At 44.4% G+C, this 72,089-nt stretch overlaps 1 long non-coding RNA gene across 2 annotated transcripts; it reads right to left on the reverse strand.

Moving 5' to 3' along the window:
• Positions 1 to 9,795: 9,795 nt before the first annotated feature.
• Positions 9,796 to 43,808, reverse strand: LOC136153948 (uncharacterized). 2 transcript variants are annotated; one of them, XR_010660461.1, is made up of 4 exons: positions 43,548 to 43,808; positions 19,220 to 19,375; positions 15,297 to 16,399; positions 9,796 to 11,036 (listed from the first exon to the last, which is right to left on the reverse strand). It is a non-coding gene; the product is annotated as an uncharacterized lncRNA (long non-coding RNA). The 2 variants fall into 2 exon arrangements; XR_010660460.1 differs by lacking the exon at positions 9,796 to 11,036 and having other exon boundaries at positions 12,649 to 16,399.
• Between the last annotated feature and the right edge of the window lie 28,281 nt (positions 43,809 to 72,089).

The raw sequence follows: 72,089 nt of genomic DNA on the forward strand, positions 1-72,089 counted from the left end.
ATTTAAACATTCATCTAGGAATAAGAAGGTCAAGGAATGCTGAAGATAGTATTTAGTACAGTTTTAGTATACATTTATATATTCATTTAATTAATTATTAAATTCTATTATTTAATTATTAAATTAATCATTATAAATTAATTATTTGAATTATAATGGTTAATTATTGCAATTAACAATTAATTAATATTAACTTTAAAATAATGTGACTATAATTAAAATAATTATACACTATAATATATAATATACTTAATTATAAGTATACCTAATTAATATTAATTAATAATTAATACAATCAATTATTATAATTAATAACCACTAATTATTAAATTATATTGTTAATTACATTTATTAATACATAATATATGTTTATATTTTATTATATATTTATATTTAGTATATATTCAAATATAGAGGCAGTAGAGGGGATTTATTGATGGGAAGGACGTAGGCTCAAATTCATACTGTATTAAATAGCTCACACAACGATTTGTTGAATGTTATTACATTTCATGTTCACTATAACATTAAGAATTAAAATATATACCTATTTATGGATCAGAAAACTGAGGAGAACCAACTAGTCGTAAAGCCTTGTTCAAGCAGATTTGATGAGGCCAGCTACTTTAATTCCGAACATTGTCTCTAAGAGGACATGGCAACCTGCAACTTTCAGCTCATTTTCTTTACTGTCTAAATGAGTGTCTGCCGATTGTCTTTTCTCTTCTCAATCTCACTGCTTTGTCACCTTATTTTCCAGATGTGTTTTGTCCCCTCTGTAATTATCCATAGTTCCTGTTCCATCAAAGCTCCAATAATTAATAGAAAATCCACCAGATTTCTCTATAAACCCTTACCTCCAGCTATTCTCCCTGCCTTGCTCTCACTTTTATGCAGAAAGTTGAAGGGAAAGAACCTTAAGATATGAATTCTAGTTTTGATTCACTACCCACTTAGGTCCCTGTTTTACACTCCAGTGTTCAGACCACACCCTCCACCAGCTATTTCCAAGAATTTTCAAAGTATTAACTAAAGTCATGCATGTGAAAACACTTCATACAGTCCTAAAGAACTAAAGAAATGCATGTTGTCTTTTACTCACACAGAAGCAATGTCCAGAGGACCATTAGGTAAGGTTTCTAGTTTGAAAGAGTTGCCGGGAGCAGCAAAATTGCTGAAGACAAGTGGCTCCAAGCAGGCTCAGAAACCAGTACCCCCTCCCAGAGAAGCAAGGACCTCTGGACAGCACCCCAGACAAAAAGTCGGTAAGAGAAAATTTGGGGAGTTCCTCTAATTACTTCCTCTAATCCCTGTAAAAAAGCTAAGTATGGCCTAGGTGTGTGGCATGGACTTTGGGTAGGCATGGCTTTAAGCTGGACTGATCTGAGACATGAAGTTAGCACTGGGGCCTTGGGAAAATCTTATACATTTTCTGTGGTCCTGACTGCTTATCTGTAAAATGAAGATAATGATATATAACTCGTACAGTGTTTGAAAGCATTATATTAAATGCAAAAGTGCTGACACCTACAAGTAGTTCAATAAATCCAGTTGTGATAATAGGGACCACACTGTGTTAGTGTTTATGCCCAGACCTCTGCTTAATCCCTCACGTGTCATGTGCCCTAAACGTTTACTTTCTGAGTAGATGTTTCAGTGAACTATTTTCTAAGTAAGAAGGTAGGGGAATTAAACCTACTAACAGGAAGTGCAGGAAGCTAACACTGAACTGGGCAGCTGTGGTCAGTGTGGAGCGTCAGTCTCCTGAACCAGTAGTTAAAGACAGAACAAACAAAGTATAAAGAAGGGACTTCCTAGTGGTTAAGTGGTTAAGACTCCATGCTTCCACTGCAGGAGGTGTGGGTTCCATCCCTGGTCAGGAAACTAAGATCCCACAAGCCATGCAGTGTGGCCAATAGATAAATAATGTAAAACTAAAACATAGAAATACAAAAGTAAAAGTTTGAAAAATAAATGTGAAAAAAGTTTTAACAAAGTGTATAGATGGACAAGTACATGATCTCACACTTTCTGATAAAACAAGTACTAACTCTCCAGACCCCACCAGCCTTGCTTTGTTTCTGTTCTCCATTGTAGAACTCAGAAGAAAGGAGACTGGAGTAGAGAGGTACAGTCTACAAAAAACGGCCATGTGTACCAAGAGGTCAGTGAGCCCCAGGATGACAACTACCTCTGTGAGTGACCCCGGTGGCCCACTCACAGAGAAGGGGTTATAAGGGCTTGGTATAATAACCTCACCTCACCAATCATCCCCTTCCTCTATGATTTCAGGTAAAAGAACGAGGCCAAATGCTGTGAGTACCCCAGGTCGTTCAGAAGGTCTTTACAACCAGCAACATCTCATACATATACTGGGTGTAATGTCATACATACAGTCATTGTGATATCATCAATACAGTGAGTGTGATGACAAAGATACACTGGATGCGATGTTATACAGAGTGAGTATAATGTCATGAATAGAGTGGATGCCATGTCATAATTATTGTGGTTTGATGCCATAAAAACTGGATGTGATGCTTGTAAAGTTCATATACTTTAATATATATGCAGAGTGTGATGTCGCATATACAGAGGGTGTGATATTATTAATAGAGTGGGTGTGATGACACAGATACAGTGGATATGATGTCATATACAGTGGGTGTGATGTCATAAATACTGAGGAATGATGCCATAAAGTGTGGATGTGATGTATTTTATAGTGCATATGATGTCATACATACACAGTTGATGTCTTACACACTTGGCGTGATGTCATCAATACAGCGGGTGTGATGAGACAGATACAGTGGAGGCAATGTCAGATATAGTGGGTAAGATGTGAGATATAGTGGTTTTGATATCACAGACTGGTGTGATATCATAAATAGAGGATGTGATGTCATATGTAGTGTATATGATGTCATACATATAGTGGCTGTGATGTCATACATACACTGGGTTTGATAAAATTGATACATTGGGTGTGATGACACAGATACAGTGGGTATGATGTCAGACATAGTGGCTGTGATGTTACACAATGGTTGTGTTGTCGTAACACTGTGTGTGATACCATATAAAGTGGATATGTCATAAACATAGTGTGTGTGATGTCATAGATACAGACATTGTGCGATGTCACACATATAGTGAATGTGATATACACAGTAGATGATATGTCATATATAGTGCGTGTGATGTCATGAATACAGTGCATGTGATGTCATAAATACTAAGGATTGTGGTCATAAAGTGTGGATATGATGTCATGTATAGTGCATATGATGGCATACATATGCCAACTGTGATGTCTTACATAGTTGCTGTGATGTCTTCGACACAGTGGGTGTGATGACATATACAGTGGATGTGATGGCAGATACAATGGGTTTCAAGTCAGATATAGAGCTTGTGTTGTCATACACACAGTGTGTGTGACATCATAAATAGTGGATATGATGTCGTCTTCCCACAATGTGGGACACCCAGGTTCGATCCCTGAGTCGGAAAGATCCCCTGGAGAAGGAAATGGCAACCCTCTCCAGTACTCTTGCCTTGAAAATTCCATGGACGGAAGAGCCTTGGGCTCCGCTTGAGCTACAGTCCATGGGGTCGCAAAGAGATGGACACAACTGAGCGACTTCACTTCAGAGGCAGGCTGCCCGGCCGGGGGGGGTGTACCGCGAGTGCCTGCCCAGTGAGGGGTGCCCCTTCTCATGGGCCCACTTCACCGGGCTGGTGGGCTACTTCTCCGCTGGCTGCGAGGAGGGCTGTCACTGCCCCGAGGGCAACTTCCTGCATCGCTTGGCCTGTGTCCCGGTTAGGACTCCCCCTGCCAGGAGCCCAGGGCCCTCCCCTCATCCATCAGCTATCACCTCTACAGACCCTGTGGCCTCTGGATGGCCTCTAAGTGTCCTGACTTAGAGCTGGTGGCCCGATCCCGGGCAGGGGAAAGGAGTCAAGGGACACTTCCCAGCAGAGCTAAACTCAAAATCGTGTGTTCCCGTTCCTGGCTCAGACCGTTTTTGCCTCCCTCGTTCCCCTCTCGTGGGTCCCATCCTCTAATGGCCTATGTTGACCCTGCCTTGTCCTGGCTCAACGCTCTGATGAGGAAAGAGCCTGGCCAGCCCCGGTCAAGCCATAGCCTTACACTGCTCATGGTCTGCCCCCTGATGCAGGTACACAGTCCAACTTGCTACTGGAAGTGCAGTCTCAGGGCCCAGAGCTGTATGGAGTCTCCTTCCCACTCATCTCCGTCTCCCCACCCCGCTTTCAAGGATGTCCACAGGGGGCGGCAGGCAGAGGACTGGCCCCCAGCAGGTGGCTCCAGTCCGTGTCTCTGCACTTTCACCCCCACCCCAGGAATGCCCCTGTGTGCTCACTGCCTCATGCTGCAGGAGCTGGAAGCTGCAGGTGCTGAGCCAGGGGCTCACCTGTCTGTCCTGGGAGAGAATGGTCAGCCTCTTGGGCCTGGCAATGAGTTGGGCTCAGGTCAGAGCCTCAGTACAGACTTCCACAACTGGTGATGGGGTGGGAGGTTTGGGGTGGGGGAATTTGATAGATTATGAGAGTGTAGGAGATTTGGGGTGGGGGTAATTTGAGGGGGATGATGAGAGTGTGGGAGATTTGGGATGGGGAATTTGAGGGACCCCTGAGCACTCCTATATATATCCCTCCCCAGGGGGCAACACCCTTATACATTATGAGGTCAGCAAGTCACTTCCCCAACCAATGGTGACCCTGGGTGAGCCTTGACATCACAAAGGCCCATCCTGACACCTCTAGGGGAGGATGGGGAGAAATTAAGATGGTTTGGTGAGATAAAAGAGGCATTTTAAATGCCCTTTATGAGCCCATGAAACTCACCTGCCATCTTCATCTCTCTGACTCTACACTGATGTGTCACATGCAGGGGTAGTGTGTCTCCTCCAAACCTTGGTTCACAGCCACAATATTCAGGCTTCCCTTTCTCTTCTTTCTCACCTTTCACCATTATCTAGTGTTTAATATCTTGCCTTAAATCACTCCTTGATAATTAGGCTGTGTTTGAGGTCTTAAACCACCTTGAAGACCATTTAATTCTGGGCCACCTACCAGAAAACTTCCATCCTACCTTCTCTTCTCAGTGTTCAGGTAGCTCTCCTGAGTTTTATAGTTTCCAGTCAGAAACCCCTGTCTTCAGGCTGGGAGAATGCACTGAATACACCTGCCCTTGCTCCACTTGGAGCTGTCGTTTGCCATTTTGAAGACTCGCAGTTGTCTCCTCCAGAGCCCCTGAGCACCCCTATATACATGCCTCCCTAGGGGGCCACACCCTTATGCTTTACGAGGTCAGCAAGTCACTTCCCTTCCTTTTCAACATGTAAAGAATCAATTTTAAGTTTATAAATGACACTCAAAAGCACTCTTCCTTTTGTCCAAGATTGGGCAGCATAAGCACAGTAAATATATATGCCTAACCATATATACATATGATAGAATACACCTGGATTTTATAAATTCCATCCTTTTTTTTTTTTTTAAAGATTCCATTCTTAAGCATTCTTATATTTCTCCACATGAGGGGAGCATAAGCACAATAAATTTTTATTCATACCCACATAAACTGTTGAGAGTGCTTGGATTGAAAGGAGATCAAACCAGTCAATCCTAAAGGTAATCAGCCTGAATATTCCTAAGGAATGATGTTGAAGCTGAAACTCCAATACTTTCGCCACCTGATGTGAAGAACTGACTCATTGGAAAGTTCCTAATGCTGGAAAAGCTTGAAGGTGGGAGAAGGGGACGACAGAGGATGAAATGGTTGGATGGCATCTCCCACTCGATGAACCTGAGTTTGAATAGACTCGGGGAGTTGGTGATGGACAGGGAGGCCTGGCGTGTTACAGTCCATGGGGCCGCAAAGAGTCAGACATGACTGAAGGACTGAACTGAACTGACTGACATATACATTCATATAAAACCCTAATACAGCCTCAAAATGGACATATTATCCCAAGAGTGGTGTACTAAACACGTTTTCATAATATATTCATCAAAATAACCACAGATGAATACTTCTATGTATGCTTAAAAAGGATGCAAGAAACTGTACAGCTACAACAGTAAGGCCATTTGAGGCAACATGGATGGACTGATGGATGATCATACTAAGTGAAGTGAGTCAGACAAAGACAAACACAAAATATCACTTAAAGTGGAATTGAAGATATGACACAAATGATCATATGTATGAAACAGAAACACATTCATGGACATAGACAACAGACTTGTGGCTTCTAAGGCAGAAAGAATTGGGGGTGGGATGGAGTAAGAGACTGGCGCTAAGAGCTATACACTGGAGTACATGGAAAGGATGGACAAGTTCCTACTGTAGAGCAAAGAGAACTATATTCAGTATCCTATGATAAATCATAATGGAAAAGAATATACATGGGACTTTCCTGGCAGTCCAGTGGTTAAGACTCCATATTTCCATCTGAGGGGATGCAGGTTCAATCTCTGGTCAGTGAACTAAACCCACACGCGGCACAGTGTAAGGATTAAATAAATGAATCTGTATATATATACACACACACACAGAATGCATATTGCACATATATGTGCATAACTGAATCACTTGGCTGTAAAGCAGAAAGTAACACAACATTGTAAATCAACTAATCTTCAACTAAAATAGAACATGACTGGGGAAAAAAAGATTGGTATATTTCACTGTATGTAAAGCTTACATTTCAAAGAAAACTGCTGTAAACAAATACAGCTCACTACTTGATGGTAGACTTGCTGAAATACAGAGACACATACTGATGTCTGCAGTCTCCCACAAAATGCACCAAGGAGTGAGATCGATTAATGGATGGATATAGGGATGGAAAAATGGATAGATGCGTGACAAAGAAGTACGGAAAATGGTTACAGTAGAATCAAGGTGGGATGTCTTTGTGTATTAGCTAGAAAAAATTTTCCACTTTGTTGAATGTTTGGAAATTTTTATAATAAAATCTTTGGGAATGTACAGAGCAAACCAAAATGCACATGATGTCTAATCCAAGCTTTAAAAATATGAGCTGAAACATGATGGGGAGAAATGGGCTAGAATATGCACTGTGGTGAAAGTAGTCATGGTTTTTCCTTACTTTTTCACACTCTGTGCACTGACCAAGTTCTTTTCCCAATATCCACAGACTACATTTTCCATAGTAAAAGTAGCATCACCCTTCCTGTGGCCCAGGGGAGACAGGCCTACTGTGTAGCATCATTGTCCTGCTTGTGCTCCCCTCCTGGTGATCTTGGCTTTGGGTACTGCTGGGGCGCCCTGAGTCCTCCAGTCACAGCTCTAGAGACGTGTCCCTGCTGGCTTCACAGGGCTGACCAAACTATGACTGACTCCTTTGTTTGGAGTCCCAGGTGCAGCTCCACCCGTCCTGGCTTCATCTTGGCCCATCATGGAGCTACCCGCCTCCACTTCATTTTTTTCTCTTTATACATATATATCTATATCTATATATATAGATATATAGATATATTTTAGGGTAGTTTATTGAAAAGTACATGTGGAAAGGCACACAGGTGAACTCAAAGAGAGTTGCTACCCCTCCCCACAAACTTTCAACCTACACTCTCTAGGTCCTTAGAATTTTTCTCAGTTATTTAAATTGTTTAATTTAAGTGATCTTTGTCTAGTAGCTAAAAAGGGAAATTTTGCACTTTGTAGAAAAGTTTCTGCATGGGTAAATGAATAATAAACAAGGAATTATAAAATGACAACTGAGAAATATTTGGTAGATAGCTGACAAAGTGTGCATTTAGCTAATTTATGCAGAGTTCAAAAATTAAAATAAGAAAAGATGATGAAAAACCCAATAGAAGACAAACATGAAGTAAACAAAGAAATACAAATTACTTAGAAGGAAAATAAGAAAAATTACCAAAAAGCACGAGGAAATCTTTAACCCAATTGGTAATCAAAGAAGTGAAGTCACTCAGTCGTGTCCGACTCTTTGCAACCCCATGGACTGTAGTCTACCAGGTTCCTCCGTCCATGGGATTTTCCAGGCAAGAATACTGGAGTGGGTTGCCATTTCCTTCTCCAGGGGATCTTCCCAACCCAGGGATCGAACCTGAGTCTCCTGCACTGTAGGCAGATGCTTTCACCATCTCAGCCAACAGGGAAGTTCCAATGCAAACCAAAACAATAATGAAATACAATTTCTCACAATGCAAATTGCCAAAAGTTCAATGAAAGCTTTGAGTGATACCAAATATTTCCTCCAAACTGAGGATCAGAGGTTGGAAAATGAATGCTCATGCATCGCTGTGAAAGCATAAAGTGATGCAGCTTTCTGAAGGACAATTTGACAGTATCTAGTAGATTTATAAATGCATGGAGCTACTTAAGAAGAACTTGTTTGGCATTTATATTGCAGAAGTATTTATGCAATTTCACCAAGATTTGGTATATATATCATATAAATATGGTCTCATATGGTATATATCTCATATGGTATATATATCATATATCGATCTTCCCTGCAATATATTTTCCCATCATCCTTGAAAATCTCTTGGGCCCCATCCCCACACTGCCCTTACCCCATGCAACCCCTGTTCTCAGTTCTTTCAGAAGAGGTTAGTTTTGCCTGATCTAGACTAGAACTTTCTACAAGTGGAGCCTACAGTATGTAAGTTGCTTTACTATTTTGTGTTACTTCCTGCTTTACAGCAACGTAAGTCATCTGTGTGTAAGTGGTTTTTTATTTCTCCTAATTTCCTTCCGATTTAGGTCATCACAGAGTACTGAAGACAGTTACCTGTGTGAAGATAGTTCTCATTAGTTATCAAGGCATTATTCTCCAAAATATGCAAACAGCACATGTAGCCCAGTATGACAAAAAGAAAAACAACTCAGTCAATAAATGGGCAGATCTAAATAGGCATTCTTGTAAAAACACACAGATGGCCAACAAACACTTGAAAATATGCTCAACATCACTAGTTACCAGAGAAATGCAAATCAAAACTACAATGAGGTACTACTTCACACCAGCCCAAATAGCCCTCATCAAAAATTCTACAAGCAATAATTTGGAGAGGGTGTGGAGAAAAGGGAACCCTCTTGCACTGTCAGTGGTCATGTAAATTGGTACCAACACTATGATGAACACTATAGCAGCTCCTTAAAAAACTAAAAATATAATCACCGTATGACCTACTCCCGGGCATTTTCCAGGAGAAAACCTTAATTCAAAAAGATTCATGCACCCCAATGTTCACTGCAGCACTATTTACTGTAGCCACATCATGCAATATTTTTTAATCATAGCAAAAATGGCAAAAACAACAACAACATAAAACTTGAAGCAAACAGTCTCTAAACAGGGGGTCAAATTACTAGGTATTTATAAAATTAGAGGCTGAAAAATAAGTAAAGAAAGCAAGAATCACTTATCAGAATCAAGTTCTATGTTGGCATTCAAATAGCAGAAAAGATAATTTTATACTAAAAGAACTAGCACACCCTCATCTTTTTATCTCCCTGTCCCAGGAACTCAGAATTCTGAGTTAATGGTAAATTATATCACCGGTGATTTTTTTCTTTCCTTGTATTTTTCTAGCAACTTTAGGTTTTCTGTTAGGAGTATGTATTAATTTTTAATAAAGTTATACAGTATCTTTTTCAACATGTAAAGAATACATTTGAATTTTATAAATTACATCCATAAGCATTCTTCTATTTCTCCACGAGAGGGCAGATTACCAGACTAGACCAACTGCAGTACAGCGATTGGCTGGTACTTGCCAGACAGTTGTCACTGGCCATCCTTTCCTCACTTCTGTCCTGAAAATGGGCAATGCAGAGATACTTCGACCAGTCTCCCCAAGTCTGTGGATGCCTCGTGCCTCCTCTTCTGGTTGCTCCACGTCTCACGTTCTGTCGCCTTCACCTCTGTGTCTGCAGCGGGCCAGACACATGCACAAACACAGGCGACACAAGCACGCCTGTGTACACACACTTGTGCAAGATACAGGGACATAAACACAAAACAGGGAACACAGGTGTTTCAGTAGCTGAAGACGCCCTCTCCAGCAATATGGAAGATGATGTTAGTAGGCTCCATGTCCTGCCCTTTTGGAGTCCCTGTCCATTGCCTCCCCCAGCCCTTCAGTATTATCAGCCAGTCTTAAGCCATTTCCAGCTTTGACTGTGTGTTGGTGGTGCCAAGCGGCAGATGTGGAAATTCAGAGAAGACTCCAAAGTCAGCACAGAAGTACAATGTAACACCAGAGAGAAGCCCATTGCAATTGGTGGGGCTTCCCAGGAGAGGGGGTGGGGGTGAAGGACCCAGGGAACCTCAAACTCAATGAGCAGCAGGAGGCCTGTGGATGGCAGGACCCAGGGAAGGAAGATTCTGACGAAGGAGCTTGATTAACCCTGCCTCTATCAGAATCACATAGGACTCTCATGCTGTAAGCACAGCTGCTTCGTGTGTGACTTGGACACGAAGTGACTTGAGGATGAGGTCCTCAATCATCCAGTCTATGTGCATGACACGAACCAAGGCTCCACATCCAGCCTGCATGAGCCTGAGATTCCCCATGTGGGAAAGGAGTGTCCTGGCCTCTACACGGCTGTGCCTTCAGGGCCCAGCTTCTGATCCCCTCACAACCCATGTTTCTCTCAGTTACCTCTTGTTTCAGAAACTTCTACCTGGGTAGTGCTGCAGGGGACTGATCAACAAGTCTTTGTCGATGATCTGCTGGCAACATGAACAAGGCCAGCACTGGGCTGATCATGCTCCGGACCCTCCCATGAGCAGCCAAGAACTCTAATACCAATCACCAATTCTGCAGAGGCCCAGAGAGACTCCACCTCAGCAATCCTGTTTGACCCTGGGCAGTTGTGGTCTGACAATCAGTTGAGGAAGTGAAGGCTGCTGCTGTGCAGCCCATGGCTGGGAGCTCCCCTTTCGTAATCCCAGAGTTAGTGGACTAGAGGCGAATGACGCACCCTGGAGGAATCCTGTATCCTGGAAGAATACAGGAGTAGGATCATGTAGGAGGAGCATGCACTCCCTCCCCCACCCACTCACAATGCACTGGGAGCTAAGTTGTGCAACGATGTCAAGGTAGTATTCCTTAATGATCACTGTCTTGCACAAGTAGGGGTTGTTCCAAAAGGAAAATATCAGCTTGCAGCGAGACCAGGGACGGCTCAGCTCCTGCACATTTCAGGACCAGGAAGAGGGAAAAGGTGCAAGCTTCTAGGGTCCTCAGCTTGCCTGCCAGGCAGGCATCAACAGCTTCTGCTACCCCTCTCTGAATGCTCACACCACATGCACAGGGATAACATGATTCCCCCTCATCCTTCCCCATGTAGCTCCCCTACCCACCAGTCCTCTGAGTCTCCCTCTGCTGCTGCTGCTGCTACGTCGCTTTAGTCATGCCCGACTCTGTGTGACCCAATAGACGGCAGACCACCAGGCTCCACCATCCCTGGGATTCTCCAGGGAAGAACACTGGACTGGGTTGCCATTTCCTTTTCCAATGCGTGAAAGTGAAAAGTGAAAGTGAAGTCGCTCACTCATGTCCGACTCTTCCCGACCCCATGGACTGCAGCCTACCAGACTCCACCATCCATGGGATTTTCCAGGCAAGAGTGCTGGAATGGGAATCTCCCTCACTGAGCTTCCAATCCATCATGTCATTAACCAAGTCTTTGTCTTGGTTACTGATAATGATGGACACCTGGGGGTGGTTCATAATCTGCTTTACGTCAAGGAGCCAGTCATGTCACATGCCGGGCAAGGGAGTGCCATGAGCAACAGGGCTTGTCTGGGGCAGAACAAGGACGCTGAAACAGGCATCTGCAAGGGCTCTGGGCACTCCTTCGTGCTCAGCCACCCCACCGATGTCTCCAGCCCCTGCCATACCATCAGACATGCTCATGAGTCTCGGTCCCCCATGGTGTTCTGCATATGAGGCTGTCTGCATCCGCCTAGGGAGAGTGTTTCTGACTGCTCCTGATTTCTGCCTGGCCTGTGTTTGTTGGGTAGCGCCATGTCACCGTTTAGAATGTCAGAATGGCAGTCTCTGTGGCACATCGTGTCTGCGGGCAAGTGTGTAACTTGTGTGTGGGTATATTTCTGTGTCTGTGTGTGTGTTTAGCAAGAAAACCCTGGGTCTCTTATCTGCTACCTGTCTTCAAAAGGGGTGGCAAGGATGTGTCTGCAGTCATCTTTCACTCGTAGCATACAAGGACAGCAGTCCCTTCCAGCTCCACAAGGGTGGACACCCTCGTGCTTCTGCACTGCACTCGTGGGGAAACCTTCAGGGGCTCTGACGGACCAGGACAGGTTGTGAGACTTCTGCTGTCTCTACTACTTTCCAGGATTATCCACAATTGCGATGAAAGTTCTCTGGGAATGTTCCCCTGGCCTACTGTCACTGATAACTCCTGACATAGTGTCCCCGTCAGGAGATTCCTGTGCACCTGCTCTTCAGATGCAGGAGTACAAGAGGCACCAAGAGTCATGCCTCTGACACCTACAGCTGTGATGGCCCTGCCCAGGCTCTCCTCTCAAGGTGCTTTGGAGACTGCCACTCCACCAGCCCCTCTTCCCTCAGCCCCCTCACCTTGCCTGTGCCCTCTTCCCCAACCTTCCTCCTGCTCCTCCTCCATGTCTTCCTCCTGAGAAGCTGAACCCATGGAGTGGAGGTCAGGATACAGCTTTGGCCCAGAAGCCAGGGATGCCCTGGATGATGGCACTTCTTCCAGCCTTCTTCCTCTGTTGGTTCTTCCTCCTGATAGGAGCGCAGGTCCTATGGTCTTTCTCATTCCCAGAGCTCATCTCCACCTGCAGGGCTGCCAGCACCTCTAGTCCCTCCAGCACAGGCCATTCACTCGGGGCTCCTGTCCTTGAATGTTCCTGGGTCTACTCCTTTGGCTTCTCCTCACACACCTACGAGGACATCTGATCCTTCTCCTTGTCAGTCACCACCTCCATCTCCTACATAATGTCTACCACCAGCAGCTGGAACCAGCAGCAGCACGATCCCCACCAATTCTGCCCCCTCCAGGTCCGCGACTTCCACACCGCCTCCACCCTGAAGAGAGCAACCTCCTTGCCTGGAACATCCCCTGGTGCCTGCAACATCCCTGTGACCCCACGGTGCTGGCAGGTCGCAGGGGTCCTGCCCCCTGAACCTGGGATCACAACTACAAAGTTCCACAGTCCTCCACAGCTCCGGCCTTCTTCTGGCTGTGTCTCACTCTCCATGTGGCCTTGGCCTTGACCCCGAGCTGGGGCAGCAGTTAAGGGGCTGGACATGACAACACGGCAGGTGGCATGCCCAGCCTGTCCACAGGCTGCAGTCACCTTTCTGGGGGTGTTCTGAGACTGAAGAAAATGGCGGGGAATGGCCTGGGGCATGGTGCGCATTCCAGCCCCAATCACCCAGGCATTTTGGCCCCCTAGGCTGCTGGAGCTGTGAGTCACGCCCAGGTTGCTGGGCCAAAATCTCGACCAATCACAGAGAAGGCATCTTCCAGGGACATGCCCCTAGTCCAGAGGGAATTGCTCCAGGGGGTCCTGGGCTCCAGCGCCCACACGTGGCTGCTTTTGCTCCAGTGAACGTGCCTGTCCACATACTTCCCCTGCCTTGTATCTGGCACCTCCCGGGTGCCAACGGCCATTGACTTTGCCTCCGGAAATCCGAACCACGAGTTCCCTGTTCCCATATCCAAAAAGCACATTCCCGTGTCCCACAGGACCTTTAACCACTGAGAGCTCTCCCAATGTGTCCAATAAAAGGCAGGGGATCAATGTGGCTGGATAGTTGCTCTCCATTGGACAGAGAGTCAGATGCTGTCTGGATGATAGTGGATCGGGTACAAACCCACCTGTTTGCTACATTTGAGCTCCACTGCTCAGGGCACCAGAGCCATAGGTCACAGAGCTCTCTATGTGTCTGTCTCTGCTTCTGTTTTCCTGCCCATCTTTCCGTGTGTGTAGTAGGGGCTTTTGTCTGTTTGACTCTGTCTCTCTAACTAATGTTGTTGCCCTCTGTCAATCTCTGGACAACAGAGCATGGAAAAGACACTTAACCTTGGCATGAAGCCAAAGCCCTCTCCTGTGTGAGTTACATCCAGGGAGAGGCGACTTTGTCAGTCCACACAGTTGAAGAATGCTTTTTCAAACTTGAGAGGCGAACACAGGCAATGTCTGCTGAACCACAGCAGGGTTCAGGTGTCCTTCCCTCCCTTGCATGATAGACATGAACACTGCACAGGACTAAGGTGACTTGGCCAAACTTTGGAGAGAGGGAGAAACAGAGCATGCTCTTGCTGGCATGAAGGAAGTCCCAGAACCCTGTTGCAATGCCAGTCAGTGAGATATTAAGGACATCACTGCATTACGGGCCATGATTCTTTGGTATTAGACGAACTGAAGTCTGCCCATTTACCATATAGAGGCCCTTTCCAAGTTGTTCTGTTCTCATCTAGCCTCCAGATGAGAACACTTCGCAGCCTATCCTGTCTCCCCAGCCCCGTGGGGCTGGGAGCAGTGAGAGAATCAACCTAATCCATCCTTTGCATAGTCCTGATACCCAAGGGTTCTGCGAAGAATACAAAGAATGACGTTTCAAATTGGCAAACTCTGCAGGTAGCAGCTGCTTATGCCGCAGTGCCTGTCTGTCTCCCAAAGCTTACAAAAAAGTCAAGGTGTGCTCATGTGCCTGGTCATGCTGGGGAATGTTCCTGCACTTGAGAAGGACAGAAAGGTCTTTGTAGCTGGGCATCCAAGGGCTGTAGGCCCCGCCTCGTCTGTGCCTGGGAATCCACCCCGTTCTGTTTTTCATACTCTGTGCATCCTCACTGACCACCCCCAGTTGCTTTCTTCCAGCCTTTCCTTTCTGGCAGGGATCCAGGGTGCAGCAGCTTGATTCCACTTACAGCTTGCTTGCTCGGTGAGAACCTTGGGCTCATTTCTCTGGCTTCCATGCTTCTGCTGCCCCACGGTCTAAGAACTTTACACAAGTTCTTTCACGTTTTTGGTGTCCATTCTTCCGTCTCCCAGCCCAGCCAGTTCTGATATCTCACACACACACACACACACACACACACACACACACACACAAGCTTAAAGGAGACTTGCACAAATACAGAGCTATAGGTCTACTTATCCAGAATAATGGAATTTGCAACCACCCCTCTTTTTGTGTCCTGGTCACTTTCTTTCATTTGCTCTTCAATCAAGTCAATGTCCTCTTCGACCTCTATGACTTACCCTGGAAGGTTATACAGTCCTTGGATTTGCTCGTGAGGGGAACCGACCTGTAAAGAGGTGGGCGGGTTTGGAGGTTCTCCCCATGGAGAGCTGAGTGATGTGCCCCTGTGTTCTGTGTTCTCCCATCATGTTGGACAGGTTCACAGTGCCCATCACTTTGGCATGCTTCCTTTCCCTGGGCTTTCCTTCCAGGAACCACACAGAGATGGCCAGGGATTTCGCACTTGACTGACTTCAGTTCAGTTCAGTTCAGTCGCTCAGTCATGTCCCACTCCTTGCGACCCCAAGGACTTGTCGCACTCCAGGCTTCCCTGAATATCACCATGTCCTGGAGCTTACTGAAATTCATGTCCAATGAGTCAGTGATGCCATCTAACCATCTCATCCTCTGTCGCCTATCCCCTTGTACCTTTGATCTTTCCCAGCATCAGGGTCTTTTCCAATGAGTCAGTTCTTCGCATCACGTGGTCAGATACTGGAGTTTCAGCTTCAGCTTCAGCTTCAGTCCTTCCATTGAATAGTCAGGACTGATATCCTTTAGGTTTGACTGATTTGATCTCCTTATATTCCGAGGGACTCTCAAGGGTCTTCTGCAAAAACACAGTTGAAAAGCATCAACTCTTCAGCACTCACCTTTCTTTATAGTCCAACTCTCACGTCTATACATGACTAATGGAAAAATCATAGCTTTGACTAGATGGAACTTTGTCAGCAAAGTAATATTTCTGCTTTTAAATATGCTGTCAAGGTTGGTCATAGCTTTTCTTCGAAGGAGCAAGAGTCTTTTGATTTCATGGCTGCAGTCACCATCTGTAGTGATTTTGGAGCCCCCCAAAATAAAGTCTGTCATTGTTTCCATCGTTTTCCCATCTATTTGCCATGAAGTGATGGGACCGGATGCAGTGATCTTAGTTTTTGGAATGCTGATTTTTAAGCCAACTTTTACACTTGCCTCTTTCACTTTTATCAAGAGGCATTTCAGTTCTTCTTCACTTTCTGCCATAAGGGTGTGTCATCTGCATATCTGAGGTTGTTGATATTTCTACTGACTATCTTGATTGTAGCTTGTGCTTCATCCAGTCTGGAATTTCACATGATGTACCCTGCACATAATTTAAATAAGCAGGATGACAATATACAGCGTTGATACCCTCCGTTCCCAATTCAGAACCAAACAGTATGAAAAGGCAAAAAAGATATGACACTGCACAATGAACTCCCCGGGTCAGTAGATGCCCAATATGCTACTGGAGAAGAGTGGAGAAATAGCTCCAGAAAGAATAAAGAGACAGAGCCAAAGCAAAATGTAACTGATGATGGAAGGAAAATCTGATGCTTTGAAGAACAATACTGCATAGGAACTTGGAATCTTAGGTCCTTGAATCAAGGTAATTTGGAAGTGGTCAAACAGGTGATGGCAAGAGTGATCATTAACATTATAGGAATCAGTGAACTAAAATGGACTTGATTTGGTGGATTTAATTCAGATGACCACTATATCTACTACTATGGGCAAGAATCCCTTAGGAGAAATGGCGCTGCCCTCATAATCAACAAAAGAGTCTGAAATGCAGTACTTGGGTGCAATCTCAAAAATGACAGAAAGAGCTCTGCACGTTTCCAGGGAAAACCATTCAATATCACAGTAATCCAAGTCTATGCCCCAACCAGTAATGCTGAAGAAGCTGAAGTTAAACAGTTCTATGAAGACCTACAAGACCTTTTAGAACTAACACCAAAAAAAAGATGTCTTTTACATCATAGGGGCTAGAATGCTAAAGTAGGAAATCAAGAGATACCTGGAGTAAAAGGCAAAATTTGGTCTGGGAGTACAAAATGAAGCAGGGCAAAGCCTAACAGAGTATTGCCAAGAGAACGCACTGGTCATAGCATACACCCTCTTCCAACAACACAAGAGAAGACTCTACACATGGACATCACCAGTTGGTCAACACCGAAATCAGATTGATTATATTGTTTGCAGCCAAAGATGGAAAAGCTCTATAGACACAGCAAAAAAAAAAAAAAATAAAAATAAAAGACCAAGAGCTGACTGTGGCTCAGATCATGAACTCCTTACTGCAAAATTCAGATTTAAATTGAAGAAAGTAGGGAAAACCACCAGGCCATTCAGGTCTGACCTAAATGAAATCCCTTACGATTATACAGTGGAAGTGACAAATAGATTCAAGGGATTAGATCTGATAGACAAAGTGCCTGAAGAACTATGGAAGGAGGTTCATGACATTGTTCAGGAGGCAGTGATCAAGATCATCCCCAAGAAAAAGAAATGCAAAAAGGTAAAATGGTTGTCTGAGGAGGCCTTTCAAAGAGCTGAGAATCTAAGAAAAGCTAAAGGCAAAGGAGAAAAGAAAAGCTATACCCATTTGAATACAGAGTTCCAAAGAATTAGCACAGAGATATAAGAAATCCTTCCTCAGTGATCAATGCAAAGAAATAGAGGAAAGCAATAGAATGGAAAAGACTAGAGACATCTTTGAGAAAATTAGAGATATGAAGGGAATATTTCATGCAAAGATGGGCACAATAAAGGGCAGAAATGGTATGGATCTAACAGAAGCAGAAGATATTAAGAAGAAGTGGCAAGAATACAGAGAAGGACTATAAAAAAAAGATCATCATGACCCAGATAACCACAATAGTGTGATCACTCTCCTAGAGCCAGACATTCTGGAATGCGAAGTCAAGTGGGCCTTGGGAAGCATCACTACCAACAAAGCTAGTGGAGCTGATGGAATTCCAACTGAGCTATTTCAAATCCTTAAAGATGATGTCGTGAAAGTGCTGCACTCAATATGCCAGCAAATTTGGAAAACTCAGCAGTGGCCACAGGACTGGAAAAAGTCAGTTTTCATTCCAATCCCAAAGAAAGGCCATGCCAAAGAACGTTCAAACGACCACACAGTTACACTCATCTCACACACTAGGAAAGTAACGCTCAAAATTCTCCAAATCAGGCTTCAACAGTTTGTGAACCATGAAGTTCCAGATGTTCAGGCTAGATTAAGAAAATGCGGAGGAACCAGAGAAATAAAACTGCCAACATCGGTTGGATCATCAGAAAAGCAAGAGAGTTCCCAGAAAACATCTAGTTCTGCTTTATTGACTACTCCAAAGCCTTTGACTCTGAGGATCACAGCAAAATGTGGAAACTTCTTAAAGAGGTGGGAATAGCAGACCACCTTACCTGTCTCCTGAGAAATCTGTGTGCAGGTGAAGAAGCACCAGTTAGAACCGGACATGGAACAGACATGGAGCTGACTTAGAACAACCTTTTCTCAGCATGCACGTCCTAAGAATATTCCTTACCAATGCCGCGCTCGTCGCAGGGCCAGCACCTTCTGACCGAGGTTCCCCTGCTCTTCCCTACTCTGTACTTTTCCATTTGCAACTGTTTTCCTTTACACTCAGTTGCCATCTTCCTGTAGCAGGAAAACGCCAAATAGATGCCCGGTCCCTCAAAAGGCCAAAGAGAATGTGACAAGCCTCTGACTCTGATACAGTGCCATGAAGAAGGTGCACATGGATCCAAAGGGTCTCTGCCAAAACGAAGCACTGAACACACAGCTGAAATGGTAAGCTAGCCTCCCTTCTTGTCGGCTCTACAGTTTACTACTACCAACAAAGAGCCCCACACGAAAGGCACCCTGGGATGTCTGCCCACCCTACGCCCACAGCTCTCCTCTCCCTTGTGTAGAAAGCAGCATTCCTCTCCTAAATGCACCAAGAGGGGTTGATTCCACCAGGCCTCACTGACTTGCTGAATGGCAAGGATCACTTTCTGCTGTCCTTGCTAGGCTGTGGTAGGTCTGCCTACAGCTCAGCTGTCCCTAACTCTTTTACACAGTGTGGGCCACCAAACTCGGCCAATGTTTGGGCTGGGGGACATCCAAGACACTCACTTAGAATCCAGGGTCCCTGTGAGGGTCACGTGGTGCAGGTCCCCTTCAGGAACTCCATGATGAAAGTGAGGTAGTGCTCCAGTGAGGCTTTCAGGACTCTCCTTCAGGTGCAGACTGACACCTTTAACCCTTTGCCTTCCATGGCCAAGGAGGAAACTGCCAAGAAAGGAGGAAATTAACGTCAAAACCTCTGGAGCTTTAGGTAGATATACTTCTAAGTGTTTTATTCTTCTTGTTGCAATGGTGAATGGTATTGTTTCCTTAATTTCTCTTTCTGTTTTCTCATTGTTAGTGTATAGGAATGAAAGGGATTTCTGGGTGTTAATTTTATATCCTGCAACTTTACTATACTCATTGATTAGCCTTAGTAATTTTCTGGTAGAGTCTTTAGGGTTTTCTATGTAGAGGATCATGTCATCTGCAAACAGTGAGAGTTTTACTTCTTTTCCTATCTGGATTTCTTTTCTTTCTTTTTCTGCTCTGATTGCTGTGGCCAACACTTCCAAAACTACATTGAATAGTAGTGGTGAGAGTGGGCACCCTTGTCTTGTTCCTGACTTTAACAGAAATGCATTCACTTTTTCACCACTGAGGATAATGTTTGCTGTGGGTTTGTCATATATAGCTTTTATTATGTTGAGGTATGTTCCTTCTATTCCTACAGCACTTTTATAATAGCCAGGACATGGAAGCAACCTAGATGCCCATCAGCAGACGAATGGATAAGAAAGCTCTGGCACATATACACAATGGAATATTACTCAGCCATTAAAAAGAATACATTTGAATCAGTTCTAATGAGATGGATGAAACTTGAGCCCATTATACAGAGTGAAGTAAGCCAGAACGATAAACACCAATACAGTATACTAACACATATATTTAAAAAGATGGTAACGATAACCCTACATGCAGGACAGAAAAAGAGACACAGATGTATAGAACTGAATTTTGGACTCTGTAGGAGAGGGCGAGGTTGGGGTGATCTGAGAGAATAGCATTGAAACATGTATATTATCAAGTGTGAAACAAAGTGCCAGCCCAGGTTGGATGCATGAGACAAGTGCTCAGGGCTGGTGCACTGGGAAGATCCAGAGGGATGGGATGGGGAGGGAGGTGGAGGGGGGATCACGATGGGGAACACATGTAAATCCATGGCTGATTCATATCAATGTATGGAAAAAACCACTACAATATTGTAAAGTAATTAGCCTCCAACTAATAAAACTAAATGAAAAAAAAAAAAAAAAAAACAACTTCTGGAGCAAGCAATGGGGCCTCTTTTACAGGACTGCTATTCACTATTCCCTGGAGCCTGAAAACCAGCAGGCTCTGAACCTCCAACTATCTCTCACTGCCCAAGGGTCCCTGTACACAAACAGCCCACCAACCTTGCTTCATCACTGTTCTCTCTCTCACAGACACACACCAGCATAGGGGCACACACATGCACCCCACACCATTGCTTTTCTCACCTTTCTGCACGGCCATTTAGGCTGGAAGTTCCTGGATGGATTCCATACTCATACCATGTCTCTCCTCGGATGCCTGGGCTTACGAACTGAGGCCTTACCTTAGCCCGTCATTTGTCTCACATGGTGCCAATGTGTGCCACCCTGTGGGTGGGAGGGTGCTGGCTGACAGGCTGATGCTAGGCAGCAGTAGCCCAGGACCTTCATCTATCTCCTTCTCACATGTGTGGGAGAAGTAAGCCTCCAGTGAAGCAGGCTCACTTTCCTTGCCTCCTCCTCCCAGTCTCTACCCTTTTCTCAAGGACCTTGGTCTCTTCACAATCCTGGGTCCTGCAGGAGCCATATCTACCTTTCCCACGGCAGCCAATGCCCCACAAACAGAGGGGTCCACAGGCAGCAGTTTTAAAGCCCCACACCACTTGATCTACTCTGGGTGACTCCTCAAACCCTCTACCCCTGCTTAACAACACAAACAGACAAAACAACACAGCAGAAATTGTGAGCTTGTTTATGCCTCTTTCTCTAATTGCAGAGTTGTGGACTCACTGTCAGGAGCTATCCCTGGTCATCCTTCTTTCATTGCTGTCCTGGGCATGGGCACCACACAGATGCGTGGACCAGTCTCCCCTAGGCTGTGGATGCCTTGGGCCTCCTCTTCTGGTTGTTCCACATCTCATGCTCTTTCATTCTCATCTCTGTGTCTGCAGTGGGCCAGAATCATGCACCATCCACAAACACAGGTGACACGAACCCACGCCTGTACATGCACATGGATGAGACACAGGGACAGAGCCATAACAGAGAACACATGTTTCAGTACCTGAAGAACCAGTGGTTCACATGAAATACAGAGATTTCCATAGTTCTTATAGGAAATTCCCCATTCTGATCTTCAAATGTGAAATACAGAGAAGCCCAACTTTATGAAAGAGTATTAGCACCCAGATTTTTATATAAGAGATACAGAGAATTCCATATCTCATGGCGGAAATTTGTCTTGGTATATGTGTGAGAAATACAAAGAATTCCATATTTCATGAAGAAACAGTGATGCTCATTGTGGTAATGGTGACCTCATTCAAAAGGACTTATGGCAGGACTGTTAGAATCAGTGCTCCTGAACCCATGGAAGGCCACTGTCCACACACGCCTCCACCAGAGACTCCTGAACACCCACTGGCAAGTCTGACTCAGTCTCTTGTGGCCTCACTCTTCCTTGCTCTTGGGTCCTGGTGCACACAAGGTTGTGTCTGTGCCTTCCAAGTGTCTGTTTCCCTTGTCCTGTGGAAGTTCTGTAACCAAACCCACTGGCCTCCAGAATCAAATATGCTGGGAGTTCTCAGTCCCTTTGCTGGATCCACAGGGTGGGAAATCTGTTTTGGGTGCTAGAACTTTCAAAACAGTGAGAGGACTTCTTTGGGATAATTGTTCTCTAGTTTATGGGTTGTCTGCTCCCAAAAAACTATGGGAATCAGTAAAAGCAGTGCTAAGAGGGAAGTTGATAGCAATACAATCCTACCTCAACAAAGAAGAAAAACATCAAATAGACAGCCTAACTCAATACCTAAAGCAGCTGGGAAAATAAGTTAAAAAAAATCCAAACCCGAAGTTAGTAGAAGAAAAGAAATAAAAATCAGAGCCAAAATAAATGAAAAAGAAATGAATGCAGCAATAGTAAAGACATACAAGACTAAAAGCTGGTTCTTTGAGAAAATAAACAAAATTGACAAACAATTAGCCAGACTTATCAAGAAAAAAAAGGAGAAAAATCAAATCAAGAAAATTAAGAATGAAAAACAGGAGGTTACCACAGACAACACAGAAATAAAAAGGATCATAAGAGACTATTATGAGCAACTATATGCTAATAAAATGGAAAACCAGAGGATATGGGCAGATTCTTAGAAAAGTTCAACCTTCTATGGTAGAACCAGGAAGAAATAGAAATTATGAACAAGACTACTACAAAAACTGAAATCAAAACTGTGATCAACCCCCCCCTCCCCCCCCAAAAAAAAGAAAAACCCAAAGCTCAGGGACAGATGGCTTCACAGGTAAATGCTATTAAACATTTAGAGAAAAGCTAATACCTATCCTTCTGAAACTCTTCCCAGAATATGCAGAAGAAGGAACACTTCCAAACTCCTTCTATGACAGCACAACCACCCTGATACCAAAGCCAGACAAAGATATCACAAAAAAATAAAATAACAGGCTAATGTCACGGATGAACATAGATGCAAAAATCATCAACAAAATTCTAGCAAACAGAATTCAACATCACATTAAAAAGACCACAAGTATGATCAAGTCTGATGTATCCCAGGGATGCAAGGGTTCTTCAATATATGCAAACTGAATAATGTGATATGCTATATTAATAAACTGAAAGACAAAATCCAAATGATAGTCTCAATAGATGCGGAAAAAGCTTTTGACAAATTTCAGCACCCTTTTATGATAAAAACTCTTCAAAAATGAGTATAGAGGTAACCAGACTCAACATAGTAAAGGTCATATATGATAAACCCACAGCAAACATTATTCTAAATAGTGAGAAACTGAAAGCATTCCCTCTGAGATCAGGAACAAGAGAAGGGTGCCCATGCTTGCCACTATTATTCAACGTACTTTTGGAAGTCCTAGTACGGCAATCAGAAAAAAGAAAGAAATAAAAGGAATCCAGATTAGAAAGGAAGAGGGAAAACTCCCACTATTTGCAGATGACATGATACTGTACATAGAAAACCCTAAAGATACCATCAGAAAGTTACTAGAACTAATCAGTGAATTTAGTAGTTACAGGATACAAAATCAATACACACAAATCACATGAATTCATATAAATTAACAATGAAAAAAAAAAGAAAGAGAAATTAAGGAATCAATCCCATTTACCATTGCAACTAAAAGAATAAAATACCTAGGGATAACCTACCAAAGGAGACAATAAAACTGTATAAGACACTGATGAAAGATATCAAAGATGATATAAACAGATGGAAGGATATTCCATGCTCCTGGGTTACAAGAATCAATATCGTGAAAATGACTGTATTACCAACTGCAGTCTACAGATTCAATGAAATCCCTATCAAATTACTAATGGCATTTTTCATGGAACTAAAACAAAAAATTTCACAGTTCATATGGAAACACAAGACTCTGAATAGGTAAAGTAATCTTGAGAAAGAAGAATGGAACTGGAGGAATCAACTCACTTGATCTCAGACTATACTACAAAACTACAGTCATCAAGACAGTATGTCACTAACACAAAAACAGAAGTATAAGCCGACAGAACAAGAGAGAAAGCCCAGAGAAAAACCCACACACATATGGGCACCTTATCTTTGACAAAGGAGGTAAGAATATGCAATGGGAACAAGACAGCATCGTCAGTAATTCGTGCTGGAAGAACTGGACAACTAAGTGCAAAACAATGAAATTAGAAAACTTCCTAAGCCATACACAAAGGTAAATTCAAAATGGACTAAAGACCTAAATGTAAGACCAGAAACTATAAAACTCTTGGAAGAAAACATAGGCAGAACACTGAAGGATGTAAATCATAGCAAGATCCTTTATGACAAACCTCCTAGAATAAACGAAATAAAAGCAAAAATAAATAAGTGGGAGCTAATTAAATTTAAAAGATTTGCATAGTGAAGGATACTATAAACAAGGTGAAAAGACCACCCTCAGAATGGGAGAAAACAATAGCAAATGAAACAACTGACAAAGTATTAATATCCAAAACATACAAGCAGCTCATACAAGTCAATACCAGAGAAACAAACAACCCAGTCAAAAAGTGGGCAAAAGTCCTAAACAGATATTTCTCCGAAGAAGACATAAGGATAGCTAATAAACACATGAAGAGATGCTTGACATCACTCATTATTAGAAAGTGTTAGTCACTCAGTTGTGTCCGACTCTTTGCAACCCCACAAACTGTAGCCTGTCAGGTTCTTCTGTCCAAGGAATTTTCCAGGCAAGAATACTGGAGTGGGTTGCCATTTCCTTCTCCAGGGGATCTTCCCAACCCAGGGTCTGAACCCAGGTCTCCCACACTGCAGGCAGACTCTTCACCCCCAAGGAATCAGGGAAGTTCATTATTAGAGAAATGCAAAGCAAAACTACAATGTGATATCACCTCACAGCAGACAGAAAGGGCATAAAAAAAAAATCCAAACAACAAGTGCTGGAGAGGATGTGGAGAAAAGGGAACCCCCGTACACTGCTGGTGGGAATGTAAATTGATACAGCCATTATGGAAGACAGTATGGAAATTCCTAAAAAAAAAAAACTAGGAATATAACCACCATATCACTCATCAATCCCACTATTAGGCATACATCCTTCAAAATCCAAAGCTAATAAATCACAGCAAGATCTTCTATGACCCACCTCCCAGAATATTGGAAATAAAAGCAAAAATAAACAAATGGGACTTAATGAAAATTAAAAGCTTTTGCACAACAAAGGAAACTATAAGTAAGGTGAAAAGACAGCCCTCAGATTGGGAGAAAATAATAACAAATGAGGAAACAGACAAAGGATTAATCTCAAAAATATACAAGCAACTCCTGAAGCTCAATTCCAGAAAAATAAACGACCCAATCAAAAAATGGGCCAAAGAACTAAACAGACATTTCTCCAAAGAAGACATACAGATGGCTAACAAACACATGAAAAGATGCTCAACATCACTCATCATCAGAGAAATGCAAATCAAAACCACAATGAGGTACCATTACACGCCAGTCAGGATGGCTGCTATCCAAAAGTCTACAAGCAATAAATGCTGGAGAGGGTGTGGAGAAAAGGGAACCCTCTTACACTGTTGGTGGGAATGCAAACTAGTACAGCCACTATGGAAAACAGTGTGGAGATTTCTTAAAAAACTGGAAATAGAACTGCCATATGACCCAGCAATACCACTTCTGGGCATACACACTGAGGAATCCAGATCTGAAAGAGACACGTGCACCCCAATGTTCATCGCAGCACTGTTTATAATAGCCAGGACATGGAAGCAACCTAGATGCCCATCAGCAGATGAATGGATAAGGAAGCTGTGGTACATATACACCATGGAATATTACTCAGCCGTTAAAAAGAATTCATTTGAATCAGTTCTAATGAGATGGATGAAACTGGAGCCCATTATACAGAGTGAAGTAAGTCAGAAAGATAAAGAACATTACAGTATACTAACACATATATACGGAATTTAGATAGATGGTGGCGATAACCCTATATGCAAAACAGAAAAAGAGACACAGAAATACAGAACAGACTTTTGAACTCTGGGGGAGAACGTGAGGGTGGGATGTTTTGAAAGAACAGCATGTATATTATCTATGGTGAAACGGACCACCAGCCCAGGTGGGATACATGAGTCAGGTGCTCGGGCCTGGTGCACTGGGAGGACCCTGAGGAGTCGGGTGGGGAGGGAGGTGGGAGGGGGGATCGGGATGGGGAATACATGTAACTATATGGCTGATTCATGTCAATGTATGACAAAACCCACTGAAATGTTGTAAAGTGATTGGCCTCCAACTAATAAAATAATATTAAAAAAAAAAAAAAAAAAAAAACAAAAAAAAAAAAAAAAAAAAAAAAAAAAAAATCCAAAGCTAAAAAGACACACAAACATCCCAGTGTTCACTGCAGCACTATTTACAACAGCCAAGACATGGAAGTAAGCTAGATGTCCATTGACAGAGGAATGGTTAAAGAAGCTTTAGTGTGTATATACAATGGAATACTACTCAGCCATAGAAAAAAAAGGAATGCATTTGAGTCAGTTCTAAGAAGGTGGATGAACCCAGAACCTATTATACAGAGTGAAGTACGTTAGAATGAGAAAAACAAATATCATATATTAACACACATACCTGGAATTTAGAAGGATGGTACTGATAAACCTGTTTGCAGAGGAACATTGGAGATGCAGACATAGAGAACAGACTTATGCACAAGGGTGGGGGAGAAGAGGGAGTGGGTGAGATCAATGGAAAGAAAGTAGCATGGATGCATATACACTAGTATATGTAGATAGAGAGACAAGGGGAATTTGCTGTATGCCTCAGGGAACTCAAATGGGGTCTCTGTAATAACCTAGAGGGGTGAGAATGAGTGGGAAGTGGCAGGGATTCAAGAGAGAGGGGATATATGTACACCTACACCTATGGTTAATTCAGGTTGATGTATGACAGAAATCAAACCAATACTGTAAATAATAATCAATCAGTGAAAATATATTTTTTAAAAAGCCAAAAAATGGTTATTTGGAAATTATCTAGAATGTCACAGTTGAGAGAAAAAAACTTAGTATGTGGTCTATTGCCTTCCAGGTTCTGTTCTCTTCATTTTTAAAAAGTATGAGATAGGGGAGTTAATGTCTTCATGATACTGTATCTGCTGTTCTGTTTATTATTATACTATGGTTATGCCACTTTTCATAATAATAAGGGTGCTCCACTAATGTTGGTCACAGGAAACACATGTTGAGATCTTCATTTGGGCCAGGAACTGTTCTCTGTAATGTGTGCATGTTGACATGACACCCCACGGTCTTTCATGCACATAGGAGACACTGTGTTCAATCCACACACAGATTCTTATACAGTAAAGTTTCCCGCAGATGGACATGTAGATCTGCCTTCTGATTCAGATGACACTAGACACTGCACCGTATTCCAGATTTGGGGTCAGATACAACACGTCTCTGTTTCTCTGTGGCCTGGGCACCAATCTGATTCAGCTCTTGCCAGGAAGGTGACTTTGGGCAAATTCATTCACCCATTAACCACTATGTGTTTCTGCTACCCCAGCTGCTGAAAAGGATGGTAGCAGTAAAAATGCTTAACCTCATAGTGTTGCTATGAGTACTCAAAGAATGTATTATATGTGTACACATGGAGAGCTAACCACTGTTCAGAAGGGTGAGCTTCTCTTCTTGCCTCTCTTCACTTCCGTTTCTGCTTGTACTCACATTCCCTTGTCCCTGACCCCACCCTTTCCCCCTCCAAGCCAAACTCCACTCTCTCTCACCTGTGCCCCATCCTCAGACTCTCCATCCAAAAACATGGATGAAAATCTCATGATTTACCTCATAAAATATCCATATCATCACCCCTGGATTAAAAAATCATGAATATTAGCAGAAGAAATCAGAAACACTCTAAGTGAGGCCTGCTCCCTCACTTCCTCCAGATCTCTGCTTAATTGCCATCTTTCAGGGAGACTTTCCCTCATTATCTTGAGTAACATAATAACATCATACCTACTCACACCCTTTCTGTGATCTAGCAACTCATGTTCACTGAGTCTGTGATACCATCCACCCATCTCATCCTCTGTCATCCCCTTCTCCTCCCTCTTTGATGTGCATTTCTCTAATAATTAGCCATGTCGAGCATTTTTTCATGTGTTTTTTGGCCAGTTGTATGTCGTCTTTGGAAAAATGTCTATTTAGATCTGCCCATTTTTGACAGTTTTTTTTTTTTTTTTTTTTTTTTTTTAATATAGGCCTACATAAGCTCTTTGTATATTTTGGAGAATAATGCATTGACAACTAATGAGGTTTGTGACATTACACAGGAGGCAGTGATCAAGACCATACTCAAGAAAAACAAATGCAAAAAGGCAAAATGGTTCTCTGGGGAGGCCTTACAAATAGCTGAGAAAAGAGGAGAAGCTAAAGTCAAAGGAGAAAAGGAAAGGTATACCCATTTGAATGCAGAATTCCAAAGAAGAGCAGGGAGAGATAAGAAACCCTTCCTCAGCAATCAATGCAAAGAAATAGAGGAAAACAATAGAATGGGTAAGACTAGAGATCTCTTCAAGAAAATTTGAGATACGAAGGGAATATTTCATGCAAAGATGAGCACAATAAAGGACAGAAAAGGGATGGACTAACAGAAGCAAAAGATATTAAGAAGAGGAGGCAAGAATACACAGAAAAGCTATACAAGAAAGATCTTCATGACCCAGATAAACACGATGGTGTGATCACTCTCCTAGAGCCAGATATCCTGGAATGCGAAGTCGAGTGGGCCTTAGGATGCATCACAACGAACAAAGTTAGTGGAGGTGATGGAATTCCAGTTGAGCTCTTTCAAATCCTAAAAGATGATGCTGTGAAAATGTTGCCCTCAATGTGCCAGCAAATCTCAGGAATTCAGCAGTGCCCACAGGAGTGGAAAAGGTCAGCTTTCATTCCAATCCCAAATAGAGGCAATGCCAAAGACTGTTCAAACTACCACACAATTGCACTCATCTCACACACTAATAAAATAATGCTCAAAATTCTCCAAGACACGCTTCAATAGGACGTGAACTATGAACTTCCAGATATTCAAGCTTGATATAGAAAAGGCAGAGGAACCAGAGATCAAATTTCCAACAACTGCTGTATCATCAAAAAAGCAAGAGAGTTCCAGGAAAACATCCACTTTTTCTTTATTGACAACACCAAAACCTTTGACTGTGTGGATCACAAAAAACTGTGAAAAGTGCTTAAAGAGATCAGAATACCAGACCACCTGACCTGCCTCCTGAGAAATCTGTATGCAGGTCAAAAAGCAACAGTCAGAACCGGACATGGAACAACAGACTGTTTCCAAACTGGGAAAGGAGTACATCAAGGCTGTATATTGTCACCTTGCTTATTTAACTTATAATGTATTTGTGAAAATAACCTCAAATGAACACCTCTATATATGGTTAAAAGGATACATGAATGTGTACAATTACAATAAGGCCATTTGAGTCAATATGCATGGGCCGAATGATGATCATATGAAGTGAAGTGAGGCACACAGAGAAAGACAAATACCAAATGATATCACTTATATATGGAATCTAAGATGTGATATAAATAAACATATGTATGAAACAGAAAAAAAAAACACTCATGGACATAGAGAACAGACTTGTGACTTCCAAGCTAGAGAGAATTGGTGGAGGGATGGAGTAAGAGATTGGGGATTATAGATATAAACTAGAGTATATGGAATGGACAGATTGGTTCCTACTGTAGAGAATAGATAACTATATTCAGTATCTGATTGTAAATCACAAAGAAAAAGTATATATATAGGACATCCCTAGTGGTCCAGTGGCTAAGACCCCACACTTCCACTGCAGGGGATACAGGTTCAATTCCTGGTCAGGGAACTAATCCCACATACTGCACATTGTAGCCATAAAAAAGATTAAATAAATGAATACATATCTATCTATGTATATATACACACAATGTATGTAAGATATATGTGTGTATAAATGAATCACTCTGTTGTAAAACAATAATTCACACAACACTGTAAATGAACTATACTTCAAATAAAAAATAACTAGACTGGGAAAAAAAGATGGGAGTATTTCATTGTGCATAAAGTTTATATTTCAAAGAATACTACTGTAAACAAACATAGCTCACTACTGAATGGCAGGCTTGCTAGATACTTACAGAGATGCACACTGCAATTTGTCTGCAATTGCAATTTGCAATTGTCTGCAATTTGTCACAAAATGCACCAGGGAATAAGACGGATTCAAGCATGGATAGAGGGATGGACACATGGATAATTACATGACAAAGGAAGTACCATAAAATGGTCACAGTAGAATCAAGGTGGGAAGTCTGTGTATTAGTTAGAAAAAATTTTCAACTTTGTGGAATGTCTGGAAATTTTTATAATAAAATATTTGGGAAAGTACAGAGCAAAGAACAATAAAAACAAAAATGCACATGAAGTATAATTCCAACTGTAGAAATATGGGCTGAACCATCATGGGGAGGAAATGGGGTAGAATGTGCACTGTGGTGAAAGTAATCATGGTTTTTGTTTACTTTTTCACACTCTGTGCACTGACCAAGGTCTTTTCCCAATATCCTCAGACTACATTTTCCATAATAAAAGTAGCATCACCTTCCCTCTGGTCCAAGGGAGATAGGCTTACTGGGCAGCATCATCGCCCTGTTTGTGCTTCCCTCCTCGTGACCTTGGCTCTGAGCACGTGCTGGGGCTCCCTGAGTCCTCCAATCACAGCTCGAGAGATGTGTCCCTGTTGACCTCAGAGGGCTGACCAAGGCTATGGCTGACTCATCTGTTTGGAGTCCCAGCTGCAGCTCCACCCGTCCTGGCTTCATCTTGGCCCATCATGGCACTACCCGCCTTCACTTACGTTTTTCTCTCTCTATATATGTATATTTCAGTGCAAAGTAAATAGTTTATTGAAAAGTACATGTGGAAAGGCACACAGGTGAACTCAGAGTGAGTTGCCCACCACCCTGTAATTCTTTTAGTGTACAACCTCCAGCACCCTGGAGTTTTCTCAGTTATTTAAATTTCTTAATTTAAGTGATCTTTGTCCAGAAGCTAAAAAGGGAAAATTTACACTGTGTGGTGAAATTCTTGTAAATAAATAATAAACAAGGAATTATAAAAAGAGAATTGAGAAATATTTGGAAGATAGCTGACAGAGGGCTCATTTACCTAATTTATGCAGAGTTAAAAAGTCAAAACAAGAAAAGAAGATGAAAAATCCAATAGAAGACAACCAGGAAGTAAACATACAGTATAAACTAATACAAATTACTCAAAAGAGGGAAAAAAAAGAAAAATTACCAAAAAACAGGAGGAAATGTTGAAACTAATTGGAAATAAAAGAAATTCAAGCCAAAGCAATAATGCAATAGGATTTCTCACCATGCAATTTGTCATAATTCAATGAGAAATTTGAAAGATACCAAATGTTTCCTCCAAATTGAGGATGAGGGATTGGAAAATGAGTGCTCATGCAGTGTTGTGAAAGCATAGAGTGATGCAACTTTCTGAAGGATAATTTGACTTTGTATAGTAAATTTGTAAATACATGGAGCCACTTAGCAAGACCCTGTTTGGAATTTACATTGCAGAAATATTTATGCAATTTCATCAAGATTATATGATGCTCAGTGCAATTTTTTCTCAGCATCCTAGGAAATCTCTTTGGTACCCTTGCCCACACTGCGCTTCCCCCATGAAACCCCTCTTTCTCAGTTCCATTAGTATAGATTACTTTTGCTTCATCTCGAACTTCCTATAAGTGGAGCCTACAGTATGTTCACATGTAGTTACTTTACAATGTTGTGTTACTTTCTTCTGTACAGAAAACTAAATCAGCTGTGTGTTTGTGTGTGTATATATACCCTATTTTTTAAATTTCCTTTGCATTTACGTCACCACAGAGCATTGAGGACAGTTACCTGTGCTACACAGGTAGTTCCTATTAGTCATCAAGGCACTATTCTCCAAAACATACAAACAGCTCATGTACACAAATATAAAAAAAAAAAAAAAAAAAACCTCAATCAAAAAACAGGCAGATCTAAATAGATATTTCTCCAAAGACATACAGATGAAGATAAAACACATGAAATGAGGCTCAACATCACTAGTTATTAGAGAAATGCAAATCAAAACTACAATGAGGTATTACTTCACACCAGTCTGAATAGTTATCATCAAAAATTCTACAAAAAATAATTCATGGGGAGAGTGTGGAGAAAAGAGAACCCTCTTGCACTGTCAGTGGGCATGTAAATTGGTACAGCCAATATGGTGAACAGTACGGCAGCTCCTTTAAAAGTAAAACGGAATTACCATATGACCTAGCAACCCCTCTCTTTTACATATTCCTGGAGAAAACCTTATTTCCAAAAGGTACATGCACCCCAATGTTCATCACATCACTATTTTCCATAGCCACGACTTGCAACATTTTAAAATCATAGCAACAATGCAAAAAAAAAAAAAAAAAAAAAAAAATGAAGCAAAGAGTCTCTAAACAGGGGGTCAAATTACTAGGCATTTGTAAAAATAGAAGCCTGAAGATAAGTAAACAAAGCAAGAATCACGTATCAGAACCAAGTTCTATGTTAGCATTCAAATAGCAGAAAAGATGATTTTATACTAAAAGAACTAGTGCATCCTCATCTTTTTATCTCCCCTTCCTAGGAACTCAGAATTCTGAGCCAATGGTATATGAAATCATGGGTGATTTTTTTGTGTGTTTGTATTTTTCTAGCAACTTCACATTTTCAGTTATAAGCATGCATTAATTTTTTAAAAAGTTATACAGTTTCATTTTCAACATGTAAAGAAAACATCTGGTTTTTATAAATTGCATTCATAAGTACTCTTCTATTTCTCCACGAGAGGGCAGAATAATCACAGTATATATTTATTCATACCCACATGTACTTATGAGAGAATACATCTGGATTTTATACATTACATTCAAAAACATTCTTCTGTTACTCCATGAGACGTCAGCATAAACACAGTAAATATGCATTCATACACACATATACATATGAGTGATACCTTGGATTTTGTAAATTACATTCATTAGCATTCTTGTTTATCCTTGAAAGGGCATCATATGCACAGCAAATATTTATTCATACCCACATATACATATGTGAGAACATCCGGATGTTATGAATTGCATTCATAACCATTCTTCTATTTCTCCACGACAGGGCAGCAAAGGTACAGTAAATATTTATTCACACCCACATACTTTGGCCACTTGATGTGAAGAGCTGACTCATTGGAAAAGTCCCTGATGTTGGGAAAGATTGAAGGCAGGAGGTGAAGTGGATGAGAAAGAATGAGATGGTTGGATGTCATCACCGACTTAATGGACATGAGTTTCGGTAAGTTCCAGGAGAGGTGAATCATAGGGAAGCCTGGTGTCCTACAGTGCATGTGGTCGGAAAGGGTCAGACACGACTGACAGACTGAACTGAACTGACTGACATAAACATATAAAATACTAATACAGCTTCAAAATGGACGTGCTATTCCAAGAGTGGTGTACTACACAAGTTTTCATAATATATCTGGGAAAATAACCACAGATGAATACCTCTATGTATGGTTATAGGGGGCAAGAATCTGTACAGCTACAACAATAAGGCCAATTTGAGTCAACATGCATGGATCGAGAGATGATCATAATAACTGAAATGAGGCATACAGAGAAAGACAACAAATGATATCACATAAATGTGGAATCTAAGATATAACACAAATGAACACATGTATGAGACAGAAACACACTCGTGGACATAGAGAACAGACTTGTGGTTTCCAAGGCTGAGAGAATTGGGGGAGCAATGGAGTATGAGATTGGGGTTAAGAGAGATAAACTAGAGTATATGGAATGGATTGACAAGTTCCTACTGTCAAGGACAGAGAACTATATTCAGTATCCTATGATAAATCATGATGGAAAAGAATATATATGGGACATCCCTGGCAATTCAGTGGTTACGAATCCACACTTCCACTGCAGGGCATGCATGTTCAATCCCTGGTCAGGGAACTAACCCCACATGGTTAGAAGTGTAGCCAAAAGAACAAAAAAAAGTAAAGTTGAAATAAAAGATTGTGTGTGTGTGTATATATATATATATATATATATATATATATATGTATATATGTATACACACACACACACACCTTGTATATATACAATATATGTGTATAATTGAATCAGTTTGCTATAAAGCAGAAAGGAAATGGTAAACCACCTCAGTATTCTTGCATTGAGAACCCCATAAACAGTATGAAAAGACAAAAATATAGGACACTGAAAGATGAACTCCCCAGGTCGGTAGATGCCCAATATACTGGAGTATCTGGGTACTGGAGTATCTCCCTACTGGAGATCAGTGGAGAACTAACTCCAGAATGAATGAACAGATGTAGCCAAAGCAAAAACAACACACAGGTGTGGATGTGACTGAAGACAGAAACAAGGTTCGATGTTGTAAAGAGAAATACTGCATACGAACCTGGAATGTTAGGTTCATGAATCAAGGCAAATTGGAAGTGGTCAAACAGGAGATGGCAAGAGTGAACGTCAAAATTCTAGGAATCAGTGAACACAGATGGACCAGAATGGGTGAATTTAATTCAGATGACCATTATTTCTACTACCCTTAGAAGAAATGGAGTAGCCATTATAGTCAACAAAAGAGTCTGAAATGCAGCACTTGGATGCAATCTCAAAAATGACAGAATGATCTCTCTTCATTTTCAAGGCAAACCATTCAATATCACAGTAATCCAAGTCTATGCCCTGACAAGTAACACTGAAGAAGTTGAAGTTGAATAGTACTATGAAGACCTACAAGACCTTTTAGAACTAACACCCCAAATAGATATCCTTTTCATGATAGGGGACTGGAATGCAACAGTAGGAAGCCAAGAAACACCTGGAGTGACAGGCAAATTTGACCTCGGAGTACAGAATGAAGCAGGGCACACCAATAGACTTTTGCCAAGAGAACTCACTGGTCATACAAACACCCTCTTCCAATAACACAAGAGAAGATTCTACTCATGGATTTCACTATATGATCAACACTGAAATCAGACTGATTGTGTTGTTTGCAGTCAAAGATGGAGAAACTCTATACAATCAGCAAAAACATGACCAGGAGCTGACTGTGACTCAGATCACAGTCAATAATGTGATGAACAATAATGAACTCCTTACTGCCAAATTCAGACTTAAATTGAAGAAAGTGGGGAAAACCACTAGACCATTCAGGTATGACCTAAATCAAATTCCTTATGATTATACAGTGGAAATGAGAAACAGATTTAAGGGACTAGATCTGATAGAGTGCCTATTCCATTGTGCATTTCATTGTATGTAAAGTTTATATCCAAAGAAAATTGCTGTAAACAAACATGGCTCACTACTAAATGGCAGGCTTGCTGAAATACTTACAGAGAGACATACTGATGTCTGCAATTTACCAGAAAATGCACAAGGAAATAGGTCAATTGATGACTGGACAGAGGCATTGGCAAATGGATAGATACATGACAAAAGAAGTATTGTACAATTGTTACAAAAGCAGACCCTTACATATGCTGTCTATAAGATACCCATCTCATACCAAGGGACACGTACAAAGTGAACATAAAGGTTTGGAAAAAGGTATTTCATGCAAATGCAGACCAAAAGAAAGCAGGAGTATCAATACTCATATCAGATGAAATAGACTTTGAAAGAAAGGCTGTGAAAAGAGACAAAGAAGGACACTACATAAGGATCAAAGGATCAAACCAAAAAGAAGATATAACAATTATAAATATATATGCACCCAACATAGGAGAAGCTCAATATACGTAATGCAAATGCTAACAAGTAGGAAAAGGGAAATTAACAGTAACACAATAAGAATAGAAGACTTTAATATGCCACTCACGCCTATGGATAGATCAACCAACCAGAAAATTAGCAAGGAAACACAAAGTTTAAATGATACAATGGACCAGTTAGAACTAGTTGATATCTATAGGACATTTCACCCCAAAACAATGAAATTCACCTTTTTCTCAAGTGCACACGGAACATTCTCCAGAATAGATCACATTCTGGGCCATGAATCTAGCCTTGGTAAAGTAAAAAAAAATCGAAATCATTTCAAGCATCTTTTCTGATCACAATGAGTTAAGACTCTAATCAACTTCAGGAAAAAAAAACTATTAAAAATAATAACATATGGAGGCGAAACAACATGCTTCTGAATAGCCAACGAATTACAGAAGAAATAAAGAAGAAATCAAAATTTGCATAGAAACAAATGAAAATTAAAACACGAGAAACCAAATCCTATGCTATTCAGCAATGCACTGCTAAGGGGAAAGTGAGTGAAGTGAAGTTGCTCAGTCGTGTCCGACTCTCCAACTCTGCAACCACATGGACTGTAACCTACCAGGCTCCTCAGTCCATGGGATTTTCCAGGGAAGGATCTTAGAATGGGTTGCCATTTCCTTAGTTGATAGCAATAAGAGGTTACCTCAAGAAACAAAAGAAACATGAAATAAATGACCTAACTTTACACCTAAAGCAACTAGAAAAAGAAGAAATGAAGAACCCCAGGGTTAGTAGAAGGAAAGAAATCATAAAAATTAGGGCAGAAAGAAGTGGGGGAAAAAAGCAGACGATAGCAAAAATCAACAAAACTAAAAGCTGGTTCTTTGAGAAGATAAATAAGATAGACAAACCATTAGGCAGACACATCAGGAAAAAAACGGAGAAGAATCAAATCAACAAAATTAGAAATGGAAATGGAGAAATCACAACAGACAACACAGAAATACAAAGGATCACAAGAGACTACTATCAGCAGCTATATGAAAATAAAATGGACAACTTGGAAGAAATGGATGAATTCTTAGAAAAGTATAACCTTCCAAAACTGAACCAGGAAGAAACAGAAAATCTTACCAGACTCATCAAAAGCATGGAAATTGAAACTATAATAAAAAATCTTCAAACAAACAAAAGCCCAGGATCAGTTGCCTTCACAGGTGAATTCCACCAAACAATTAAAGAGCTAACACCTATCCTACTCAAAGTCTTCCAAATAATTGCAGAAGGCAAACTCACAAACTCATTTTATGAGGCCCCCATCACCTTAATCCCCAAACCAGAGAAAGATGCCACAAAGAAAACTATAGGCCAACAGCACTGATGAACATACATGAAAAATCTTCAACAAATTCTAGCAAGCAGAATCCAACAACATATTCAAAAGGTCAAACATCATGACCAAGTGGGTTTATTCCAGGGATGCAAGGATTCTTCAATATTTGCAAATCAAACAATGTGATAAATTGCATTAACAAACTAAAAGATAAAAACCATATGCCTATCTCCATAGATGCAGAGAAAGCCTATGACAAAGTTCAACATGCATTTATAGTAAAATGCTCCAGAATGCAGGCATAGAAGGAACACAACTCAACATAATAAAAGTCATATATGATAAAACCATAGCAAACTTTATCCTCAAAGGCGAAAAATATAAAGCATTTCCCCTAAAGTCAGGAAAAAGCCCACTCTCACCACTACTATTCAACACAGTTTTGGAAGCTTTAGCCATAGCAATTAGAGAAGAAAAAAAATGAAAGTTTATCCAAATTGGAAAAGAAGAAATAATATTCTCGCTGTTTGCAGGTAACATGATCCTCTACACAGAAAGCCCTAAATACACCACCAGAAAATTACTAGAGCTAATCAATGAATACAGAAAATTTGCCAGATATAACATTAATACACAGAATCCCTTGCATTTTGATACACTAGCAATGAGAAAACAGAAAGTGAAATTAAGAAAAAATCCCTTTCAGCACTGGGATGAAAATAATGAAATACTTAGGAATAATACTACCTAAAGAAACAAAAGGCCTATATATAGAAAACGTTAAAACACTGAGGAAAGAAATCAAAGATGATACAAATAGTTGGAGAAATATACCTTGTTTATTGATCTGAAGAGTCAACATAGTGATAACGAGTATACTACCCCAAGCAGTTGTAGATTGAATGCAATCCCTATCAAGCTATCAATGGTATTTTTCACAGAACGAGAACAAATAATTTGACAATGTGTACTGAAATACAGAAAACCTCAAACAGCCAAAGCAATCTTGAGAACGAAGAATGGAAGAGGAGGAATCAATCCACCTGCCTTCAGACTATACTACAAAGCTACTGTCATCAAGACAGTATGGTACTGGCACAAAGAGAAATATAGATCAATGGAACAAAACAGAAAGCTCAGAGATAAATCCACACACCCATGGACACCATATGTTAAACAAAGGATGCAAAAATATAAAATGGAGAAAAGACAATCTCTTTAACAAGTGGTGATGGGAAAACGGGTCTACCAAATGTAAAAGAAGGAAACTAGAACACTTTCTAACACCGTACACAAAAAGAAACTCAAAGTGTATGAAAGATTCAAGTGCAGGACTAGAAACTATAAAATTCCTAGAGGAGAACATATTAAAAGTACTCCCTTATATAAATCACTGCAGGATCCTCTATGACACACCTCCCAGAGTAATGGAAATACAATCAAAATTAAACAATCTAATTGTATAGACCTAATTAAACTTAAAAGCTTCTACACAACAAAGGAAACTATGAGCAAGGTGAAAAGACGGCCTTCAGAATGGGAGAAAATAATAGCAAATGAAGCAACTGACAAAGAATTAACCTTAAAAATATACAAGCAACTCCACACCAGAAAAATAAATGACCTGATCAAAAAATTGGACAAAGAACTGAAGAGACTTTTCTCCAAAGAAGACATACAAATGGCTAACAAGCACATGAAAAGATGCCCAACATCACTCATTACCAGAGAAATGCAAATCATAACCACAATGAGGGATCATCTCCTGCTGGTCAGATTGGCTGCTATCAAAAAGTCTACAAACAATAAATGCTGCAGAGGCTGTAGAGTAAGGGAACTCTCCTAAACTGTTGGTGGGAATGCAAACTAGAATGGCCACTATGGAGAACAGTGTGGGGATTCCTTTAAAATCTGGAAATAGAATTGCCAAACAACCCAGAAATCCCACTGCTGGGCATACACACTGAGGAAACCAGAGCTGAAAAAGACATGTGTACCCCAATGCTCATCACAGCACTGTTTCCAACAGCTAAGATATGGAAGCAACCTAGATTTCCTTCAGCATACACACAGAAAATAAAAAAAAAAAAAAAAAACTGTGATACATATGACTCAGCTATTAAAAAGAATGTATTTGAATCACTTCTAATGAGGTGGATGAAACTGGAGCCTATTATACAGAGGGAAGTATGTGAGAAGGAAAAACACCCATAGAGTATATTAACACATATATATGGAAATTAGTAAGATAGTAATGATGACCACATATGTGAGGCAGCAAAAGAGACACAAATATAAAGAAGAGACTTTTAGACTCTGTGGGAGAAGGCCAGGGTGAGATGATTTGAGAGACTAGCATTGAAACATGCATATTATGATGTGTGAAATAGATCACCTGTTCAACTTTGATGCATGACATAGGGCAATCAAAGCCACTGCACTGGGAAAACTCTGAGGGATGGGATGGGGAGAGAAGCGGCAGGGGTTTCAGGATGGGGAAGACATGTACACCCATGATGAACAAAATTGAAATTGTATCAAGCATCTTCTCTGACCACAACACTATGAGACTAAATATTAATTAGAAGAAAAAAGAAAACTGTAAGAAACACAAACGCATGGAGATTAAACATCACGTTTCTAAATAACCAACAGGTTACTGAAGAAATCAAAATGGAAATCGAAATTTTTCTAGACTAAAATGACAATGAAAACACGACAACTGAAAATCTATGGGATACAGGAAAAGAAGTTCTAAGAGGGAAGTTTGTAGCAATAGAATCCTAACTTAAACAAGAAAAGCATCGAATAGACCACTTCAATTGTCTCCTAAAACACCTGGTAAAGAGGAACAACAACAACAAAAAAAGCCAAAATGAGTACATGGAAAGAAATCATAAATATCTGAGCAGAAATAAATGGAAAATAAATGAAAGAAACAATAGCAAAGATTAATAAACTAAAAGCTGGTTCTTTGAGAAGATAAACAAAGTTGACAAATCTTTAACCAGACTCATCAAGAAAAATAGAGAGAAGAATCAAATCAACAAACTTAGAAGTGAAAAAAGGAGAGATTACAACAGAAAATGCAGACATACAAAGAAATATAAGAAACTATTATGAACAACTCTCTGGCAATAAAATGGATAATCTGGAAGAAATGCACAGAGGCTTAGAAAAGCTCAATCTTCTAAGACTGAACCAAGAAGAAATAGAAACTATGAACCACCCAATTACAAGCTCCAAATCGAAGCTTTGATCAAAAAATTCCCAAAAGACAAAAGCTCAGGACCAGATTGCTTCACAGTTGAATTATATCAAACATTCAGAGATGAGCAAATTCATATCCTTCGACAACTCTTTTAAAAAAATTGCAGGGGAAGGAACACTTCCAAACTCATTCTACGAGGCTACCATCACCCTGATATCAAAACCAGACAAAGACAAGATCAAATAAGAAAACTAGAGGCCAATATCACTGATGAACATAGATTTAAAATTTTTAAATTATTAAATTAAAACTAAAGTTTAAAAAGAAATAAACTAAAAAAGGAAAAAAAAAACGCTGAAATAACTCAAATGTCCATCAACTGGTGATCAAATAAATAAAACATGCAATGCAAAATTATTTGGCCATCAAATGAATGGAGTTCTTATATAAGCTATAACATGGTAGAGCTCAGAAATGATTACGCTAATTAATAAAGCCAGGAACAAAAGGCTTTCTATTGCAGTATTCTGTTCTTGTGAATGCGTATGTCTCAGATAAGGTAATTCTCTAAAGACCTAAAAAAGAGGAGTGAGTGCAAGGGCCCAGATGAAGGCAGAAGTGGAAAATGTTTGCCAACTGGAGAGTGTTTCCCATTGGAGTGATGAAAATATTCTAGAATGAGGCTGTGGTTATGGTTATTCAACCTATGAGTAAGTTACAAATCAATGAATTATATGGCTTAACTAGTAAATTCATGGTACAGGTACAACATGTCAATAAATCAATTTTTTTAAACTACTAAAATTAACTTCTACATCCAGGAATATTATCCTTCAAAAACAAAGGAGAAGGAGATATTCTCATATGAAGAAAAATTTGGGGAATTCATTGTCAGCAGATACCTCGTCTGTAAGAAATGTTAAAAGAAGTTATTTAAACAGAGTAAGATGATACTGAAGAGAAATTATGAGTTAAGAAAGACGGTTATGTTGAATTTTGACAGAAAACAACAAAATTCTGGAAAGCAATTATCCTTCAGTGAAAAATTAATTGAAAAAAACGAAGGCAAATTGAAGTGAAGGGTTTTTTTCTTATTATTAATTGGCTAAAGATAAATGCTTCTTTGGGCTTCTCCATCTTTGCTTTTCACTGATTATGAATCTTCATAATTAAAGTGGGTTTCATGTATACAAGATCTAGTTTCACTCAGTGATAAAGAATCCACCTGCAATGCAGGAGCTGTAGCAGATGTCAATTCCACCTCTGGGTCAGGAAGATCCCGTGCAGGAGAGCATGGCAACCCACTCCAGCATTCTTGCCTGGAGAATCCCTATGAACGGAAGAGACTGGTGGGCTTACAGTCCATGGGGTGGCAAAGAGTTGGACACGAACGTGCAAGTAAAGAACAGCAGACACATATTCCTAACAGAAACTCTGAAGATACTAAAAATAGATGGGAAAATTCTCAGCCTAAACAATGCAAAACAAACAAACAAAAAACCTAGATTGTAGAGCTGAACTATAAAAGGTTTTAGGCACTAAAATGTCTACCAACAGTAGTTTAAACAGCGTGTTCCACACAAGAGAGAGGAGTAATTTTTAATACTCACTCAATAGAAAAACATTCTATTTACATTGATAAATTAAAGGCATTGAAAATGTCCAGAAAACAAACATAGTATAAAATCTACTGATCATTTTATATCTAATTAAGACTGTAAAATTGTAAGGGAATTTTTAAGAAAGAAAAAGTCTGTGAAAGTTTAAGCAGCCCCCAATGAAAAGAGTTGGACACGACTGAGCGACTGAACTGAACTGAAGCAGTCCCAATGAATGTAATTTTATTCTCCTTTTTCCATAGGCTCAAAATAATTGACAATTAAGAACGAATTTCACTTTAAAACATATTTTTCAATTTCAGCAGGATATTTTCTATTCAAATATAAGATTTTTCAAGCTAAAAAAGTTTGTATCTTGCAGCAAATATTTTGTTTCACTGACTTAGACATAAGTAAAATCACATTGTATGCCTTTACCTTGACCATCTTTGTGCTATCATTATGCATTTAGAATCAACTGTTTGAATGTGGGGTCTGTGAAGTTCTCGGCTCACATACTGTTGAAGCCTAGCTTGAAGGATTTTGAGCATTACCTTGCTAGCATGTGAAATGAGTGCAGTCGTATGGTAGTTTGAACGTTGTTTGGCATTGACCTTCTTTGGGATTGAAATGAAAACTGACCTTTTTCAGTCCTGAGCCACTGCCAAGTTTTCCAAACTGGCTGGCCTATTGAGTGCACCACTTTAACAGCACCATCTTTTAGGATTTGAAAGAGCTCAGCTGAAATTTAATCACCTCCACTAGCTTTGTTTGTACTGCTGCATTCTAAGGCCCACTTGACTTTGCCCTCCAGGATGCCTGGCTCTGGGTGATTGATCACACCATCATGGTTATCCAGGTTAATAAGTTTTTTGTTTTTTTTTTTTTATAGTTCTTCTGCGTATTCTTGGTACCTCTTCTTAATCTCTTCTGTTTTAGGTAGGCCCATAACGTTTCTGTCATTTACTGTGCCTGTATTTACATGAAATGTTCCCTTGGCATTTCTGATTTTCATGAAGAGATCTCTAGTCTTTCCCATTCTATTGTGTTCTTCTGTTTCTTTGCTTTATTCAAATCCCTTGTGAGTATACATTGGAAGTGACAAATAGATTCAAGGGTTAGACCTGGCACACAGTACCAGAAGACCTATGGATGGAGGTTCCTAACATTGTACAGGAGGTGGTGACCAAAACCATCCACAAAAAAAGAATTGCAAAAAGGCAAAGTGGTTGTCTGAGGAGGCCTTACAAATAGATGAGAAGAGAAGAGAAAGGCAAAGCAGACACTGAAAGATATAGCCACCTGAATGCAGTTTCAAGGACTAATAAAAGGGATTTCTCAGTGGGATCGCAAAGCGCTCAGTCCCCTCCTATGGACACTGTCATAGTGTCTCTCCCACCTCCCGAGCTGGGGGTCACCGTCTGCCACTCTCAGTGCCCAGGGGGAGGGGGAAACCCCACCCTCTCCCATCAGGAACCCACAGACCAGGTGTGTCTCCTTAAGGATGTGATTGTACAAATCATGCAGTCACCTTTAATCATCACCTCACACCCTGCATTAGCCGAGAGACACATGGAGGACCGAAGAGACCATGGACCCTGCCACCTGGACCCACCTCTGCAGTCACCAACATTCATTGGAAGGGCGGACGGATGACCAGCCCCACAGGACAGAGCTGAGAATAGCCTCCGCAATGCCCAGCTCCTAAAAGCGCCGTCCGTCAGCCCCTAGGCGGCTTCCAGTTTAGGCTGGTGACGTCACAGGACGTGACTGAGACGCACCCTCTGCGATACCTAGCTCCACTCATGCGCTGTCACATAGGCCTTGAAGCAGCTTCCGGTTCAGCCCAGTGACATCACAGGATGCCAATGAAGAGCGGCCTCCGCAACGCCCAGCCCGTCAGTGTGCCGTCCGTCAGCCCCGAAGCAACTTCCGGTTCAACCCGATGTCGTTGCCAACAAACCCACTGGCCCAGATGAAGTCGCCTGCGATGGTGTTGGTACAGCTGGTGGCCGACCCCAGTCACTGCGCAAAGGTAGGGGAGCCCCCACTGGATCAGCTTCTCCAGGGAACAGGCCGGGTGGACAAGCACAAACTCCAGGTTCTCCGTGAGGTTGATGCCGGCCATGAGCAGCCTGCCTGGGACAAGAGAGGGGCTGCTGTTCTTGGTGCCAGCTGTGGGGTCAGCCGCCCACGTGTGCAGTCACTAACCCACGGAGTCATGTGGCCAACCAAACCATGTGGTCATCGACTCACATGGTCACCCCCCATGGAGTCACTGCCCCATGCAGTGATCCTTCCATGTGGCCACAAACCCACGTGGTCACCCACCCATGGGGTCACTAACATGCGAGGTCATGAGGTCACCTGTCCACATGATTACCCACTCACACCATCACCCACCTGCATGGTCACACACCCACCTGGTCACCAACCCACAGGGTCTTTCGCCCATGTGACCAGTAACCCATGAGGTCACCTGCCCACACAGTCACCAAGCTGTATCATCACCCACCCAGACTCTGGCCTCCACAGCGGTCAGAGATTCAGATGTCTGACAGAGACCAAAGTTCAGACAGTGGGGGCTCACAGGGGTTTTGACTCACGAATTTCTCCTGTTACAGAGGATAGGCGGGCTGGACAGTGACCCAGGAGATGTCCACATCCTGACCCCGTGTGGTGGACACAACAATGTCCGCATGGATGTTCACATCTTATCTATATCCTGACCCCCTGTGGTGGACACAGTAACATCCCCAAGAATGTCCACGCCCTGGTCCCCATGTGGTGAACAGAATAACGTCCCCTAATATGTCCTGTTCCATTTCTCCTCTTGAACCCAAAGCCAGCCCCATGCACTAGGACTTGCGTGTGACCAGTCGTCCTGGTGTGAAGGCGGAACTCACCTGGGTGGCTGCAGCTCTTCATGTGCTCCAGGTAGTGGATGAAGTCTCGGGGCTTCATCTGGTTCCCCCACCAGTAGAAGACACTGGGCCGCAGTTCTTCATGCTGACTCATGGATGTCTCGTCCTTGTACGACAGGATGACCTGCTGGCCATGGGACCACAGCTGGCACAGAGTCGGCACCTCCTGAGGGTTGAATCATCCAGGTACCCATGAGACGTGCTCACAGGGCTTATTGGGGTGCCTTGTGACATGACGTGTCAGTTATTGGGGGTGTCCCAAAAGCTACAGTGGTGTGTGGATTATTGGGGGGTCTATGAGCAGTGATGGGCTGGTTTTTGGGTTCTCTGTGAGAAGAGACAGTCATGGGTGGAATAAAGGCATGTCTGAGTAGAGACACTAGTGTGTAGATTACTGGGGTGTCTGAGTGGAGATGGTGATGGGTGGGTTATTGGGGTGTCTTGAGCAGTGATTGGTAGATTTTGGGGGTGTTTGAGTGGAGACAGTGGTGGGTAGATTACTTGGGTGTCTTGGGCAGTGATGGGTCAATCATTGGGGTGCCTGAGTGGAAACAGGTGTGAATGGATTATTGGGATTCCTAATAGGAAACAGTGGGTGGATTATTGGGGCATCTCGAGGCGTGATTGATCGATTTGGGGAGTGTCTGAATAGAGACCAGGCAAGGTGGATTATTGGGGGTGCCTGTGACCAGTGATGGGCTGGTTACTGGAGTATTTCAGTGGAGACAGTGGTGGGTGGATTACTGGGGTCTCCTGAATGGTGTTATCAGGTGTCTGAATCAGCCTCATGCAGTTAGCAGATAGTCTGATTACAGTGAATCCTAGTGCTCCCGCTGCCAAGAGCATGGGGAGCCTTTGGCCCCTGCTCAACCCATGGGAACACAGCATGTCCCCAGAGATGTTCTTGATGCAGCCCATCAGGTACTCATGCAGGTCCTCCATCATGCCCTGGAAGTTCCTGTATGCCAGGATAACCACCTCCAGGGGTTGGTTCTCCAGCCACGCCGAGATCTCTGTGAGGGTGTTCTGGGTGGGGGTGGAGGAGAGGGGCCTTATAGTGAGAGACAGGGGCATGGGTGGGGACCTCCCCCAGCACCGCCACTCTACAGACAGGTTGGGGGATCCTGACACACAAAGACATAAAGCATGGCACTTGGTCCCAAGGGACCCATCCTCTCCTGAGTGGCAGTGGGGAGCCGTGGCATTGCTCTGGTGTGCGTGTGTATGTGTTTGTTTGTGTGCATATGTACATGCTCCTGTAGGTACAGGTGACCCCACATATGTGCATGTGTTCAGGGTCTGTGTGTGCACGGATATGCATGTGTGTGTGTGTGCACAGCAGCAGAGAGCAGTGCTTAAAATATTGTGTGAAGTCTATACTGCAGTGACTGTGCGAGGCCAGCAGGGTACATGCAGACTGAGGCCCAGGACGGAACCTCCAGACCCCAAGGGTCATTAGGTTCTGTGGTGGGGGCACTGGGGCCAAGGCCAGAGTGAAACATTAAGTGACTTGGCCATATCGTCCACTGCAAAATCAACAGTGTTGGTGCTGCTGGGGTTGAGGCTCTGCTTCTGGGAACAGGGTCTCCAGGGTCACTGGTTACATGGAGCATAGAGCCCGGGTCCAGATTGTGGTCTTGGGGGAGTGTTCCTGCAGAGTCCAGGCTCACTCTCTTCTCAGGCAGTCCCTGGGTGGAAGCTCCCTGTGGGTTCAACAGCCTGGGCTCCAAACACCCAAGCTGGACCCTTGGACATGAGGACACACAAGACCCACAAAGGTCTGTGCCCACCTCACAAACAGCTCTAGGAAAGGCAAGAAGGAATCAAGGGGGGAGAATGAAAGGAAGAAACATTTGCCCACCACACAAATAAGACATGAAAAAGCAAAAAGTAACTTTAACATAAATTGAAAAGTGAAAGTTTTTCAGTTGTTTCCAACTCTTTTCGACCTGATGGATGGTAGCCCACCAGACCCCTCTGTCCATGGAATTATCCAGGCAAGATTACTGGAGTGGGTTTCCATTCCCTTCTCCAGGAGATCTTCCCAACCCCGGAATCAAACCCATGTCACCCACATTGCAAGCAGATTCTTTGCCAACTGAGCCACCAGGGAAACCCTAATATAAATTTGTAGCAGAAAATGTACTGTGTCCTCTACAAGGAGTCATAATGGAAAAAGGAAAAAAAGCAAGGATAAAAAATGGGAAAGAAAATAATAGATCCATCTATTATTTTCTCCATCCAAAATAAAAGAAAAAGCAAAAACTAATATTAACATAAACTAGTAGCTGAAAATGGTACTGTGTCCTCTACAGAGAGTCATGATGGGAAAAGAAAAAATATATAATGATAAAAAATGGGAAAGGAACTCACAGTGCCCCCCCCAACCCAAATTAAAAGAAAAAGCAAAGACTCAAACGAATATTGTCAGCTACACACAGGCACTTGCCATCCACCTCTACAAGGATTAAATTAAGTGCTGCTGCAGAGAATGACCTTCAACACCCCTTGAAATACCCGTGCCCCCCACCCTGCACTCACCCCGGTTCTCTTGACAGTCATACCGCTTGAGACCCCAGCACCAAGGCCCCCCAGGATGGAGGGACCCTGCCCTGGAGTAATGCAGAACAGAGGGACCCTGACACCAAGGGACCCTCAGAGCAGAAGGACCCCAGTCCTGCAGGACTCCCGGGCTCTGGTGGACCCCCTCATGCTTGGTCCCTCCTCTGGGTGTGAGCTCTTAAGGCCAGGCTGCAGGCACCTGATGCAAGCAGGAATGAGGTTTGCCCACATTCCAGCCCTGGCTCTCTGCCCGTCAGATCCCCTGAGGAAGATTCTAGCAACCAGGGATCTCCCAGGAGGAAGCAATTACACAAGGCAAGAGCTGTGCTTGACAGCCTCTTGTCCTCTTGGGGGGACCAGGCTGGGAGAGAAAAACCAGGAATATGAGTGCCCCTCAAGTACGGGTACAGGAAGGCAGGGGCCATCTGTCCCTCCAGGTGGGCCCCTGCTCCTGCAAGCACCTGGGCCCAGGTGGCTTCTCTACCCAGTTCAGCATCCAACCCCTGGCTAAAGTGTGCCAGTGACAGGACCACTGTCAGTTGGGTGCCCCCTCCACATAGACAGGGCCCCCAACATTGAGCCCTCTACATCCTCCACAATGACTGTTTCCCACCCCAACTTCTCTCCACCCCATAAAACGTCCGATCCACCCTTGAGAAGCACCACAGGGGAGGGGTGTGGGTGCTTCAGTCGTCTCGACTCTCTGTGACCCCATGGACTGTAGCCTGCCAGGCTCCTCTGTCCATGGGATTTCCCAGGTGAGAAAACTCCAGTGGGGTACCATTTTCTCCTCCAGGGGATCTTCCTGGCCCAGGGATTGAACCCAGGTCCCCTGTATTGCAGGCTGATTCTTTACTGTCTGAGCCACCAAGAAAGTCTCCCTGGAGGAGGTGCCGGGGTGCAAACACAAACCCACCTCAGAGGACATGGGAACACAACTGTTTCTTCTCTCGGACCAGGAAGGAGCTCTGGTGTCAGCTCAACTGCACAAAGTGCGGGACCCAGCCTCCCCCTCCCAGTTCCCCCAGCCTCTGTGACTTCAGACTGTGATGCTCTTAGTACATGAGTCCCCTTTCTGGTTTCAGGCTGGTTCCAGAGTAAAGCCTTGTCCTTTCCTACCTTTCTGGGAGGCTCTTTGGGTGGGGAAGATCTCCTGGAGGAGGGCATGGCAACCCACTCCAGTATTCTTGCCTGGAGAACCCCATGGACAGAGGAGCCTGGTGGGTACAGTCCATGTTGTTGCAAAGAGTCAGGCACGACTGAGCACAGACAGACCCTCTCTAGTTACAAGTACTTTCATAGTATTTTCAGCCTCTTTATGATGCCACTGTTGTGGGTCATGTGTAGTTTCATTTATTCTTTTCCTTTAAATCTGTGTCATCTGTTTCAGAGACAGTCTGGAGAGGTTCACACTTTAGCGGTCCCCTGGGGCAATCCAGAAATCCTTCCTTTCTGTCTCTGAACATAGGTTTGGACTAGCTTTATCTCTTTCTCTCTCTCTCTTTTTTTTCGTATTTATTCTCTAGGGTCAAGGAATGGGAAGGAGGATTCACAAGTTGATAATATACTTTGATTTGATGATATTATGGAAGAGTGGATGGATGGGTGAATAGATGAGTGGATGGATGGATGGATGAATGAATGAGTGGTGGGTGGGTGGATGGATGGATGGAGAGAAGGATGGACAATGGATGGGTCAGTGGGGTTGGATCAGTGGAGGGGTGGATGATGGATTGGTGAGTGGGTGGATGGATGCATGATGGATGGGTGGATTTATGGATGGATGGGTGGGTGGATAGGTGAGTGGGTGGGTGGGTGTGTGGGTGGATGGACGGATGGATGGGTCAGTAGTATGTGGTACATGCACACAGTAGTGTATGACTCACCATGAAAAGGAGTGAAGTTCTGACACACCTTACATTGTGGATGAAACTTGAACACATGATGATCAGTGACAGAAGCAGACACAGAAGAACACATTTTACTTGCCCATTTATGAGATGTCCAGAACAGGCAAATTTACAAAGACAGAAGCAGATGAGTGGTGCCCGGGCTTGGGTGAGAGGCATCACGAAATATTATGTAAGCGGTACAGGAAGGAGAGCCTCCAAGGGCCCCTCTGTGGATGGAGGAGGCCTGAAGACGTGGAAGCCTCCTCCTTGTGGGGCCCCCACAGCCTTCCCCAGGGGGAAGCATCTGGAATGGTTGAGAGACCAGGTCCACTTTCCATGTCTGCTCCACACCCTCAAGAGAATTGCCGTGTGGGGGCCTCTCCTCCCAGGGGTGATGTGGCCGACATAGAACCCTGCAACTGTCGAGAGGGTGAGAAAGAGTCTAAAGCTGACTTCCATTTGAATCAGTTCTAATGAGATGGATGAAACTGGAGCCCATTATACAGAGTGAAGTAAGTCAGAAAGATAAAGAACATTACAGTATACTAACACATATATACGGAATTTAGATAGATGGTGGCGATAACCCTATATGCAAAACAGAAAAAGAGACACAGAAATACAGAACAGACTTTTGAACTCTGGGGGAGAACGTGAGGGTGGGATGTTTTGAAAGAACAGCATGTATATTATCTATGGTGAAACGGACCACCAGCCCAGGTGGGATACATGAGTCAGGTGCTCGGGCCTGGTGCACTGGGAGGACCCTGAGGAGTCGGGTGGGGAGGGAGGTGGGAGGGGGGATCGGGATGGGAAATACATGTAACTATATGGCTGATTCATGTCAATGTATGACAAAACCCACTGAAATGTTGTAAAGTGATTGACCTCCAACTAATAAAATAATGTTAAAAAAAAAAAAAAAAAGAAAACAGCACTTCCTGTTTGTCTAACTGTCCATGTGCACTCCCAGCGGGCAGTGCCCATGGTCACAGAGTCAGGTCAGTTTCCGGTGTCTGCACGGCCAGAGGAGTGTTGGTGGAGAATGGATTGCGTTTGCACCTTGAGGAGGTGAGCGACCTTCTGTCTGGAAGGGACCCTCCCCTCCCAGGCCACGGTGTCTGGTGGCCACCCCCTAATGGCCTAAGCACAGCAGTGTCATTCTGGAAGTGCCTGCCTGCCTGGTCACCACCAGGCATCCCCAAGTCGAGATGCCCAGGCATGGCTGAGCTTTGCAGCACTTTTTGCAACCAAACTGGCTGGAGTCAAAGGTTCCTCATTTTAATTAGATATTTCCGGTACCACTTACCGAGTTGTTTTGGGGGCAGGTGGACATCTTAAACTTTGGGCCCTCCAGACTCAAGAGCAGAAGGTGCTGCACAAGCTCTGATGGAAAAGGTGGATGGAAAGGTGAGGGGTCCCCAGGAGTAGGACAGAGTGGCTGAGAAAGCACAACCCCTCCCCAGGGTGGCTGGCATGTGTCCTCAAGGCAGGCTCTCGGAAGTTCACATACCTTCCCGGCTGAATGGGATAAAGTGGACAGAGAAGGGAAGGTGCTGGTGTGTGTATGTATGTGTGTGCAGTATGTGTGCATGTGTGTTTGCTCTATGTGCATGCATGTGTGTATGTGCATGTGTGTTTGGTGTATGTGTGTACGTGTGTGTGTGTGTTCAGTGTGCCTGTGTGTGCCTGCATGGGTGCATGTTTGGCACTGAGGCTTCCCACACTTGGACCCATCTCGCAGCCACATCCCCGCCGAGCCAAGCCTGCAGGGCCTCACCTAGGATGGAGAGGTGGTGCAGGGGCACATCGCAGAGCTGAGAACTCAGTACTGACATCCAGTCAACGTTCGCCTTGGTGGCACAAGAAGGAACAGGCAGAGCTCACCTGCCAGCCCATCAGAGGTCGAGCCTGGGGGTTCTGGGGGAGGAAATTGGCTTTGCATAATTAAATCAGAATGTGCAGAAGACCCAGTGCTGGCGGCGTGGAGGCATGATTCTGAAAAACGAGAAATGGCAGACTTCTCTCCAAGAGAAAGGAGGATTGGGTGGTGGAGAGGGGAGAAGAGCTCTAGAGACAGAGAGACTAAGACAGAGAGAAATGGACAGAGACATGAAGAGAGACAGAAGCAGAGTGAAGGGAGAGAGACACAAAGGAGGTGAAGTGAGGGTTTGAGGTGAAGCAAGGGAGGGAGGAGACAGGGACCAACAGACAGGCCCCAGCAACTCAAGTCTGTTCTCCCTGAGGCTAGAGCTGGCGTGTCACTCCAGAGGGTCCCCCACCCTCACGCTGTACACCAGCCCCCTCCACTTGGGGCTGAGAGGGGCCCAGTTGAGCCTGTGGGGTCTCTAAGTTTGGGGGCTTCCCTTCTAGGGGAGATGGAGCCCAGGCACAAGGTCACAGCCCCTTCACTCCCCAGAGGCGCTCTCTCCATCTGGTGGGTGTTGCTGCAATAAAAGTGACTGGACAGGCTCCCAGCATGAAGCACCCGCCTGAGCAGCTAAAAAGCTGGGATTGCCGCCAGTCAGGGTCTGAGTGTCCCCTCTCTCCTCTTGTGAGTGGGTGTCCTGGTGGAGCGGTGACAGATGAGTAAAAACACTATAGAGTCTTCACCCACGTGGGGACAGGCATGGCCATCCCATCATGCAAGGAGATGATTTAAAACACAATCACCTGGAGACATGAACCATGACTTCTGAGTGGTGGCTGCGGACCTTTGTTCACCCACCCAGACCCTGATCTCACTCCCAAGCCTCTGTGCCTTGTCTTTCCACGTGGGAGAGGGGACAGAGCCCTCTTCATGGTGTTGAAGGTGATCTGATGTCCAGGAACCCCCTCCCTCACCCACCATGTCTTGGAAACAGCTTCTACAAAGACCCCTCCCTATAGAGACTCAGATCCTCACTTCCCTGACCCAGCCACACAGACCATTTCCTCCCCAGGATCATCAGTCGGGGCTGACCTGGTCATTGCCAGGATCAGTCAGAACATGGGCCTGTGACCCACTGGTTCTGCCTACCCAGCTCTGATTGCAGCCACTGTCCCTGCCTGGGCAGAAGCCTCCCCTCACATCTCCTCCTGAGTCAGGGCCTGTGGTCCATTTTCCATCAGGCCTGCGTTCATGGCAACCACGCGCCTGGGCCTTTATTTTTGTGTTTACTGCTCTCCACGGACAGGGCTTGTCCCTATTCTTAAGGTCCCCTCTCTATAGTAATAGTTCCCTTCTGTTGTCATAGTCCCCCCTCTACAGTAATAGGCTCCTTCTGTTGTCATGGTCCCCCCTCTACAATAATATTCCCCTTCTGTTACCATGGTCCCCACTCTACAGTAATACTCCCCTTCTATTGTCATAGTGGCCCCTCCAGAGTAATAGTTCCCCTTCTATAGTAATAGCCCCCTATAATATCATAGTTGGAGAAAGACATGGCAACCTACTCCAGTATTCTTGCCTGGAGAATCCCATGGACAGAGGAGCTTGGCGGGCTCCATGTGGTCAGTCCATGGAGTCACAAAGAGTGAGACACGACTGAACGACAAACACTAATGTTATAGTGTTTAGGGCAATAGCCCTCTATTCTCAAAATTCCACTTCTACAGTAACTGTGCTCCTCTACTGGCATAGTTCCCCTTCTGTAATAATAGTCATCCTTTATTGTATTACTCCCCTTCTATTGTCATTGCCCCCTCCCACAGTAATAGTACCACTTCTACAATATTAGCTCTTCCCTATTGTCATAGTAACAGTTTCCCCTATAGGGTAACAGTTCTCTATTAGAGAACTAATAGAGTAATAGTTCTCATTTATTGTCATAGTCCTCCACCCCATACACTCATAGTCCTGTCTCTATTGTCATACTTCACTTTCTATTGTCATAGTCCCCCCTCTGCAGTAAAAACCTCTCCTCTACTGAAATAACCCCCCTAATTAATATCATAGTCCTACTACATAGTGATAGTTCCTCCTCTATTGTCAGAGTTCCCCTTCTACAGTAGTACTGTTATAGTCCCCTCTCTGCAATAATAGTCCTCCTTGATTGGAGTAGTACACTTAAATGATAACAATCTGTCTATACTATCCCCCTTCTAGAGTAAATGTCCTCCATTGCTAAAATCTCTGTCTACAGTAAACATCTCCTTCTACTGTCATTGTTCACTCCCTGTTGTAATAAATCTGTCTCTGTGGTAATAGTCTCTCATCTAATAACCTCCCACTGTTGTCACTATTCCCCTTCCACAGTCAAAGTCCCCCTTCACTATAACAGCCCTCCCTCTATTGTCATAGTTTCTCCTCTAAACTAATAGTCCCCTTCTGTTGTTCCTACTCTATGTTAATAGTCCCTTCTCTGTCATAATAGTTCCCCCTCTATAGTAACAGTCTTCCTCAGTTTCAGTAGTCCCTTTCTATTGTAATAGTCCCTGTGTGCAGTTATAGACCCCCATTCATTATAATAGTCCCCTCTAAGGTAATCGTCCTTTCCTAGTATAATAGTCCCTCTCTCTTTGTCATAGTCCCCTCTTTTCAGTAACAGTCCATACTCTACAATGATAGGCCACCCTCTACTATAATAGTCTCACATATACTAGAATAATCCTCTTTCAACAGTGAGAGTCCTCCTCTATTGTAATAGCCCCCCTAAATGATAAGAGTCCTCCCTCCATAAATAGTTCTGCCTCTTCTGTAATAGTCCCCCTCTACAGAATGGTCCCCTCTATTGTAATAGTTCCCTTGATTATGATAGTTCTCTGTGTTGTCATAGTCCCTCCGCTACTGTATCAGCACCCACGGTATCAGAGTCGCCCTACTATAACTTTCCCACTCCACGGTAATAGTTCCCCACTACTGTAAAGGTCCTCCTTTATTATGAGTCCCCTCTCCACAGTAGGGCTTCACTGGTGGCTCAGCTGGTAAACAATCCGCCTGTATTGCAGGAGACCTGGGTTCAGTCCCTGGGTTGGGAAGATCCCCTGGAGAAGGGAAAGGTTACCGACTCCAGTATTCTGGCCTGGAGAATTCCATGGCCTGTATAGAGTAAGACACGACTGATCAACATTCACTTTCTCCACAGTAACATCCCCCCCACATGGCCATAGCCCCACTCCTCTATCATATTAGTCCCCTCTCTACAGTAATATTGCCCCTTGTACAAATTATGTCCTACCTCTATGTAATCATCCCCTCTCGAGAGTAACAGACCCTCTCCCTGAAATCATCCTCCTGTAATAGTCCCCTTTCCCCGTCACAATAACCCTTCAGAATAAAAGTCTCTTTTCTAATCCAAATAGTCAATGAGATGCAAATAGAACACACAGCAAAACAGTATGTCAGAACCCCAAGCACAGCACAATGGGGAGCACCTGTGAATGTGTGTGCCCCGCCACATAGGGCTCCTTTGGTGTGTCTGTGCCACCATCCTGTAGACACCTGTGGGTGTGTGTCTGTCTTCCCTTCAAAGATGAGACCTCCGCACAATACAGGTCACCTGCCCACTGGGTGTCGTTTCCACAACTCTCCCCACAACACAGGTCACCTGCCCACTCCTGAGCCCTACTGTCTCCACATACCTGGACTTCTGTTCCATCAGAATCTGGGTCAGTGTGCAACAAATGCTTAATCATCTCATTTGGACTGGTCTGAGACTGTGGTGGGTTCAATATGATGGGAGGAATAATGTCTGATGCCCGTGGACACCAATCCTGTAATAGAAAGACACTGTCCCATTGCCCAGGTATGTGTTTGTGGGTCACCTACTCTCTGTTCCTCCAGGACCTCCTCCTGCTCCTGCACGGACACCTTCTCTTGCTCTTCTGCTGCCACCACTTCCACCTCCTCGATGATGACTTCCACCAGCCCCTGGAGCACTCGATGATCCACTTCACCTCTCACTCCTCCAGGGGGAGGCTCCTCCTGCCTCCATGGCCTTCCCACTGCAGAAAACAGCCTCCTCACCTGCTGGGTCACCTGCTGCCTGCAACCTCCCCGAGGGCCCCACCGCACAGGCAGGGCTCAGGGCCCCGGCATGCTGAATGCTCGGGCTAAACACGAAGATGAATCAAGGTCTGCATGAGCAGGAGGACCCTGGGACGGAGGATTCTGACAAACATACTTGAGTCTGCCTGCCTCCGTAAGCATCGCCTGGGTCTCGCATGCTGTAAGCAGAGCTCCTGATTGAGACTAGGACGCATGACGTCACCAAGCCCCCAGTCTCGGCCTGTCACCTCCTACCCAAATGACCTGAAGCCAGGCTCTGATCCAGGTGGAATGAGCATGAGCTTCCCCACTGGGGAAAGGATAGGGTCCTGGCCTCCCACGGATCTGCCTTCAGGCCTCACGATCTGATCACCCTCACAACCTCTGTGCCTCGTCACTTCCCACTCATGGCAGGACCTTTGCGCCTGGGGTAGTGCTGCAGGGGATGGACACACAGGCCTTGGACAGTGACGTGCTGGGCCCAAGAGAGAGTTCCCATTGGGGCAAACTGGGCCCCAAGCCCTCCCAGGGGCCGCCAAGAACTGCGACCTAAATCCCCCTGTCTGCAGTCACCCAGGGAGACCCCACCTCCGAATCCTCTTCCATCCCGCAGAGTTGTGGTCCAACAACCAGTTGAGAATGTTCAGGCTGCGGGTGTCCAACCTGAGGCTGGGAGCTCCCCATCCATTGTCAGAGAACAAGTGGACTTGAGAGGAAATATATGCCCTGTATCCTAGAGGAGGACCAGGGAGGCAGGGAAGAAGATTCAGGTAGGAGGAGCATCTGCTCCCCTCTCCCACCCACCTACACCACCCTGGGAGCCAGGTCGTACTAGCAATGCCAGAGTGGTACTCCTTAATGATCACTGTGTTCCTGAAGGACGGGGTTGTCCCAAAACGACAATACAAGCTTGCAGCGGGACTGGAGAGGGCCTAGTTCCCGCACCTGCCAGGACCAACAAGGAGGATGGACAAGGTGTAGGTGCAAGCGCTCAGGGTCCTCAGCTTGCCTGCCAAGCAGGCATAAGCATCTTGCGTTTTTCCTTTCCAAAGGCTCACACTGAACCCATGCACCGGGGTTATAGGAGTCCCCCACCCCCAGGTGCCTGCCTAGCGCCCCCACACACCTGCCCTCAGGCTCCCTCCTGGCCCTTAAAGTCCATCATGTTGTTCAGCATGTCTTCATCTTAGACTCTGCTCATGACGGGCACATGGCGTGGGTTCATAATCTACTTTAGGTCAAGGAGCCAGTCATGCCACATGCTGGGCATGCAAGAGTCTTGAGTGAGAGAGTTAGGCTCAGACATTACAAGGAATGCAGAATAGGCTTCTGCCAGCAGGCCGCTTGCCCAGCCACCACAACGACAGTCCCAGCCCCTGCTGTACCCTCAGAACTGCTCATCCCTCTGGGCCCCCTGTGGTGCAGTGAAACCGTGGTCTTCATCCCCCAAGGGAGGCTCTGTTTCTGACCGTGCCTGATGTACGTCTGGCATGTGTGTCCCAGGTCCTGGCATGTTACTTGCTTAAAACTTAAGGAAGTGCAGTCCCTGTGGCATGCTTGCTGTAGGGGCAAGTGCGTGTGTCTGCACGTTTAGCAAGAGAGCCCCGGGTCATGGGCCTGTTTCCTGTCTTCCCAATCGGTGGCATGGATGTACTGGAGACAAGTAGCACACTCTTTCTGGTCACTGATGACACGCATTCCCTGCCAAGGTGTGTGGGGATGTGAGCCAGAATGAGCCTACCATAGTCCTTTGCTCAGACACCTACAGGCAGAGAGATCCCCAGATCTGCTGGCACTGTGCCTGTGGAGATGACAACTCGCCCTGCCCTGAATCCCATTGCCCCCAGATTTGCATGGGCCACCTCAACGTGCTGGTGACCACACCTCCACCCCTTCTCTTGCTGCCGATCCTTCTCCCCGTCCTGAGCATCTGACCCCTAATTCGCATTGGTCAGGATTCGGGATTGGCCCAGAAGCCAGCAAGGCTCTGGATGATGGCACTTCTCTGATGGAAGGGACGCTTTCTCCTCTGGTGGTCTTTTCTCTGTAGCCCCACAGTGGCTCTTGGGACCTGCTCTTTGGCGGAGCTCAGCACCACCTGCAGGGCCGCCAACACCCCCAGCGCCTCCATTGGGGGCTGGTCCCATGAGGCGCCAGTCCTTGGATGTTCCTGGTTCTGTTCCGCTGGCGCCTCCTCCCACTCCTGCATGGACACATTCTCCTGCTCCTCTGCCGCCACCACTTCCATCTCCTTGATGATGTCTTCCACCAGCTGCTGGAGCACTCGCCGATCCCCACCACCTCTCCCTCCTCCAGGTCGAGGCTCCTCCTGCCTCCACGGTCTACCCACTTCAGAAGGCAGCCTCCTCGCCCTCTGGGCCACCTGCTGCCTGCAATCTCCCCGAGGGCCCCACCGCACCAGCAGTTCTCAGAGCCCTGGCACCTGAATGCTTGGGCTCACTCCGAAGAGGACCCAGGGTCTCCGTCAGCAGGAGGACCCAGGGTAGGAGGATTCCGACAAAGGTGCTTGAATCACCCTGCCTCTGTGAGCATCGCCTGGGTCTCGCATGCTGTAAGCAGAGCTACTCTGAATGAGACTAGGACACGTGAAGTACCCAGGCCTCTGGTCTCAGCCTGTCTGCTGCTACCCGCATGACCTGCATGCAGACTCTGCACCCAGTGGCATGAGCCTGATCCTCCCCACTGAGGTAAAGAGAAGGTCCTGGCCTCTCCACCGGTCTGCCTTGAGGCCTCACAACCTGATCGCCTCACAACCTCTGTGCCTCGTCACATAAGCTCTCATGGCAGGAACATTCCACCCGGCTGTAGTGCTGCAAGGGATGGACCCACAGGACCTCGCCAGTGACTTGCTGGCCCAAAGAGGGAGGTCGCCATGCGGGCGACCGGGCCCAGAGCTCTCCCAGGGCCAGCCAAGAACCCCGACCTCAATCGCCCTGTCTGGGGACGCCCAGAGAGACCCCACCTCCGCAATCCTCTTCCATCCCGCAGTGTTGTGGTCCAGCAGCCAGTTGAGAACATTCAGGCTGTGGGTGTCCAGCCTGAGGCTGGGAGTTCCCCATCTGTTGTCAGAGACCCAGTGGACTCGAGGGGATATGCATGCCCTATATCCTGGAGGAGGACCAGGGAGACAGGGAAGAAATTCAGGTAGGAGGAGCATCTGCTCACTCTCCCGCCCACCCACACCACCCTGGGAGTCAGGTCGTACTAGCAATGCCAGAGTGGTACTCCTTAATGATCACTGTGTTCCTGAAGGACGGGGTTGTCCCAAAAGGACAACAACAGCTTGCAGCGGGACTGGAGAGGGCCTAGTTCCCGCACCTGCCAGGACCAACCAGGAGGATGGACAAGGTGAAGGTGCAGCTTTCAGGGTCCTCAGCTTGCCTGCCAGGCAGGTATCAGCATCTTGCATTTTTCCTTTCCAAAGGCTCACACCAAACCCATGCACCCGGGTTATAGGAGCCCCCCACCCCCAGGTGTCTGCCTAGCGCCCCCACCCACCTGCCCTCAGGCTCCCTCCCGGCCCTTCAAGTCCATCACATTGTGCGTCTTTGTTTACTTCTACTGGGACACGTTCCTCTGTGGGGATGCAGGTGGGTGTCCCTGGTGGCCTTCACGTGCTGTGTTCACACAGCCACCAGTGGAGATCTTGTGGAATCAGCACTTGTGCACCTGGACCTGCCATGGATGCAGGGAGCAGCTCAGGCCTGCCCCGGCCCCCATGTGCACCCAGAAATCCCACAGCTGCTAGGCCCAACCTGTCCCAGCTACAGAACCCCCGCTGTCCACTTGCATGTTCCGAATATGCCACTTGGACAGAGCCAGAGGCAGTGGTAGAGATCAGTCCATGGCACAGCCCCAGGAGGCTCATTTCAGCTGTTCCTCTGCGGGTGAGGGCCCTGCTGGTGCTGGAGTGCTCCCGGAGCTCGTGGAGCCAATGCTGTGCTGGATGAGAGAGGTAGACCCTAATGGGCACCCCACTCTGTCCATCACACACCCCTTAACTTCAGGTCTTTGCTTCTACAATGGCCTGAGCGTCTTCTATGCCACCCCACTTGGCTCTCCTGGGATCTCTGCTCTGCCTGCTACATGTTCCTCCGACTCTCTGAAGACCCCCTCTCTGTCCCAGCTGGTGTCCCCTTTGGAGAGGGCCTATCCATGGGGCCGGAACCTGTCCTCTCTCAGAGCTTCTTCCCAGGGTGCCGGGCCCATCCTTCTCCCCTTTTTATCCCCCCTTTCATCCTACTGTGTTACATGCAGATCTTTCTAGTGCTCTTTGTTGCCTGAGATTTCCCACCAGGAGGTATTGTGAGAACTGTTCCATGTGCAGATGTATTTGTGGGAGGAGGTGAGTTCCATGTCCTTCTGCCATCTGGATTCAAAGTCTCATACTTGTCTACAGAGATGAATGATATGATCCTGCTCTTGTTCTAATACTAAGTGTGCCATCTTCAGTGGCATCCCTGTTTCTCCAACCCGTTTGCAAAGTAAGACAGTGGAGAAAAGCCACACCAGCTCACTGTGCACTGGAAATATGCCTGGTGTGAAAGATGGGCTCAATCATCAATCATAGTTAATGTTAACTTTAAAAAAAGCCCTGTACTTGAAATAACTTGGGTATGTAAATCTACTTTTTGAAGTGTAAGTGGTGTGAAATCTGAAATATTTTTTTTTTAAATTTAAAATATATTACTTACTAATGAAATAGCACTTCGGATATGTGTAGAAACTAAAACCTAAGAGCTACTAGAAACTTTAAAATTACATATGTGGCCAACATTATACTTCTACTAAATCTTGAGTCAGACCAAACAACAGGACAAAAAAGACTTCCTTTCTTATGAGAAATAATTTTATAACCTAATCGACCTAACAAGTTGATTTGCTTTATCTTTTTCTTAAATCTTCATATGTTCAGCAGCTGTGCAGGCCTTGGAGTTTTCAAGGAGTATTTCCTGGTAGCTCTTGAAAAAACACTCACTGAAAGTTTAATCAAGTCAGTCAGACTTGCATGGTGCTTAAACAAACCCCTTTCTTCACTGAAGACTAAACAGATGCATACTCTACCCAGAGGCTTTTACGCCATTATCATGTTCACTTTTCTTCAAGGGTATAAGAAGCAGGCCCATACTCTGAATACTGTGCAATCAACATTTTGTGTCAACACATGAAACTCCTCTTTACTTTCAGGACCTTACTGTTACTAAATTTATTCACATTAACATTCATTCCAATTGTGGTTCATGAGAAGACAGTCAGTTCTATAGGTAGGTTTGTTTGCTTAGGTACAAAAGTAGGAACTGAAAAGGACACACATTGTGAGATAGTCTGTTAAAGAAGCAGGTGCCAACTGGGTGTGTTTTAAAGAGCTTTATAGATTGATGTTTCTAGGAGACCATCAGCGTGTCATCCACGTGTGCTGAGAGACTTAACGGTGCCCACATGGCAAGAGACGGGTCACGGGAAAGTCACCACAGTTCAGGACCTAGAGCACAGGTGAGGTCGCAGGTGTGGAGCCTCACTTCACAACTGTGACACTGAGTGGTGATTTGCAGGACTGACTCCACGTGGCTCCAGGTCAGAGCCGGGAGGACATCCCACATAACTAAGCGACACCCGAGCCTTACGGCAATGCTGACCACTCCTGTGACGTGGAAGTCCTATGGTGATTCATGCATGTGCTCCACCTAAACTGCGTTCAGGAATTAAACTGCAGAGATTACACAACTGGAGAACAGACTGGAGCCAATTACAGCTCCCTTTAGGAAAACACCTTAGCAGTTGCCGTGGAGGCAAATTCAGTGTCTGAGGAGCACACTGATGGGCAGTGACGTCCGGGCAGGGTTGAACCTCTGTGACAGCACTGGTCTTGAGTACACTAATACCTGTAGTTTATTAAACACATTCGTATGTCAGTAGTCACTGGTAAGACGATGGTCTCCACTTATGTTTTTGTACCTACAACCTGACAGGAAGTCAGTTTATTAGAAGTCAGATATTAGAACCATATCTGGAACAAAAGCAGGAGAGATGTGGGTTTCTGTGGTATTAATGACTCTGGCTGGCCTGTGCCTGTGGTAATAACTGCTAATGTTCTGAACTTAGCTCTGCTCAGGAGTCTATGTCTCACCTTGTTAGAAAATGGCTACATTCCAGAAATTACTTCCACAGGAAAAAATTCTACTAGAAAATATTTTGCCTGGAAATTACTTAAAATGTGATCCAGCTTAATGAAAACCCTATAAACTATGCAGGAAATATGTCACAATAAAGGATCACTCAATTCTAAGTAAAGTTCAAAAGTACATTAATTTAAAATGCGGGGAAAATTTTGATATAAAATAAAAGAGTATAAGAAAAATAAATGTACAAAACGTTTCAAATCTTCAACATCCATAATTTAGAGATAGCAAGGTCTTTATTTGCATCATTTTATTTTCAGCTAAAGTTTTAGCAGTGTTGTGAAAACATTTAAAAACTTGACAAATGAATCATAAAACCAATGTGGGCTCTTTATGTTTCCTCAGAATAAAATTACACATCTTAATAAGATGCAATATATTTGTCTTCCTGCATAAAAATGCTTGTCTCAAAGAAAGCAGCTGAAAAACAAGGGCATCTGAGGGAGCAAGGCCTAGGGCAAGCCCGCACTGCTCCTGGCACCAGCCCAGGTGCATCAGTTAAATTTATATATAGGCGTGTTGAGGAAAACAAGTTCCCACAGCAGTGTGGACCAATGTCAACACCCAACAAGGTCCCCGAGTTCAGATTAAGAACCCCAGGTGCCCAAAGCCCCACTACAGAAAACCAGCCCCTCCCTTCTTCTGCAGGGCACCTGCCAGGCCCTGCAGCCCAGGCCACTGCCTGCAGCAGGACGACACGGCTGCTCTCAGGCTGCAGACGCGAGGAGAGGCCCAAGAGGTCACCCACAGATGGCTCAGGTAAACTTAACACCAAGTCTTCCTTCCACTAGGAAAAGCAGTGCAGAACGGGCATTCAGATCTAAACATGTAGGGTGGGAAAGAGCCCGGAAAGATGTAAGAGCACCTACTCTAGAAGAACAGTCTACGAAATTAAATGGGCCTCTCAGCGATTCTATCACTAACCCTGGCCAATAGTGCCCTAACCTGTGGGCTCATGGAGCACACACAACTCTGACACTAAAGATGAGAGGGGCCCACCCACCGCCTTCTGAAAGGATGTGACTCATAGTCCAGTGTCTGAGTGAGCACTCCAGTAAGAACAAACTCTGCATTGTGAACACCTGCAAGGAACAAAGATAAAACCTGTCAAACAGACGCACCTGCCCACACCCATGCATGCCAACACACAGCAGAGAAATGAACATACCTATTCCTCTGGCAAAATACTCTTGACACAAGTGAAGGTCATTTTCACAGGCTATTAAAATTATTTCTGACAAACTCTGAGGAAAAGAAAAGCAGATTCTTGGTTACTGAGCCTCATACATGGACATTGATGCATTCAACAGTGTTTCACTTCTGTGCACCTTATCCTGTTTATGTTCCATGAGTTTCCTGATAGATGGTTTTGTAGACAACACTTCGCCTCCTGCACATTCCACAATCGCTTTCATGGTTGACAGACTTGGGCAGATCCCAGGAGTGATGTAAAAGTATGTTGCCTAAAAGTGAAAATACGTGTACTGGTTTCAAACTGAATCTTCAGTGTGCATAATTTCTCATTCTACCCAAGAATTTTGACAAAATGACTAATTTCATGGAGCTACACGGTACTAGACCCCCCTAGTCCCCAACCTCAAGTGGGCCTGGTGGAACCCAGACATGGAATTTCAGAAATAAGCACTCTCATAAGCTAGGTGTGAACTATAATTATTCAAAAGTGGCTAGAACTTTAATTCCTGTAAGACATGAAGTATTCTGTGATAAGAGCAAGAATAAGAACATTTTTCACAATTTCTAAAGCTCAAATGGAGCACAAAATGATTTTGATGGTTAAAATTTTCTAACACCCTTACTCTTAAATGTACCAAAAGCACCATTTTGTTTTAAATTCCTCAAACGTTTAGAAAAACACAGACTATTTTAGGCAATGTACTCTTAACTCAGGACGGAAAATCTCTTTTGATTCCTAAGTTGGCTCCTTAAGAGCAAAACAAACAAAAAACCTGCCTCTATTAATCTACTAAGCCACTCTTTGATACAAAAAAAAAAAAATTCCAAACTGTTCTATCTTAGAAAAATGTAAGCACTGTAGTCTAGAATTATTAGACACATATTCAGTTAATATTTTCTCAAGAAAGGTCTCTATTTTCCAGCTGAATATATGGTTTATGAGAATAGTATTAATGTAAGTTGGTAAAAGCAAAAATAAAAATGTAAATCTCCTAAACACTATTCATAGCATACTCTTTGAACCCGGGTTATTTGTAATGCATCTCTCTCCATATTGATTCTCTTTGACACGGAACACACCCTAGAGGAGGCCTGACTGCACAGGGGGAGTGGGGAGAGCCCAGCTCTCTGGGTGCAAGCCGCCCACTCCATCATGGTTGCCCAGCTGCAGCAGCTGATCTGATCTCCAGTCCAGGTGTACCTTGAAAAGCGGAGAAACGTGGGCCCTCCTCAAGGACTCCTCCAAACTGAAGGAGAAAAGCACTTCAGCCTCTGCATCTCGGAGACGGTAGTTCTGCTCGTCTGAAAAGGAAGACAGTACAGCCTCAGAGAGTGCCTGGCACTGGGGAACACAACACATGTGACTGGCTCCAGGTGCCCCAGTGAGCCATGTGCTGGCATCCACCTGTGAAACCTGTGAATGAGTAAGTCTCCCAGATTATATTTCATTTACTTTCCTCCCCAAAACAGCCAGCCAGGCCAAAAACACTCTTCCTCCCTCCTGGATCAGTGTTTCTTAGCTTTTAGGAACAAATGTCCTGAAAGATGTCCATGGACCCTCCTCTCATCCCTGGGCAGCTCTCCACCTCCCCGTCAGCTGTAACTTCACACTGTTGGGGAGCCAGAGCACCCCAACCCAGACCCAGGTGAAGAGTGCCCATGTGGAGGGACAGACTGGGAACCAGGTTCATGGCCAGCTTTTGCTCACAAGGACCAGTGACTTCAGAGCCAGTGTACTCCAGCTAAGAGTCGATTAGCCACATTTTACATTTGTACCAAAAACAAGTTCCTTTTATACAGTATAAGAACATCACTTTATAAAGAATGGTTTTACCAGATTTTGAGGATCTAAGAATTTTTAAATAATACCCAATTTTTCAAAAAGTAAAGATCACAAAATGTTTTCATCTTCTTATGAATACATCTTATTCAGAAAACCATTTCATCATCATAACCCAACTAACAGTCCAGGGTCAGGCTGAGTCAGACGACAGGCTGTAGGGCTGACAGGCCACATGCTGGGTATGTCACTTGCCCTTCTCTTTTTTAACAACACCTTAAAAATAAGAAAACCATTCTCAGCTCAGAGAGCATAGTTGCTGACTCCATCAGGTCACTCAGGAGAACTGAGATTTAGCAACTGCTAGAAATGCAAGTCCATCAACCACCAGCAGAAAAAGAAGGCACTACACTAGGTGAAAGAAGAGAAGAATGTCTAAAAAATGAAGTTAAGAAATGAACAAAGAAGTATTGTCATGCATGAAGTTACATACTTGAATGAAGTGATGTATCTGAAATGCTAGTTTCTACAGCAGAATGAAGGTTGCTGTGCCTGCTGAAGAGCCGTGAGGGAGGACAGGAAGCAGTCCGTGTTTAAGGTGAGAGATGACACTGAAATGAATACAGTAGCTACAACACCCTGGGTTTCTAAGAGGAGAAGCTGAGTTACATTAACTTGGTCGGAGTTGTGACAAGAGTCAAACTTTCCAGAGCAGTGTAAAGGGCATGTGTATTCCAGAAAGAAATAACCTATGCAATTGGTGTCTCAAACTATATAGATATAAACACAGAATGTCAAAATACCTCTCCCCCTTGATAGGAAGCATCCAGTCTTAAAGCTGTCAGAGCCCAGGCGGGGGTGGTGTGCTGCAGGGGTGGGAAGGCAGGGGTGGCTGACGGGGGCTGACTACATGGGACTCCTCCAGGAATGTACCATCCTGTATGTATCATCAGGGAAACAAGGCAGGGCTACAGAGCTCTTCCCCAGTACATCCCGAATTACCACAATCTTCCTATTCCACAGTAAAATGGGCAGATATCAAATGCCTCACTGGGACATGAAAAAGCTTATTATTTATCCATTTAAATTCACAGAGTTGAAAAATGAACTTGATGTGTGCTGGGATGAAAATGGTGATAAATTTGAAGGCAAAAACCCTCCTAACTGGCCATCCAGTGCACAGGGTGCGGCTCGGCCACTTACCGATGAACTTCTGGCACTTGAAGCACTCCTCCAGCCACTCTGGGGTGACGATGTGCTTCACCATGGAAACGGCCATAAGGAACTTGACGGTGCGCTTCACCTTGCTGGCGATGAGGTGGGTGAATTTCTGTGCAGACTCGGCGACCTCCCCACCCAGGATGTGGAGCTTCTGGGGGCTGGGAACACAGAGCAGAGGTGAGACCATCTGGTCTGCGGAGTCGCCTGCCCGCCCTCAGCCCGGGACTTGTCTAGACCTTGAATGGGGCTCTCAGCCGCACAAAATGGTGAAAGCCGTGAAGGCAGACCAACGCCACCGTGCGAGCAAAGTGGAAACTGGAAGTGACAATGTACATTTCCCTAATCCGTGCCACACAAGTCAAGATTAAAGCAGGACCTCCACTGGACACCAGGAGGACACCCCTTTGAAGAAGTAGAAAGCTCTGAAAACAAGGCAGCTCGCTACATAAGGAGTGAACCTCCCAGGCTGTCTACGCCGAAGTGAGTATTGATAAGGCACGTTGAGACACAGTCTCTAAGAAATGATGACATAAAAATCGACCTAAGACATAGACATGTAAAAGATGATCTCTTTATACCCAGTTTTAAAAGGTAAAAAAAGAATTTTATAGTAGTATTTACAATTATTTCTTTTCCTTAAAAAATAAAGGGAAATATTTGAATCCCTGTGACACAGGTCAAATACACTTTAACCATCCCATCCCCAGACACAAGCCCACAGTCCCTCCTAATGTTACTTCCAGAAGTGCATTTATGTAAATAAATACAAATACACCTGTGACCCCTAGGTCCGCCCCACCAGAGAGAACAAGTCTTGAGAAGATGATGGGTTCATTTAGGAAACCTGAGGGGGCACAGCTACTCTCGTAAGCTAATGTCCTTACGAAAATGGTATTTGCACAGCTTTGCTAATGTGTGATTACAAGACTGCTCTTGGTCTCCTCACCTGAATCATCCTAAGAAAGTAAGTGTCAAAGGAAGAAGTAGCAGCAAGAATAAGGCGGGAAGGCAATGATGTAATGATGACAGAGTTTATGAATACACATGATGAACACCGTTACAACACGGTATTCCTGACTACATGTTAACTTAATAAAACTGCTCACCTAAAGCAAATATAAACAGAAAGGAACACTCCTAAGAATCCTTAATGTGAATTAGAAGGAAATTTCAACTTTATGTACTCTTGAACTTGAACAGACTCAAATCCAATGAAAAGCACAAAAGGGGTCAGTTCCGGTGGTAACTTCTTGGTGGGAGGCAGAATATCTTTGATTCTATGAAACACACATAAAGGACAACGGCTATTACTTCCCTAATATGTTCTTTACCAAACAAGAGAGTTTAATTTTAACAGTGTTAAGAAACTCTGAGAGCTTTACCTGTGTGTGGTTTTCTGTTCTTAAAGGGAAAGTGCAGTGATTCACCTGCTCTTTCTTTCCCACCATTTACACAAAGTCACCCCATAGGACTCTCACCTGGAACCCCCAGGGGAAGGGCTGATCAGGCACCACCCCCGACCCCCCAGCCTGCACTGTCCCTAGGGGTCTGTGAGGGTGGAAGGGAGGGCTTCCAGGGCCCTCTGTGGTCCCCAGTCCCCCACCATATCCCACAGAACCCATCTCACCCCGGAAGCTCTGACACAGAATAAAGCTGGTTGACTCAAGTACACATTTTATATTAAACGTCTCTGCTTAAATTTTATTCAAACCCTATTTTTAGCTTATATTTGAGACAGTGTATTAAGTTAACAAAATCTGTAGTGTTTTAATGACATATATAATCACATAATTATGCTTTTGCTAAAGAATCCAACAATCCCCAGATTGGGTGGCTCTGGGGAATGGAAGGAGGGGACTGAGGAGTAGGGAAGAGACAAAGCCCCTCACTCAATGCAGTTCAGAGGGTCTCTTGGTTACAGTTAAACCACTGGCTTACCTCCACCAGGTGAGACCAGAACAAGTCTGACAACACCCCGGCCCCAGCCCCACAGAGGGGGCTCCATCCCCCACCCTGACTTGGGTTAGGGGTTGGACGTGGGCTCCCGGGCACACACTGAGGATGCCTAGAGCCGGGTTCCAGTCCCCCTGCCCCTTTCCCACCATAGCAGCTCGTTTCACACAATGAGGGTTCTGGCAAGATAGAAAAAAGTTAAAACAGAAGATTTGACTTTTTTTTTTTTTTTTTTGATAAGAAAGGAGAAGACACTGGCTAATCCCTGTTTATCTCCAGTGATGAAACGAGAGATGTCATGATACAGCTGCAATGCAAGCAGCACATCCTTCCAAGTCCTGGTGGTTTAGTCGCTCAGTCGTGCCCAACTCTTTGTGACCCCATGGACTGTAGCCCGCCGGACTCCTCTGTCCATGGGGATTCTCCAGGCGAGAATACTGGAATGAGTAGCCATGACTTCTTCCATGGGATCTTCCTGACCCAGGGACTGAACCCATGTCTCATGTCACCTGAATTAGCAGGCGGGTTCCTTACCACTAGTGTCACCTGGAAAGCGCTTCCAAGTGAAAATCTTAGGGATTTCCCCAACTGCCACCGTTTCCTAGAACAGACTGTAAAAGATCATCAACCATTAAAAAAAACCCAAAAAACCAGGTGATTCTTCCTACCTGGCACTTTTGGAAGAAGGCTGGATATTAGTTACTTCATTCTGCTTTGGTTTGGGAGGTAGTCTTACACCTTGTAATTAAAGTATGATTTACCTTAGTCAACCACCCCAGTAACACAGCAGCTTCTGAGCGCTTTCTACCCATCTCACCACACACAAGAAACACTCCCCAAGGCACAACTGGCAGAGACCATGGGCACCTGCGAGCTGTCCCGGGAGGCCCTCTTGCTGGTCACCCTGTCTGTTCATCAGACCCAGCAGTTCTTTAAGATGTCTTCACCCCTACCTCAGCTCTTGTGAGAGATTTAATCCTCATCCTTGTACTTTTCAAAACACTTTTTACTTCAAATATTTTGTGTCTCAATCGAATTTGGAAAACATAATGATTGCAATTACACCCCTCCAGAAAGATGGAGGTTCCCCTATGAGGGTGTAGGAGGGTTGGGTCACAGGGCACTGGAGGGGAAGAGAGGCCTCTGATGACCACTCTGTATTCTGGGCACAGCACCCATGCTCCTAAAACCAGCTAGAGGCCCTTACCTGCAGAGATGTGGAGCCTGTTGGGGAGCCGGTGCCCCTGGAGGCCCCCGCAGCCAGCCTCACACTGTGGCTGCTGCCCCCTCACCCATTCCTTGCCTCTAACCCAGACTTTCTTCCACAAGCACACTCATTTATGTTATACTGTTGGAAGCAACCACCTCTCCATCTGGGATGATGGTGGAGATGACCCTCCCCGCCAAGGGAAAGGCAGTCCTTACTCATTTCCTACCAACCAAACCCTGGCACTCCAGTGCAGAACAACCCACCCTGAAGGCATCCCATCAGAGACCCCAGCCAGTGGCCTGGAAGTCCACTGCCCCAGTGAAGTGCTGAGGTCAGGCCTGACATTCTGTCGCTCCAGTTCACACCTCCTGAACCCCACGGAAACACACAGTCTCCCTGTATTCTGCTCTGCACCTCTGTAAGCAGTCATGTAGCTCTCTGAAGAAGTCATGGAACTAATGTGTGTCATGAGAATGAGTAACTCCCAATATCATCAATGAAGAGGATAAAGACACAGGGTGCACTGAACAGCTTATGACAGGCGAGAAGATTCAGCACTCATTGGTCATGACGGCCAATTATTAAAAGAATTAGTTACAGATACAAACATATCCCTACTTCTTTGTTACACAGTAACAGGCACAGTAAGGTGACTAATGTGACATGCCATCAGCAACTCTGCTGACACTTTCAACGGAACTCTGCAAGTATCTGAAGAGAGAAACAGGTTACTTTCAGAAACACTATGTAAATTAAGGACTCGTTATCAATATAAAAGCCTTCTTAGGACACATACACACTATTATATATAAAGCAGGTTAACAATAAGGACCTGCTATATAGCACAGGGAACTCTACTCAATACTTTTTAATAGCTACATGGGAAAAAAATCCTTAACAAAAGTAGATGTATGTACAAATATGACTTATTCACATTTTTGCACACCTGAAACTAGTACAATATTGTAAATCAACCAACTTCCAAGAAAAAAATCAATTATAATGGAAGTGTATCAGTAATAACAGAAATGAGACACCTCTCCAGGTGCAGGTCATCTTGAACATGCAGTAGCTCAGGTGATGGCCTCCAGTAAGGGAACCATGAGGACTTTTCCTATGTTTACAGGGAAGCCTGGCAGGGGCTGAGTGTTCTGTATGAGACAAAGCTGAGCAAACCAGCAGCCTGTGGCCCAATGTAGGCACCACCTGCCCGCGTGTGCTGATCCCTGGACAGTTCTGGGAGCCCCGTGGTCTGGCTTCTGAGGAACCGTCTGTTATGAGCACAGCACATGGGGGGTGGCAGCCCAGCTGGGCCGTTGAGGACACGTGTTAACCAAGGAAGGGCCTGGCGTCTGCACCATGGCTTCAGAGCAGACGTTACACCCAGGTCTATCCCAGGGAAGCAGGCAGGCTGTGCCTGAAAACCAGAAAGTGCTTTCTTGAGACTGAGGCTGTTAGGATCAGAATTGGACAGGCTCCTTCAAGGGAGCGCATGTTAAAGCAGCATTTGAGTAACCACTTCCTGGAGTGATGCTCAGGTGGGTAAATGGGGTTAAGCATCATCTGGTGTACAGTCAGGGCAGTGGGACTTCCTCAGGATCTGTGCAGCAGAAAGTGGTGGGCGTGGGGGATGCCACGTCTTACAGAGCAAGTTAAACGAGAGCTGGCTTGAAAGACAAGATCAAAAGGCTTTCGAGTGTTCCTTCCACTTCTGAGAGTCCATTAAAAAAAAGAAACAAAAATACAAGCCAATAAAACTCCTGGGTCCAGTATAGAGGGAGACAGCATGGAGAGGAAACAAGAGATGAGATCAAAAGCGAAGCAACCCCGAAGCCAACAACAGCATCTGGAGCACCAGCCCACGGCCACAGGGAGCCAGCGTGCTTACCCAGAAGGTTCAACACTAGTTGCCGGGTTGGGGTAAAGGGCGTCCTGCATGCTGAAGGCGGTGTAGCAGTCATACTGCATCTGCCACAGGGCCTAGAAGTTCCCCAGCAGGATGTCCCCCAGCCACTGGGCATTCAGGCACGGGATCTGCTGCTCTTTGGCTTTCTCATACTTTAAACAAGTCAGTCTTTTTTGGTGGGGGTGGGGAGGGGGGAGAGAAAACACACTCATTAGAGTTACTGGAGTTCAAATTTGTAGTTCTGTTAACACAACCCAGCCCACACTTGTTCGCAATGGGGGTAGCAGGGACTGTTCTACAGAGCTGATCGGGCTGTAAGAAGGTGTCCACATGATCACGAGGTCATTGGCCAGTGTGCTTTCACCTCACCACTGTCACCTAATTTGACTGCACCCTCCTCAGTCATCTAATTTCATTCTTCTGCTACCATTATCACTGCCATTCTTTAAGCAGACTCTGACATCCACCATGGAACTCTAACAGACTGAGAGACCCAGAGCAGGCCCATGCGGGCTGAGACAAAACCCTGGTTGAACGAAGGACCCAGAGCTGCGCTGTGTGGGCTGAGATGGAACCCTGGCTGACAGAGGGAACCTGAGATGCCCTGTGTGGGCCGAGGGCAGAATGCCGGCTGAATAAGGGACCCAGAGCACTGCCGAGCAGGCCCAAAACAGACGTGGAGGTGGCCGCATTTACTCTCTCCAGATGAGGACGGTGTTGCTGCAGCACAGGTAGCCCGGGTACTTGGCACCTGCCAGGTACACCATTAACTTCAGGTCGCCCCTGTCGCTGTCAGCAAACCCAGTCACAGAGAGAATCTGGGGGAGGAAAGGTCCAGTAAGGTCAACAGGTAATGACAGTTTAACCCAGTTAATACAACTCTTTCTTCTCCCTGTTAGTTGTGATACAGACCCACGTATTTCCATTCCTCCTCTGGCTTTGAGGGGCACCTCTGAGAATGCTGTTACTGGTGACAGTGCTGCACATGAGCCAGCAAGGGGGGATGGAAACAAAACATACCAAATGGGGAACGCTTTCCTGTGTTAGCACGACAGGGCTCAGGTCATGTTAACGAAGTTACTTTATTAAGCCTATGAACATTGGTCAGTTCTTCTTACTGATCCTGGTTTTGGGCTCCTCTGATAGGGAGAACCGACAGGAGATGATGTCTGAGAGTCATGTCTGACTCTTTGCCACCCCATGAACTGTAGCCCTCCAGGCTCCTCTGTCCATGGGATCTTCCAGAAAAGAATACTGGAGTGG

The sequence above is a fragment of the Muntiacus reevesi genome, chromosome X (genome assembly GCF_963930625.1).
Source record: "Muntiacus reevesi chromosome X, mMunRee1.1, whole genome shotgun sequence".
NCBI classification, from domain to species: Eukaryota; Metazoa; Chordata; class Mammalia; order Artiodactyla; family Cervidae; genus Muntiacus; species Muntiacus reevesi.